At 30.3% G+C, this 60,948-nt stretch overlaps 5 protein-coding genes and 3 pseudogenes across 5 annotated transcripts; 1 reads left to right on the plus strand and 7 right to left on the minus strand.

The window, feature by feature from the left end:
• Positions 1-3,176: 3,176 nt before the first annotated feature.
• LOC132925274 (uncharacterized) lies at positions 3,177-5,079 on the minus strand (annotated as a pseudogene).
• A 4,338-nt stretch (positions 5,080-9,417) lies between these two features.
• LOC132925275 (tigger transposable element-derived protein 4-like) lies at positions 9,418-10,317 on the minus strand. The gene has a single exon (XM_060989685.1). The coding sequence runs from the start codon at positions 10,315-10,317 to the stop codon at positions 9,418-9,420; it is 900 nt and encodes a 299-aa protein (XP_060845668.1).
• Positions 10,318-14,197: 3,880 nt separating this feature from the next.
• On the minus strand, positions 14,198-14,914 carry LOC132924507 (uncharacterized). The gene is given in 3 exon segments (XM_060988871.1): positions 14,198-14,509; positions 14,511-14,610; positions 14,703-14,914. Coding segments are annotated over 3 exon segments (624 nt in total).
• A 92-nt stretch (positions 14,915-15,006) lies between these two features.
• Positions 15,007-17,263, minus strand: LOC132925276 (uncharacterized). Its single transcript, XM_060989686.1, is given in 7 exon segments — positions 15,007-15,150; positions 15,315-15,521; positions 16,069-16,221; positions 16,311-16,496; positions 16,499-16,578; positions 16,683-17,068; positions 17,172-17,263. Coding segments are annotated over 7 exon segments (1,185 nt in total). The 5' UTR covers positions 17,201-17,263.
• Positions 17,264-17,635: 372 nt separating this feature from the next.
• LOC132925278 (uncharacterized) lies at positions 17,636-19,119 on the minus strand (annotated as a pseudogene).
• A 2,375-nt stretch (positions 19,120-21,494) lies between these two features.
• Positions 21,495-25,703, minus strand: LOC132925279 (52 kDa repressor of the inhibitor of the protein kinase-like). Its single transcript, XM_060989687.1, has 5 exons — positions 25,632-25,703; positions 25,127-25,297; positions 23,625-25,004; positions 23,064-23,474; positions 21,495-21,806 (listed from the first exon to the last, which is right to left on the minus strand). Exons 1-5 carry the CDS (start codon positions 25,701-25,703, stop codon positions 21,495-21,497), a joined length of 2,346 nt encoding a protein of 781 aa, XP_060845670.1.
• A 6,757-nt stretch (positions 25,704-32,460) lies between these two features.
• Positions 32,461-36,914, minus strand: LOC132925280 (uncharacterized; annotated as a pseudogene).
• Positions 36,915-40,690: 3,776 nt separating this feature from the next.
• Positions 40,691-41,521, plus strand: LOC132928069 (craniofacial development protein 2-like). Its single transcript, XM_060992631.1, has one exon. The coding sequence runs from the start codon at positions 40,792-40,794 to the stop codon at positions 41,404-41,406; it is 615 nt and encodes a 204-aa protein (XP_060848614.1). The 5' UTR covers positions 40,691-40,791; the 3' UTR covers positions 41,407-41,521.
• The last annotated feature ends 19,427 nt before the right edge of the window (positions 41,522-60,948 follow it).

Raw genomic sequence — 60,948 nt, forward strand, 5'->3', positions numbered from 1 at the left:
TTTAATTTTTACAATCTGGAATATCGATACGATTCTAAGGTCTAGACGAACACTAAAATTACTTAACCAACACCGATCGTTTTTCGTTTTAAAATTACGATATCGATACGATTCTAAGGTCTAGACGAACACTAAAATTACTTAACCAACACCGATCGTTTTTCGTTTTAAAATTACGATTTAACTGCGCCGATAACAGTTGGAATTTAACATTTCTTTCGTCCACTAACTATCACATTTGGACGTACCTATCCACGACGGGCTGTCGTTATTGTTATTTCTATTATCCGTGTAGTGGGCATTTGAAATATATTATTGTCCCGGGAATGGCAGCATTGCCGTAGTCTAGAATGTATTATGTCGTACCAAACAATCACGGATGTCACGAAAACTGCAACCGGAATTACCACAATTCATCCGTTAGGTGCATTCGTTTCACGATTTCCCTTCTCAGGACATCTTTTTAGACGATGCGGTGTTCACGTTATTTAAGCTCCGTACTCGGCACTCGCGCGCAATCTGACGATAAATGGTCTTATAAGCTACGAACGTGTAAGTCGACGTCATATGCGTAAAAATATAATAATTTGTTTTTCGTGATTGCAGTGTTCAGAATGTCATCTTGGCAACAAATCCCACCGTCATCATCGAAAAACCCCAGTCCGTCGTCTGGGCTGAAACCCAAAGAACAGCCTCCAAAGCAATACGTGGATATGCGAAATGAGAGGTTCGCGGAGAACAAACAATTACTCAGAGACGGCTTGCCTCCGGCGGAGAGAGTGAGATCGACTCAGAAGTTTGGAACAAAACAGAAATTAAAAGAAATAAACCCTACAAATAAGCCGTGATGGAAATTAGTTGTACGAAATTGTAAATAATACCTATATAATATGTAAAATAATATGTGAATAAACCTAACCAAATATGTAAATTTTTTATTGTAACGATAGCATCGTCTTGCAAAAAATAAATTTACTACGAAAATCGTGCGTAGCATCTCTTTTATCCCCACACGCACAGACGTATCTCCGTTTTGTATGGATGACGTGTCAAACGACAAAAGTCATCGTATTAACTATACGATAGAATGTTAATAATTGTAGTAGCTAACTATTTGTGACTATACATTTAAATACGTGTACACCGGTAGAACAGATTAATATAACGGTATGTACGCCGCAAGTGTTGGTCCGACAGACTTAGGTACATAAAGATGTCTAAAAATCTATGACGGAACGTACGTGTCGATTGAACGGTCGGACGTGGTGGAGTCGTATAATGCTTAAATATCAAATAATTATCTATATATATATACTATATTATACAGGTATCTCGTATAGCTTTGCGCACGTGGGGTACTAGACATTGCGCTTAAAATGTAAACACAGTCGACGGTCGTTGGTTCGAAGTCGGCACGGGTTTTGCACAATTTCGAATTAACGACAGTTCGAAATATCGACGGAGCAGAAAAAAATAATGCCGTTTCATTATGAATAATATTTTAACGAGCGAGGCGGCAATTTATACATGTTATATTATAATGTAACGATTTGAAATTGTACAATTAAAACTACATAATATGACTATTATATTAAATATATCATTTTAAATTATGAGTAATATCAAATTGTTATTTGATCGATAAATCAATGATTGCAAAACTAATTCGATAATTAAGTAAAACAGTTATAAAGGTTATCGAAAAACGGGAGCACTCGTGGAATATTTGACATTTTCTACGTATATAATCGATTGTTCAATTATCAAGTAAATTAAATTTTTTATCAACACACATACACACCAATGCTTGCATCAAAATTATTATTTAATGAATCTGACGATACGATTTGTAATTATTTTGGCGTGACGTATTGTACTTAAAGGACGTATAAAGTTCATCGCGGGCCAATTATTAAACAATTAGCATCTTGTATGTAACTGGTATATTTCGGGTCGATCGCTGTGCATTCGATTCACTAGTGCGGTCGTCGAAGGTAGTGCATATCCAGAACCTATCGAAACGGACAGAAAATAAATACTCTTGCAGCGGTTTTGTCACAGTGCGTTGGTTATCTTTGGTGAGTATAACAGTGCATATTATAATATTATTATTTGTTATTTTATGGGTAGGTAAATCTTATTATATCGTGTCTCGTCGTTAGAATCGCGGGGTACGGTGGCACGGTCAACGGACCGGGTTATGAAATGTTTCGAGGCCCGTTTGCGTTGCTAGTTGTGAACAACTATAGAATAACATTTAATTTTTACAATCTGGAATATCGATACGATTCTAAGGTCTAGACGAACACTAAAATTACTTAACCAACACCGATCGTTTTTCGTTTTAAAATTACGATTTAACTGCGCCGATAACAGTTGGAATTTAACATTTCTTTCGTCCACTAACTATCACATTTGGACGTACCTATCCACGACGGGCTGTCGTTATTGTTATTTCTATTATCCGTGTAGTGGGCATTTGAAATATATTATTGTCCCGGGAATGGCAGCATTGCCGTAGTCTAGAATGTATTATGTCGTACCAAACAATCACGGATGTCACGAAAACTGCAACCGGAATTACCACAATTCATCCGTTAGGTGCATTCGTTTCACGATTTCCCTTCTCAGGACATATTTTTAGACGATGCGGTGTTCACGTTATTTAAGCTCCGTACTCGGCACTCGCGCGCAATCTGACGATAAATGGTCTTATAAGCTACAAACGTGTAAGTCGACGTCATATGCGTAAAAATATAATAATTTGTTTAAGTCTATAAGTCTAAGACTTAGTAAAGTTGTTTATTTTGATATTTTATAAAGTAATAACTTTTTTCAAAATATTCTTTTTTGAATAAAAAATGTAAATAAAACTTTAATATCCATAATAAGATTATGTTAATATTTTTACGTTAATCTAGTATCAATTTTTAATTTAAATTTTTTCTAATATTCAGAATTTATGAAACTATTTTGTTTATTCACAAGATTTAATGTTAACATTTTTGGTTTTCTTGTATAATTTATTAATTATTATTGGCAAATTAAGGTATTTCAAAGTTAGAAAGTTTTGAACATATGTAACTATTTAATAATCATTATATTAAATAATTAAAAAAAAAAATCTTCTTTAATTATTTTAATATTAACTCAAATACTTTTTTTGTAAGCATCTTTTACAACACTGGGCAATAAACACAGAACATATTGTAATTAGCATTCTATTAATCTCATATGATTTTAAAATAATAATTCCTATAAAGTATTATTACCAAATATTGCTCTGTTGATGGCTAATAATGAAAAATTCTCTTTATTTCTTAATCCATAATATGTGTATTGTATTAATATGCCATCTTCAAATACCCGTTTCATGATTTTGTAGATCATATTTTGAAGTGATTTGCCACCAATTCTGGATAGTTCACATACCTGCAACAAAATGTAATAATATTATAAGTAAACATTAATTTTCCCTTGTAAGGAGTAATGCATACAACTTGTTTGCTGAAGTTTTGGTCAGATTTTATCTTTTGTTCCATACTTAACAAATCATCCATGTCAGATAAAGGCCAATTGGATATAAAATAATCAACTTCATGAACCATTTGCATGTCATTTCAATTTTTAAAGAAGCTAAATAATTAAGAGCTAATTTTAGAAAACCTTATGACATAAAAAAAAAGATGAATACTAAAAATAAAAATTTACTTTCAATTGATAAAATTATAGTATACAACAGGAAATTGATTTTAATAATCATTAACAGCATTTGCAGAAGTTGGACTTGCAGCAGTCGTGTTTGATTGCGATAGCATATTTTTTGTACTTGGAGTATTCAAATAAGCTAGAATATTAATTTATAAAATATAATTTTCAACTTATACCAATGCATTTATAATTACATTAAAACATTGTAGCATTTAATAAAAATATTTTATACTTAGCGTACCCATAATTTATTTATAAAGATAATAATATTTTACAAAGATTGAGATTACATACCACAACTATTATTTGAAACATAGAATTCCTTTTGATTTGAATCTGACAATTTTATTTTTTTTGTTTTATCCTTATTTATTATTTTTTTATTTGTAGCTGAAATTATGTCATTTTTATTTTTTTTATAATCCACTGTTTATACATTACTTATTAAATTTACCTTCTTGTACATCAATTAAGTTATATTCTTCATTTGTTAAACCACTGAACTTATCATTAAATTCTGTAATAAGTACATAATATAAGGTTATAATTTCTAATAATTTAACATAATAAATATGAATAACATTAATTGATGATTTAACATAGGTAAATATATTATTAATACTGCACTACTAGGAAATAGGAATACTATTAATTTATACTGCAATACTATACTACTATTATACTATATACATACCAAAATTTAGGTCACTATCAACAATAAGTTCATTTTCATCATAAGTAATCTTTTGCTGATCTGCAGGCAAATAATCTTTATCTAAATAATCATTATCGCAATCATCAAGTATTGATGCTGTAATATATTAGAGATGTATAATACAATTAAAAATAGATAGGTACATCAGTGTAATACATAATTTCCAAATTAAATTATACTGCTACTGTTATTTAGATACAAAAAATGATTTGACTTACAAACTCCTGATGAATGGGATTCATTAATTTCATTTAAAACATGATTGTTTTTTTGAGTTTTTTCAGGAGCGAATTTTACTGATGAATACTTTTTTTTATCTTTTTTTTTATGTGTATCAAAGTCAGAAACATCTGATGTGTATTGCGCTTTATCAGCTTTAAGCTGAGCATCATTCAACTATTCTAAATAATTAAAAGTATTATAATATAGTAAGTTAGAAAAATGTTTTAAATTAACTTACCAATATTTTTAGATATAACTCTACATTTATAATATGTGAATTCTAATTTGTTGGGTGCTGCTCTGTTGGCTCTCATTTTTTTAGCTAAATTATCATTGTTTGGCTAAGCACATAAACGGCTATCTTTAGTTAGCCAATATGATGGCACCGCTTCGACAGAGTTGTTGAAAGAAAAATGGACAACAGCCTACATTACAGCCAACTGTAAATGTAGCAAATGTACCTATTTAGGTACTTATATTAGAAAAATAAAATAATTTAATATTTTAGTCCTAATAGGTAATACTAAAAATAGGTATAATAACAATCAATATAATAGTATTGTAATATTTACAATAAATTGAGACACAATAAAAGAAAAATAATAAAAAATATATTTACAGATCATAATAAAGTATAAAATGAAAATAATAAATTCTTAATAACTAATTAGTTATTGAAATGAATCATGGGAAAAGCAACAACAAAATCTAAGTCTTCTCCAGTTAAGACCATGTATTTTGTCTTAACATCTTCAAATATTATATGAACAAATAGTTTTGGAAAAATTATTTAATTTATATATACCAATCTGATCACTTTTTAAAGGTCTTTCAAAAAATCTTTCAATTTTCTCAAACTGTCTACCTAATAAAATATTTCTTTTTTTGATATGGCTATAACAAATATTAACAACTTTAATAATAGTTAATTTTGAATTTATATTTAAACCAACATATGATTTAGCATTGGAGTGTACTTTAATTTTAACTTTATCCAAAGTTAAAATTTTAAATTGGGGCGATGAAGTCCCATTAATCAATGGTTCTTCATTATGCGCCATATCATATTTTTGAAATATTTTAGTTTCATTATATTGTGAAATAGTTGGAAGATTTAATATGTTATACCACTCTTCATATCTTTTTAACTACCTGCTGAAGTGGTTTCTCACTTATACGTACCATTTTTTTTAGTTGGAACATATAGTTCTCAAATTTGAAACAACTTACAGTATCTAAACTCTAAAGGGCCAAATTTGTTAAAGTCATCAAATAAATGGATCAAACCTTGGACATTATATGAAATAAAATGTTCACCATATAATATGCTAAAATCTTTAACAAATTGTACCATTAATATTTTAGCAACATTTGCTAAATTGCTGAAGTTAGGACTGAGAAAAATGGTCATAGCAATACTCAAAGATAGAAAATGTTGGTATATTTTTTTTGGAACGATTGAATGAATTGCAACAACACCAACATACAATAAAAATAGTCTAAATTCTGTTGCTTTCCAACGGGCTAAATCGTCTAATGATCTACATTTCCGGGCAAAATCACATGGTATACTGTTTTTAAATGTTATGAGTCTAGCTGAAATTTTTTTAATTGAAAGAGAATTTAATTTTTGTTTATTTATTACACCTTTTCCTATACCAATGGACCCTTTCCATAACATACCTAAGTATTTTTCTAACTACACCTAAACATACTAGGTGCATGTAGTCCAATGAAAAATCTTGTACAATATCAAAATGTGGAATATTAATAATTTCTGTTGTACTATCTACAATGTGATATTGGCGTTGTAGTTTTCTAACAAAATCTTCATGGGTTCTCTTGGAAAACTGTAAATCGGGAAAACATACACGCCTTGATACATATTTGCCTTTTACGGTGCATCTACCACATGAAAAAAAACCAGTATGGGACTTTGTTTTCAACAGAAATGCGCGGGCAGGTGCATCGCAACAGAATGTATCTACTATAACACTTTTGTGAATAACAGTTAAAATATTATTACTTATAACTTCAACGTCAATATTATAAGTTATAATCTCTTTTATCACATCTACAAAATATTTTATGAACATGTTACTATCTTCTGGCTTATTATACCCCCAATAAATACCTATAGGAAACACAAATTCATTTTTCTGTCGTATGTAAGCTAAAATAGGCCAAAACATACTTCCAGAGCTTTTAGCCAAAGGTAAACCATCCACCCCTACAACTAATTTAATAACTTCATCAGAAAAGTCTTTATCTAAATTCTAAATACCTTTTAATATTACATTTAACACCAAAATGGTAATAAATGCCAGGTGGAACTGATTCAACATTTATGAGCTTATCATAAGTCACTCCAGTGTGAGTTTTATAAAAAGTTCTACTAGTAACCGGATACTCATTGAAACATTTATGACTTTTTAATATCTTTAATACACCGAATAAAACAATACACCGATAAATATGAGGCCGACCCATTCGATGAGGATACGATAGAAAAGGGAGAAGAACTAATGAACTTATTAACTGAGGTGAAAAGGAAACGCTGGTGTGACCTACTAACAGAAGTAGATATGAAAAGGAGTAGTAAGAAAGCATGGAACCTCATTAAGCGCTTAGACAGTAATCCAAGAGAAAAACCAAAGGTTCCATTAATAACACCAAACCAAATTGCACACCATCTTCTAATGAACGGTAAAAATAAAATGACAAAACCCAGACCTTATAAACCGAGGATTACACGAACGGAAAACAATGAAACGCATGAACTTGGAAATCCGATCCTACTTACGGAACTTGACGATGCTATGGAGACACTAAAGAATGGGAAAGCGGCCGGGTTAGATAACATGTTCTCAGAACAGATAAAACACTTTGGAAAAACCACAAGACTATGGCTGCTAAGTCTTTTTAATAATATCAGGAGTACTTTAAAGATCCCGAAGATCTGGAGGAAGGCGAAAGTAATAGCTCTGCTGAAGCCAGGTAAGGAACCTGATACTCCATCTAGCTACCGGCCAGTCTCTCTATTATGTCACACATACAAACTACTCGAAAGAATTCTTCTAAACAGACTATGCCCTGCCATTGATGACCAACTCATAAAGGAACAAGCTGGTTTCCGTCCGGGGAAATCATGTACGGGGCAGGTATTAAACCTAACCCAATATATTGAAAATGGGTTCGAAGAGAAGAAAGTCACTGGGGTATCCTTTATCGATCTGTCGTCCGCGTACGACACGGTTAACCATGGCTTATTGCTTTCTAAAGTATACCAGATAACCAGAGACTACAAATTTACGCAAATCATTCAAACATTACTGAGTAACCGAAGATTTTTTGTAACACTAGTCGGGAAAAACAGCAGATGGAGAAATATAAGAAATGGGCTACCACAGGGAAGTGTTTTGGCCCCCACGCTTTTTAATATCTATACTAATGACCAGCCCATATCTACGGATAACAACATAAAACACTATGTATATGCAGATGATTCGGCAATTGCTGTACAAGAAGATAGTTTTGAAGCAGTGGAAACAAAACTTTCTAAAACACTGGACCGTTTAGGAAACTACTATAGGGCAAATTATCTGAAGCCAAATCCTAGTAAAACCAATGTAAGTGCTTTCCACTTGAGAAACAAGCAGGCCAACAGAAAACTGATAGTGAAATGGGAAGATGTAGAACTAACTCACTGTAGCACACCCACATATTTAGGCGTGACATTGGATAGAGCACTAACATACAAGACCCATTGCGAAAAAACGAGTAAGAAAATCAATACCCGGAACGGTCTTATACGGAAATTAACGGGATCAGCATGGGGCGCACAACCACATGCGTTACGGGTTTCAGCGATGGCACTATGCTACTCAGTAGGGGAGTATGCATGCCCGGTCTGGAGAAGCTCTACTCACGCGAAGAAAATAGATATCGCCTTAAATACAACATGTCGACTAATCACAGGATGCCTAAGAAATACACCAATGGACAAAGTTTACCTACTAGCAGGTATCCCACCACCATCAGTTCGACGTCTGATATCCTCTAAAATTGAACGCGGTAAACAAAAAAGTGACACGAGGCACCCCATGTACGGCCAAAATGACCCCACTTCTCGTCTGAAATCAAGAAAGTCCTTCCTAAAGATAACTGAAGAGCTAACGGAAACACCTTTACTAAGCAGGCTAAATGAGTGGAAAAAACTGATCACGGACACCAATGGTAAAAGATGGTTGGAACCAGCAGAAAGATTACCTCATGGTAACAACCTAGACTGGCCGGTATGGAAGACACTGAACAGACTGCGTGTTGGTGTAGGACGGACAAAAGAAAATATGAGAAAATGGGGATATGGAGAACAAGACATAACTTGTATATGTGGGCAAGATCAGACAACGTCACACCTACTTGTCTGCCCAAGAGGGCCAAGTCCATGTACACAAGAGGACCTTATGATAGGCAACAAGAAGGCGGTAAATACAGCCATATACTGGACCAAAGAAAATATATAATTAGCACGCAATACTTGTTACCATTATATTTGTGTGTTATTATTATTCATATTTTACTTATTTGATATTATTTATTTAGTTTTGTTTTTTAAATTACAAGTTTGTTTTAAATTTAATTATATGATGCCTGACACGAGAAAAAAAAAAAATATCTTTAATAAATCATCAAATGTATTATTTGGCACATTATGCTTGGTCGTCCATTGAATTAAATTTTTAGCAAAAGATTGTTCTGTAGTACAACTACACTTTTTTTTTCTTACGGCGTAATTCATCATCCCAATAATTAAGAGTCTTTTCAAAAATTACTGAGGTCATCCAAGCTTTGGTGTTATTTTCATAAAATACGGGAAGTGATGAAACTCCTTTAAAACACCTAGGACTTTTCGATTTTCCAATAACAAGGAGTTTTCTTTTATCAGTTCCGGTCATGTTGGCTGCCACTAAAACTGTTATTCTGTCTTTGGATAATTTTCCACCCGAGCATTTTTCCCCCTTGAAGCGAAGAGTTTTATCAGGAGTTAATTTGAAAAAAAGGCCCCCTTCATCGGCATTATAAATTTCATCATCACAGTAACCTGCTCGAAGGGACGGCCAAACGTTAGCCAACCAATTAGAGCAGATATCAGTATTAACTGCAGATGACTCACCTGAGATCTTGCCGAAACCAATGTTGTGCCGCTGTCGGAAACGCTGAATCCAAGATGCAGAGCATTTGAAATTTTCTATTTTCATTTTTTCAGCCAGTTGGTCAATTTTTGTTTGCAAAATAGGACCACTTATAGGCACATTCAATGACCGTTGTTGTTTGAACCATACTAGTGCAGCTTCTTCAAGGTCCTTATGCTGTGCAGTGCGCAATCGTTTTGCGTTAAGTGACGTGGTTTGAAACATATTTTTCAACTTATCCCGGTTCTTCCATATGGTCGAAATTGTCGACGAACAGGTGCCGAATTCTTTTGTAATTACGCTGTTTTTTTCACCATTTTCTAAACGCCCGATTATACCGATTTTTTCGTCCAACGTAAACTGACGACGCGACATGGTGGAACGTCTACACACAACTGACGCTATTTGTAATTTTATTAACTTTAAAACACCAGAATTTGTAAGAATAATGTTTATTATTAATAAGTAATCCATATCTACACAACTAAAGATAATATGTCAATGATTAATCGACCTAAATACGAAAATAGTTCGTATCTTGCAGGTACTTGTTCGTAGTAACCGGAAGGTCGTTAGTCAAGTTAGCTTTATTTTACTCGTTATAGCCGATAACTCGTAATAACCATACTCGTTGTAAACGTATATTTTAACATACAATCATATGCGCTCGTGCCGGGACCTAACGTTTTGCTTGTTGTAAGCAGTATCTCGTTCTAAGCGATGCTCGTTATAGGGATTTCTACTGTATTAGCATCATTATGTTCAAACTCTTCACTATCATCATCCAGATTTTCAATATTTAACTATATTTTGAACAACTCTGTTATTAGATACTATTTCATCAATATTATTATAGCCACTCTCAACAATCGATTTATTATTTTCCAACTCAAATGAATCACCATTATTATCTAACTCTACTGAATAATTTGGACTAGAATCAACATTTTCATTAACATGTTCAATTAAATTAGTTTCATCTAATAATCTTCTACGTTTAGTAGATTTGCTTAATTTATTTCTTCTAAGCATAATACCTAAATAGGAATGTATTTAATAATAACAATAATAATAAGTACCTACTTATAATATTACTATGTTTTATAATCTAATATAATAATATAATATAATAAAATATGATACTTACATGCGAATATTTAGTGCTTAGTGCTCACAAATTGACAATTGTTAATATAATAATAATAATAATGATTAGGGACCGGATTTATATGCAAATGCATAAATGTATTGGAATAAGCTTTTTGAAATCTGATGAAAATTGTCCCCGATTTAGATTACTCTTATTAAAATAACACTAATTTTATTTTGCATATTTTGCATATTTCAACGTTTTTACCTATTAAATGCATATTGAATGCATATTTTTAGTTTTAAAGTGCATATTATTATTTATAACACATATATTCGTTTTTCGTCGTACCTATTTTCACGTTCACAGCCACATAATATCGATAAAATTGCCACCGGTCGTTATTTCGAAAGATAAGATTACATACCTCATATTATGGTCATATGCAACATATATATATATAAATTCGTTGCTCATATAATAGAATTCAAGTGTTCCACGGTCAGTTTTCGACATCAGTCCGTGTCTTGCGTTTTATGTTTAAAATTTTGCCCGAGTGCGTCGAGTTTAAATACATTAAAAGCTTTTTTATACTTTTTTAATACCATAATAATTAATAAATATTGTTACATAATTTTACATACTACATTTACCTAGTTTTAAACAAAATTTAAGTGCATATTTAAAAATAAATACATATTTTATAACATATTACAGCATTATTAAAAGCATATTTTGAGGATTTTTTGTGCATATAAATCCGGTCCCTAATAATGATGATGACTGATGAGGGCCGAACTGCCGACTGCTGCGCGCGTAAACGTGTTTCAATAATAATAATAATATGTTTATCGATACGCGCGTCGCGACGCTCGCACTGCTATGACATAGCTATTTATAAATTGGTAAATTACGTCGATTTATAATATCAATATAATAGTTCTGTGATATTATATGATTATGTTGATGTATTGCGGTTATTTATACTCAAAGTAACCGTGGTCGATATAAATTTTCAAATGTTTATCAACAGATTAGATTTTAGATTAACGTAAAATACTAAAATTTTAAACTTAAAATGCATATAAAAAAAAACAGGTAAGTGGATGTCACTCTGCTGTACAGTATGTTACTATAGTAGATTACTGTAATGGATTATAATGATATTCAATTTGCGAATTCAATGAGATAAATCTTTGTATACGAAAAACGATTATGAGCGAAGACATAATTAATTTTAATATATTAATATTATTACAATAGGTAAATATAGGTTGAATTCATTTTTGCAGAAAACATTACATTTAAACTTTAACTGCAAGTGTATAAAATATAATAATATACTTTAAGTTTCAAGCACCCACTAAAAATATTTTTAAATTACAACGAAATAAATAACATCGTTATTTTTCATTTAATTATTTAAACATCTATTGAACTTAGAATGTATATATAAAAAATATTTTTTTAATAAGTATATTATTTTGATTTTTTGGTAACATTACAATAAACTATACTTACGAAAAACATTGTTTTAAATTTTCAATCCTTATTATAGTCATAAAAACTGAACATTTTATAAATTTTTAACTTAAAATGTCTATAAAAATTATGATTTTAATATTTTAAGTAAGACAACTCATAAATATTAAATACGATTATATTCTTCAGTTATTCTTAACAAGATATATAATGTATATTGCTATAAATTAATTTTTAAATATTCGAATTTTGATATTTCATAGACATTTAGCATATATATAAATGTATATAATATACATATTTGGATATTAGAACAATATATATTTATAATTGTAGTATAGATATTATTAAAAAAATATCTTAAGAATATTGTACAAAAACCATTTTTGAAATATTTTGTATTAAATATAATGGAGATATTAAAAAAATATATAAAACTAAACATTAATTTTCAGTTATTATATTAATAAATAAAGGATATACAAAATTGAATATCTAAAAATCAATTTAGTCTAGATATCAACCATATATTAATATCCTCTATTTGCTATGTGGGAAACGTGCAAGTCGACGTCATATGCGTAAAAATATAATAATTTGTTTTTCGTGATTGCAGTGTTCAGAATGTCATCTTGGCAACAAATCCCACCGTCATCATCGAAAAACCCCAGTCCGTCGTCTAGGCTGAAACCGAAAGAACAGCCTCCAAAGCAATACGTGGATATGCGAAATGATAGATTCGTGGAGAACAAACAAATACTCAGAGACGGCCTGCCTCCGGCGGAGAGAGTGAGATCGACTTAGAAGTTTGGAACAAAACAGAAATTAGGTAAATTAAATAAACCCTACAAATAAGCCGTGATGGAAATTAGGTGTACAAAATTGTAAATAATACCTATATAATATGTAAAATAATATGTGAATAAACCTAACCAAATATGTAAATTTTTTATTTTTGAGTCGTAGTCCGTCGACTGCGGCTGACACCTAGCGCTAATCGACGGAAATATGAACTAAGATAGTGCTATTACGTGATTATTACTATGTTTTTTTCAAACAGTTGTTCATAAAGTATCTGAGTCAATAGATCTGAAATACAAAGTTTTATTTTGCAGTTTTTTATTTTTTGTATATTTTAACATCTTTCGACACGTACAGCATATTTCTGTATTTTAAGATTTTTCTTTGCATATAAATGGTTTTTAAATGCATAATAGGTATTTAATATTTTGATTATATTGATTAAATAACGTATTTATAGTTATATTTACAGTATGTAAATACAATTTGCTTCTGGTATGTATTTATTTTCATTTAGCCACATATCGAATTTATAAAAAAAAAGAAATATTTTTGTTTATTGCTTTTTCAGATTAAAATTATAATATTTCACAACATTATTGAAAATTTACCATAATATAAAATTATTTTATGTAAAGATATAAAAATAATTAAATAAAAGATTTTTTAGCATATTTTTTAGTATTAAGGATATATTTCTACAAAATAAGGGCATAAATGCATATTTTATAGTGCATATTTTTAAGGTTTTTAAGACATATATACTCGGGGGCCCTATTTATTATTGTATAGCATAATATTCTAGTGATTATTATTACATTACATTATTCCATATTTAATTAAATAAAATTGAATTATTAAATTGTGATTTGTAATCAGTTTTATTGGTTTATACTCTTCATAAATTCATAATAACAAAATAAATATTAAAATATTATTTACTATAAACAACTTATAGTGTTTGAAAATAATTATTGTAAATTAATGGGGGACTAATTTTGACAATTTTTTCTTTACTTTATTTGTAGATTTTGTTTTTTTGTTGCTCATCCAAGTGAATTGTCTCATTCTCATAGTTAGATATGACACAAAAATAAACTGAACTATTTCATGCTTATTTTCATCACAAGGAAATGGAATTATATAATTGTTGTTAATAAAATGGTCAATAGTATCATCAAAAGCATTTGGGCTTTGAGCATTAAGAGCAAATGAATTTTCAATTTGTCTTAACAAAATATAAAAGCCACTATCTGGTTGTGTCAAATAACCACGAGACTTAAGATTTGTTAAACTTAGCTGCAGCTAAGTTATTATCAATGGAATCATTATTTTTAATTCCTGATAGGCAAAGTTGACATTTTGTTTTCTTACTAAGCCTTCTTGCCAAATACCTTGAAAATTAAAAAGATACATTGAATCTATAACATTTAACTATCTATAAACCAAATCAAGAGTAATATTCAAAACTAAATTTAATATTTACCCTGCCAAATAATAAACAACACAATTAAATGTTGTATCATCATTAAAATTGGTTTCTCTAAATACATCATCCATGTCCCATTTTCCTTCTTCAACTACTTTGTCTATATAATTTTTTAGTTTCTCAATTTTTTCTTCTCTGGCATATGATTCATCATTTGCTTTTATTGCATTTTTTAACTCAGTTAAAGTTATTGATGGTGTATAATCCATATCTACATTTTTTAAGTAGATAATATGTTTAGAATTATCAAACAAATATTATTACAAACAATATTACAAATTAAAAATTAAATTAGATACTATCAATAACTGTACACTGTACAGTTACCACTTTTTGGTGGTTTCACTAATGAGCAAATAGACAATAATCTGTAAAGTTGAAGGAAAGTTGGTGTAGTCGGGTGATCATTTGGCCCTGATGTTTGTCGTATTATACCAAAAAATTTCTGAAATTTAGTATAAATTAATTATATATATTTAATAGAAATGTTTAATTAACATATTTAAATAATCAACTAGTTTAAGAATAACATTAATACACGCCAGTGTATAAATAAATTTTTATTGCATTTAAAAATTTAAGATATAATATAAAATTATAGTTACTCACTTCTAAATTATCTTGATTTAATTTTGAGGTCAAAACATAGCTAAAGCCACATTCTTCTAGTAAAAATAATACTAAATCAATTGTTGACTTTAGTGTTAGCCTTAGAGACTCTGAAGTAGCTTTAGTGAGGAATTCTTTTTCTTGTATAAGACCATCTTCTAGATTTTTTTCCCATTCATCTAACCATAGAAGATTTTGTTTTAAAACCTTCAAAAATATATAAGAATATAATATTTTTAACTATTATCTGTGTCTGATTGAATGTAAAAAATACCTACCTAACACAATCTGTATTTAACCACACACATTTGCAACACATATAAACATAGATTACACATAGTTCACAACATAGAAACAAGCCAAAATTAAGAAATTGACACAAATATAGATACATGTAAATTATATGATCATTAAAATAAATGTCTAACTAACACAAATGCCACAAACATGTAACATAAAAAAAACCTCTAAATCATTGCTGCTTTTCCTAATTCCTTCTGCTGGGAATTTTCTATTCAACACATCAAAAATATTATTCATCCTAAGTGTAAAATTCTATGTTTCCAATGAATCCATAAGTTTATTAATATTTTTTTCTCTATAAAATTGGAGGCCTAAAGCCATGGAATTACTAAATACCTATATTTATATAGCATAATATAATACCATTATAGGTGCATATCAAAATGTTTATTTATAATAAAGATTAAGAAGTTATAGTCACAACTTTATACAAATCAAATTAATAAAATACCTGTGTTGCAAATTTCACTTTCATTTTTGTCATATTGTTTAACTCTATGTGTTTCCTTGTTATCTTAGGGCATATTTTCAACATTGTTTTTGTATCACATTTCAACACTTGACTGTAATGGTCCCATTTTATACTAGACTTTGATGGATGTATCTAAACAAATTGCTAAATATTTTAAAGTGAAACATTTTTCTAAGTATTAATTATAATTATTATAGATTTAAGATTTACTGATTATTTACTTTTAATTGCTTGTTTTGAAATAAACGATTTCTAACATTTTTTACTGCATGTGGTGTATCAGAAAATACATATATTTTTCGATTGTCGTTAAAGGGATTTTGGAAATAGTTTTTGAAGTCTGATTTTTTACCAGTTACATTTAATATTTTTAGCATAGTTTTATTGGTTGAAGCTCCATCACAAGTAAAGGCAACAACTCAACAACTTGTAAGCCGGCATTCTCCAACAAAATAATTGCTTTGACAACCAACTGTACTAAATCAATATCTGTGATAATAAACATAAAAGTTATTTTAGACAATATAGTACCTTTATTAATATTGTTACAAGTTTTAACTTAATATCATAATAGCTACTTAAAATAATTTAACCTTTCACTGGACCCTTCGACGCAGAAACAGCTATGGGCTGAGTTATATCATCTCCTAAACATAACCACATAAAAACTAATCCATGATCCGCTAACTCTGAACTATTAACTTTTTTTTCTATTTCGCCTCCAAAATCTTCTAACCCACTGTATGTTAACCTTCTTGTTTTTACGTTAATGCTAGTCCTTAGGAAAATTTCATCTAATAATAAAATGCCTGTTCTTTGTTGTTGAGTTTTATTAGAAAACTTTTTCTTTAACAACTTAATAAATAAGTTATCAAAACCACATTCACTTTTAAAGGCTAGTAAATTTTTTCGAATAGTGTTTACACATGGCAATGGTACAATATTTTGGTCATGTAAAAATTTGTATCCGGAAGGGGATCTATACAAAAAAGAATACAATATGTGAAAATAAATTTACAATCTAATATCTAGTAATATTTAAAACTATAGTTCCAAATTGTATTTTAGAGTATAATATTTACCGTATTTGAAATAATAAACAAAGAATCATCCAACTTTCAGAATAGTGTTTATTCTTCAGATTTTTGTACTTAGCCGCAGCAAATATTTCATGAATTAATTCAGATTGGCATTTTGGAATTCCGGAATCGGAATATACGCTTTGTTAATTCATTACTTGTCATTTAATTTATTTGATTTTGTAATAAATTTAGATCAAATTTTAATTGAATGACTTTATTATTTGACCTCAAAACTTGTTTATTTTTTTTTGTTTACTTCTCAAGTTTTGAAAGTGTAATTTTTTACTTGGTGAAAAATAAACTTTAATAGATCTTTTATTTATTTATTGGGCTTGCTTCTTTTTTATTGAAAACAATAATCGTTTGCACCATAGACAATAAGCACTAGAACTAAAATTAGTTAACTAATTAGAATGCTACTATATTTTTTTAGTAAAAATGTCTACTAAATGCATTAAATAGATTTACCTATTTTCTGGTAATATTTTAGAACAACTTGAATGTTTCCAAACCCCATTAATATTTTGATATTGATAGCCAAAAGATTCTTTTATATCCGGATAGTTGTTTACTGGAACAGCTCCATAACAAACATTAAAAGAATTAAAAGAATCAAGGATTTTTATAATACTTTCTATATTTTCAATGGTTATGTTTTCAGTTGGATGAAATGATAAAGAAAATAGAGTTTGTTTTTGCTCATTAGATATGTTTTCATTAAAAACATGTATTATAAGTTCTGAATCTATTAACAATTATAAAATTAAATTTAAATACATAAATTCAGAGTTTTATAGTTAGTTTTATAGCAACAAGTTTTATTTACCTTGAGTAACTATTAATTCTTTCTCAATACTTTGTTGGTAATTTATATTATAATTTGTCAGTTTGAAAAATGAAACTGTTAAATTCTTATTTAACTCATTCATTGAAATATCTTTAAACCATTTGGGGGGAGTTTAACATTATTTTGCTACTAGGATATAAAATATAGGCTCCTATAAAATTAAAAAAATTTTAAATATATTTTCTAAATAAATGAGGTGCTTGTATCTAGTAACTTGATTATATTTGCCATGGTAAATATTACTCATAGAAATATTGTTTAAAAAAATATTAAATATTGTTTAAATATTGTTTTAGAAATGGACATATTATTTTCCTAAATATAATTAAATTAAATTTTAGGTATGTGTCAATTTATTATTATTATTATTATTATTGACATTAGCTATAGTATATTATTTAAATAAAAGCTACATTGAAATTACTAACCTCTACAAATGAAATATTTTGATGGCTAGTACTTGCTACACTAGAATCATCCATATCCATTTTTTGAGTAGATAAATGTACCTAAGTGCAATTTTATGAAGTACATTTTTCTAATATTTTCTTAATACACAAGTTAATTTTAAATTATATATTTACATGTGAGTTAATTACATCAGAACAGGATTTCTGTTCTACAATTGGCATGGTATTACATATCTGATCTTAATTATCTTAACGACTTTTTATTAAATTTAACATTAACATTGGTACAGCACCTTTCTTTAAGTGTGGCTCTTTTAAACATATCTTGAGTAATGTTAAAAGTAAAATAAACATAATATTAAGTTGTAGGTTTACAGATTTAAATTTAATTATTAAGTTAATTATATTTTGTATGGTTTATACCTAATAGTTTTATTCAAATTAGTAGTCATACTGAAATCTTATAAATTATAATCAATACTAACCGAGTACTTATTGGTCCCTTGTCCTGATACCTAGGTGTCAATTATATCTTCTGCAAGAAAGTGATCACCACAAATCCTAGACCTTTTATTTAAAGTTTTACAATTACTCTTTCCCATTTTTCATGGGAGGATATTGGAACACTAAACCTGGATTTAGAATTTCCCACAAAATTTTCAATGCAACATTTATCTAACCGAGGTGGCATATTGATTGAAAATAATATATTAAAATAAAAAATATTTGTCAGTTTTCTGTGAAAATAATATAATTAATAATCAGTCAAAGTTTTAAAATGCATGTATTATTATCTTTGATTTATTAGTATATATAGTCCATTCAAAATAAGAAACGTAGACGGCGGCCGACTACTGCGCATGGGCGTGGCCTCACTACGCATATCGAGCTTTGACACCGTCGCCAGCGAAAGCTTCGCCTCATTCTATTGTTGACCAGTGACGCGAACAAATAACTTAAAGTGCATTGTTTCCTATTTTGTCGCCGCCGTCTACGTTTCTTATTTTGAACGAACTATAAGTACTGTTACTGTTGTCTGTTACCACAGATTCTACTTAAATATAATCTCAAATCTGTGCGGTTATTATTATATTCTGTACTTAAACCATATGCAACAGACTATTTTCATAATATAATATTATAATCACAAATTTTCATATAGTCTGTGATATAATCACTAATTAAAAATGCGCGGGAATTAGTATGTAAATATTACACGAGAATGCGCTAGGAATCTTGCCGCAACGTGAGAAGGTCAGTGCTTCACTTATCACAGCTTCGTTGCGTATCCAGTATATTAATCCGTGGTCAAGACGCACACTAAAATTACTTAACCAACACCGATCGTTTTTCGTTTTAAAATTACGATTTAACTGCGCAGATAACAGTTGGAATTTAACATTTCTTTCGTCCACTAACTATCACATTTGGACGTACCTATCCACGACGGGCTGTCGTTATTGTTATTTCTATTATCCGTGTAGTGGGCATTTGAAATATATTATTGTCCCGGGAATGGCAGCATTGCCGTAGTCTAGAATGTATTATGTCGTACCAAACAATCACGGATGTCACGAAAACTGCAACCGGAATTACCACAATTCATCCGTTAGGTGCATTCGTTTCACGATTTCCCTTCTCAGGACATCTTTTTAGACGATGCGGTGTTCACGTTATTTAAGCTCCGTACTCGGCACTCGCGCGCAATCTGACGATAAATGGTCTTATAAGCTACAAACGTGTAAGTCGACGTCATATGCGTAAAAATATAATAATTTGTTTTTCGTCATTGCAGTGTTCAGAATGTCATCTTGGCAACAAATCCCACCGTCATCATCGAAAAACCCCAGTCCGTCGTCTGGGCTGAAACCCAAAGAACAGCCTCCAAAGCAATACGTGGATATGCGAAATGAGAGGTTCGCGGAGAACAAACAATTACTCAGAGACGGCTTGCCTCCGGCGGAGATAGTGAGATCGACTCAGAAGTTTGGAACAAAACAGAAATTAAATGAAATAAACCCTACAAATAAGCCGTGATGGAAATTAGTTGTACGAAATTGTAAATAATACCTATATAATATGTAAAATAATATGTGAATAAACCTAACCAAATATGTAAATTTTTTATTGTAACGATAGCATCGTCTTGCCGAAAATAAATTTACTACGAAAATCGTGCGTAGCATCTCTTTTATCCCCACACGCACAGACGTATCTCCATTTTGTATGGATGACGTGTCAAACAACAAAAGTCATCGTATTAACTATACGATATAATGTTAATAATTGTAGTAGCTAACTATTTGTGACTATACATTTAACCCTAAACTTGGCAAAAATAAAAAAAACATATGAAAATTCTGTAATATTATCATTTTCACTAATTAAGACCCGTAGTTTTCATTTTTGACCTTTTTTTTTTCAGTGAACAGTTTTTGAAATATTGTTTGTATCTTTGAGGATACATTACTCCATCAATGCTAATTTGATAATTGTATCTCTTAGGATACGGTGCCTAGGTCACCCTAATTTGATATTTGTTGCTTTAAAGATACAGTGCCTCGTTTAACCTAATTTATTATTTGTATCTTGAAAGATACATTATCTCATCAATGCTAATTTGACACTAAATAATTATTGTCATATCCGTTTTACAAAATCAATATTATTTAAAATGTTATAATTAAATACAATTAAGTTTACTTTTATATAACTTTTATTTTTTTTTCAGTATAATATTTAATATTAAAAATAATAATAATACAATAGTCTTTTGTTATATAAACCACTTTAAGTTGAAGTAATAAACTAATACAGTTAATAATAAATATAAAATAAAGTTTTTGCTTGTCTTGTACATTTTTTAAAATAAAATATTAATAGCTTATTTAATATAAGAAAAAAACAATATTAACATATATAAATGTTTAGATATAACTTGTAGTACAAAAAAAGTATATATATTTATATCAAAAACGTAAGTCTTCAAAATTGAAGCATTATTTAGCCTTGTGAAATGAATAAAAACAATTTCTTTCTTTTGTTAAGCATAATCTTAATGAACACTTAAGAACAACTAAAAACCGTTTGACCTTTAGTGCAGTATGTACAACGTCCTTTTGTATTATACATTGGAAAATGATCTGTATTATCCAAACGACTTTCTTTTGATGGGGCCTCTATTGGCATGGCTTTGCGTTTACGTTTTGATAATATTAGGTTAGTTGATGGTCGACCAACACTTGATTGCGCTAGAAGTGATTTTGCGATTTCATATCGGAAATGTTTAAGTTGTAGGGTTCCTTGTTGGTTATTATTCAATTGTGAATAATGTCTTCTATATAAAAGCCATGCATTATTGACACCAATGTCCAGAAGCTGTGAAAAAATTGCAAGATACCACCTATGAGATTTAATACCTGTACGGTACAATGATACGAACATGTCTACCAGATCTACACCACCCATATGAAAATTGTATTCCTTGATTACTTTTGGGCATTTCACATTAACTCTTTCTTTTTTATTTTTATCATATCGGCTAACAGTCTCTGAAGGTTCTGATGTTGAAATATAAGAATTAACTATAGTGACGCATATGTTATCGGCCCATTTTACTACTGAAATTTTATTTTTATTGTCAGATTTTGTTTCATAGCTTCCTCTTCCTTTTTTTTAATAGTGGTTTATCTGCTATTATATTACAACCACGTAAACGATTCTGTTGAATTGTGCCAAGACTAAGAATACCAAATGATTTTCTTAAATATGTTACAAGTTCTAAGGAAGTAAACCAGTTATCAAAACATACTACACTAAGTGGTTTACAGGGAAGCGTAGTGTGGAAAAATAATGAAGCTTGACGGAGTTATGAATACTGTATTTAAAATTACTAATCTTATTAGAGGAGGCAACCGTAGTTTAAACCACCGTAATTTTATTACATATTTGGAGGAACTTGATTGTGAGTATGGTGATTTACTATTACACACGGATGTACGCTGGTTAAGTCGTGGAAAGTGTCTCGAACGTTTTTTTGTTTTGAGAAAAGAAATACTTGAGTTTCTTACAACGAATATTAAAACTGACACTACGTATTTGGAAAACCAAATGGTTGATAAACAATTTCTATGTTCATTGGCATTTTTAACTGATATTTCTCAACATTTAAATAAATTAAATTTACAACTTCAAGGTAAGAAACAAACAGTTTCTCAAATTATTGGATTTTTAGATGGATTCAGAAAAAAGTTGGTAGTTTTTAAAAATTTAGTCGTTGAAAAAAATTTAATACATTTTCCGTGTTGTGAAGTTATAAAAATAGAATTTAACAATGAGTTTAATTTTGAACAATGCATTACCCACTTGGATGAATTAACTGTAGAATTCGAAAGACGATTGAAGAAGTTGAACTTATGCAGTGGCGTAGCCAGGATTTTAAAATGGGGGTGGCCAAATCCAAAATAGGTACCTACTAAAAAAACATAATCAACAAATAATAATAAAAATTCATTTTTATATTAAGTTTAACATGTTTTTATTTTATTATAATTAAATTTAAATTTACAAACTTTATTTTGACCAATCTAATAATAAGAGGCGTCGATGAGATTTTGATGAAAAGACTTTGATTACTTCTTCTTCTGTGATTTTTTCAGATTTGTTTATTTTTGCCATAGCTAACCCATTAAGTCTTTCTTCGTTCATTGTTGATCTTAAATAATTCTTCAATAATTTAAGAGTTGAAAATGTGCGTTCTGGTGTCGCTGATGTAACCGGTAAAGTTGCAAATAATTGGAGTAGTAACTTTATATTAGGTAATACATTTGTACAATAACATAAAGCTTCCAAAGCTGACTCTGGTTTTTCTGCTGTACTGTCTTTCCACTGGTTTCGCCACATAGTTAATTCTGCTTTTAGGTTTATTAAAGCATTTTCATGAAGATCATTTTCATACAGTGATGCAGCTCTTAATATGGAGTCATTATTGTATGCACTAAAATTGGCAGGGATTAACCCTTCAAGTGCTATGACTTCTTTCAATTGCTGATTAAATCTAGTTTGTAGTTGTAGTAAAATACTATCAAGGAAAGGAATAAAAATTGATATTCAGTAGTATTCCTCAGGACTGCTTTGTATGTTTACTCTAGTTGTTTGTCGTCCACATACACGCGGTGTTTTTATTTCAACATTTACTTTGCTAGCAATTGAAGTCACTTCATTAAATATATCTTTGAAATAGCTGTCAACATCTTCACGAACAGCTTCTAAACCTCCCTTTACTACAGTGACATCAGCTAAAGCTTTTGACAAATCTTGTTTTTTACTCTGTAAAATTTGACTCAATTTTATTGTGTAAGAAAAACAAGTAACTGCCACTTCTAACGCAACTAAAAATTCACTTTTTGTTATAGCACACTCTAACATTGTAGCCAAACTTGATGTTTCTCTGCTTGAATCTCCACATTTTATTTCTTCTAATGCAGTAACAATATACACATATAATTCTTTAAAAGTCATTAAAGCTGTGTGCCTTTCAACCCATCGGGTTTCACAGATAGTTTTAAGTTTTTTTTTTTTAATTAAACTGGATTCATTAGATTCTGAAATTTCAGTACTTTCTATAACAGACTTAAGTTTTTCTGTTCGTTTTGCAGAGTTAGAAAAAAAACTAGAAACAGATTGAATGGTTCCCATCATATTTTTTATTGCAGGTACATTACAAGCTTTAGACAGACATAAGTTAAGACAATGACTTAAACAATGCGTATAAAAAGCTAATGGTTGTTTTTTTAAAATTAATGATTGTACACCGTTATTAACACCTGACATGTTAGAACTTCCGTCATAACCTTGCCCACGAAGGTTTTCAAATGTGAGACCTATATTTTCTAATTCATTTTGAATTGCAGTCGCTATAGCAATTCCTGTTGTTGATTCCATTTTGATAAAACCTAAGAAGTCTTCACGGATTACACAGTTACGTACATCTACATACCGAACACATAAATTAAGTTGCTCTACTGTACTGACATCGGTGGTTTCATCACAAAGTATAGAATAAAATTTAGAAGTTTTAACTCTTTCAACAATTTTATTTTGAATAACGAGCCTAATTGCTTCAATAATTTCATTTTGTATGGTAGGACTAATCATAGTACAATTTTTTTTGGAAGTTTCTAAATGAGTTAAAAGATCTGAATCGCCAGATTCAATTCTATAAGATAGTAAGGCACGAAAAATTCCTTGTTCTCCACTCAAACATTTTTCTCTTGTGTCATTATCTTTCATTGACCCTATTTCTCGGTGACCACGTAGAGCTAAATTATTTTGTGCACAGAATATAATTGTTTTTACTATAGGTATGAGTCGTTTGCGATTATATTCAATAACTTGCCTATTACGGTTGTCAAGAAGTACATTAACAGCTTTTTCATTTCCAGTTTTATAGTTATGCAAAAAATCATTAGCCCTCTGTGCTGAAAGAAGATGATATTCAGTCTTGGCATGATTCTTTAAATCAGTCAGACAATGCTTATATTTGACCATTGGTATTTTAACTAGTTTACCAAGAGGCTAAAAATTAAAAAAAAATTAAAGTTTAATAAAAATATATTTTTTATGTATAAAGCTTAATGTGTTTTATACTACTCAGTACTAATATGCATATAAAATATTTATTCTAAAACTTATTTTACCTGGTTGCCAACTCCTCCACCAGAATTTGCAAAAATAACACACCATTTACAAAAAGCTCCTTGTTTATCTTTGCTATAAGCTAACCAAGGAAACAGTTGTAAATATTTATGTTGAAATTTACGGGTTCGATTGCCTTCTAATTGTACTGGAAAAGCAAAGCTAACTGGTGGCTCCCAAGTTAATTTCAAGCAAGCAATAATCTCAGAATCGTGTAAAGAGCGGTTTTTTTATAAAAGAAGCAATATCATGCATATCATTATGATTTTCTACAGCTGAGATGATAGGCACTGGAGCAGTCTTTAAAGTATAAATATAAGCAATTAAAATTAAGTAAAATATTTAATAGGTATGTACAAAAAATACAGCGTACCTCTAGGTCTTTAAGAAATTGTATCGTCTTCATATGTTTGACATGGATTATTATCAACAATGTCGTCCTATTAAATATAAATGTCTAACGTGTTCAAATAGACTAATAACGAATGTTATAATTATTTTACATACCTCTTCAGAGCATTTTTGTTTTTTAACAACCAAATTAAACAATGGGAACATCTTCTTTTTTTCGGACGTCATAATGATTATATTATAAATAATAATAATTATATATATTAGGTAAATGATTTATGTATACGAAACTACGAGACGTGAAAATTACAAGGCGTACGTCGGCGTGGTACCGCGTATGATAAAATAACGTTCTTTTATCATGGTACGGTGGTCTAGAATCGTGACAATTAGACCGAGTTAACTACGATAGATAACTACGGTGCGGTGACAACACTGTGACCAACCTCGGTGCTACGCCAGTACGCCACTAGTTGGTATCCACACAGTGAGTACACCTTAGTTCACTGGACACTGGACACACCATCAGATTTGATAAAAAAAAAAACTGATAAGAAAAAATTACCATCAAACATAATATGGATAAGAATTAAGAGCAAAAGCGAATTCAACGAATTTTTCATACGTATAAAATAAACAATATAATAAATTATGCATAAACGTTTATACAGCCGATGGGGGGGGGGGGGCTATGGCCCATTGGCCCCCCCCCGTGGCTACGCCACTGAACTTATGCGCCCTCAAATAAATTTGTTTAATAATCCAATAGTAGTTGAAATTGAAAAGCAAGATGCTGAACTTCAATTAGAATTGTGTGAGTTGCAAACAGATCCATCATTATTATCTACAAAAGAGATTTACATAAGCTTTTGAAAAAAATTTCCTACTCTAAAATATCCACTTTTACGAGAGTTCGCATTAAAAATGTTATCCATGTTTGGAACTACTTACATTTGTGAATGAACATTTTCAAACATGAAACATATTAAATCAAAACATAGAAATCGACTTACAGATGAAACATTAAGTCACCTAATTCGTGTTTCTTCGTCCGAAATAGAAGTCGATTTTGCCGCGTTATCATTAGAAGCGACACATCCTCAAAACTCTCATTAAACTGCAAATAACTATTTATATTTAAATATTTAATTAAATTATTTTCAATAACGCTTTTTGTATTACCTATTTCATTATAAACAAAATAAATACTATTTAAAATGTATATTTTGAATGACATTTCTTTCTTTTTTTTTTTGCTTTCTATGCTCTGGCCCGCTATATTTTAAATTTCTAAAAATTGGCCCTATAGTAACTTTGAGTTGCCTATCCCTGATCTAGATTGTAGATTTTCAACTCTTTTCAAGGAGTCCATTATTCATGAACTATCAACACGTTTTTCTGTACAAATTGATGTTAACAACGATTGCGAAAGAGAAATTAGTATTACTCAAATAGCCAGCATACTCGCTCCTAGATACAAAAATATGTCATTTGAATCTTCCGAAAATATTAAAAATCGAATTAAACAAATAGTACGTTCAAAAATGGTTTTGTTAAGCTGATATATAAATATATAATATAATATAAATATATGCACTTGAAAACAAATTAACAAAAAGGAACATAGGACTATTATTAATTATTCAGTCTTACTTTGACTATAATCATAAATTTAAATTATAATATATGTAACTTAAAAAAAATAACAATTGTTTGAACTTATATAATGTAAGTATTTTTATATAAATATAAATATAAACATTGTACCTAAACAACTTTTGAAAAACAAATCATTTATATTTTCTTATTATTATTTTAAAAAACATATCAGTCTTACTTTGACTATAACTAAATTCAAATTATAAATATATGCACTTGAAAAAAAATTAACAAAAGGAACATAGCTAATATTATTCAGTCTTACTTTGACCATGATCATAAATTTAAATTATAAATAGGTACCTATTATATATGACTTAAAAAAAATTAACAATTATTTGTAGTTTATTGAACATCATAACCTCGGAAGGAAATTTGGAAAGTCAAACGTCCCCTTCTATGTTCTTTAGGAGTTGGCAATATATGTCTGATGTCAGTACGTTTAATAATAGAAATATCATCAACTAATGGCCAAATAAAACAATCTTTCACAAAAATATTTTTTGATGACCATTTCCTCATAAATTTTACTTTTAGTTTCTCATTCAAAACTAATGCTACATAATATTTACATGATTTCTTACTTACAAATTTTACCAATACATATTTTCCTTCTAAATTTTGAACTGTATTAATTGCCTCAATTTCTTGTCTAAATGTATTTTCCTTTATCATTTCATCATTCTCTTTTTCACAATAAGTTTCATAACTATCATCACTTGAGTCATTTAATACTAGTATAGAATCGTTTAAGTTTCCTTTAGACTTTTTAAGTAGTTTTAATTTTTCTGATTTCTTTGGTGGATTGTCACTTTTGTCTATTAATGTTCCATTAAGCTTTTTTGGAGAAACACATAACTTTCTTCTGACTTTCAATGGAATTGTTTTGTTGTTTGCCTTATCTAATATTTTATTTTTTTCTGGTGTGTCAATAGCTATAATAGATGTTTGTTTTACTCTCCCTCTTTGTTTATTTGTTCGTTCTCCTGCTTTTGGTAACCCTCTTATATCTTCTGGACTAATAAATGTAGTTATTGATTGATTTTTTTGACATATTGGTGTTAGTATTTTAAAAGAGGTGGATGGTACCGGTTGGTTAAATGATAGGTCAGTTGCCATTTCTTCAACTGATGATGTCATCTTTTCTTGGACTGGTTCTACATTTTCTTGAGACAAACTATAATCAGGTATTTTCAAATTTGAATTTTCATTAGACACTTCTATTCTATCTGTGACTGCACTCATAAGAAAATCATCTTCAGAAAATATTTCACGATTGAAAGGGTAAATTCCAGTTGTTCTAAAACCTGAATGTATATTTATCGGTGTCAAAGCTTTGGTGTGAGCTTCCTTCACGCAATGAGCAATGTTATAAATTGTTATAGTTTTCCCTGGATTATTCATCATCCAGTTTGCAATAGATTTATTGTAATAGCATTTAAATGGCCCATAAACAGCAATGTCTAATGGTTGTAAACGACTACTGCAATGTGGAGGAATAGTTAAAATAATAACACCATTATCCTTAGCAATATCCAGAACTTCTATACATAAGTGACTTTCATGGTTATCATATATAAGTAAGGTTGGATTATCTTTGGATGATTTTGTACATTTAATAAAGTGTTTTATTACCTCTACAAAGAGTTCAGAATTCATCCAGCCAGTTGGGTTAGCTAAACCTAGTGTTCCTGAAATACCATCTTGCAACATAATATGGGTTTTGAAATGTCTTCTGGGAAACACCATTGCAGGGGGTATTGTATTACCCGAAGCACTTATAAAACAACATGTGGTAACTAAAACTCCACGGTCTGCACTTGTACACTGGTTTACCTGTTTCAAGCCTTTGGAAGCAATGACTTTTGGAGGTTTTTGAGTTGTAGTAGTACCAGTCTCATCTAAATTCCATATATCAGAGCCAGTTTCTAAAAATTCAGGAAATCGATTCAGCACATTTTGAAGATTATCATAAAAAATATTAACATTATGTTTATTAAATGATGTTGCCCTCGATAAGCTTCTGGTGTACGAAGGCTTAAATCTTTATGTCGAGCAATTCAATGCCAGCCTTTTTTCGTTCAACCCAAGAATTTGGAATTACAAGATTATTGCGTGTAGCCATTTCATATGCCAAAGTACGGCATTCTTCTGACGATAACCTATAGCACATTTTAGAGAGCTTTAACAAATACTTTGCTAATATACTTTCCTCGTCATATTTAAATACTCTACGAACAGCATAGTTGGGAATCATTAGCACTTGCTCACCATCAGATGCCATTTTCTGCTTTTTAACATATCTGAAAAACCACATAAATTAAAAATAATATAAATGTAAACAACATAGATACACATAACAGTGATAATGGAGTTTACCTATGTAATGTCTGAAACTTTACCCCACATGCATCTGCAGCATCTCTTAATGATTCTTTTTCATTAATGACTAAATTTACTGCATCCTGCATGGCCTCCTTTGTAAAACTGCCTTTATTAGTTTTTATTTTGAAAGATCGTCCCATTTTAAATTAATAAATAATTAAATTAATTAAAATATAATTATTGAATGACTTAACTAACATTTTTAACGCAATGAGATATGTGTCTCACAGTAGACCAAAAATATTGTCTCATTGAAGACCATTTCATTTTTTTACATTCTCATGATAACTACATACACTAACGTAAACATATTGAATCGTTTAATGGATATTTAAAAAATAAACAACTTACCGATTTAAAATATGTAATTTGTTTGTACATCTAAAATAAATTATAATATAAACAGCAAAAACAAAAATGCATGAAAAATTTACTTCACGTTATCAAAAATCGATTTTTATCGTTATTTCGAACTATTATAATCGGAGTCCAACGAAAACACGTTTATTCGGTGGAGGTAACAATTTAGAACTTAACCTCTAAAAATCAACCGTTATCTATTAACCATAACAAAATTATTTCACTTGTCTCATTGATGAACATGTCTCACTGTAGACCACTCTTATAATTAAAGACCGGATTTTGCATGTTGCTATTTTCAACATCATATACATGCAGTCAATGAGTGTCCACAAATCATTACTTGATTGATTAAATATCAAAATTTTATACTGCATATTTTTGCAGTATTCAGTTCTTTTATTTTAACAAAAACCGTACAAATATACAACTAACAATCAAAAAAACACACATCATACGTACTTTGATATAGGTAATATCAAATGTTTTATATCTCAAAGAATATTCGGACGCTAAAAATAGTTCCATAGGTTGGTTGTACGGGTTTTATAGTGGATACATGGCTTTACCTTAACATTTAGAAGATAATGCAAAATGCATTCAAAATTGTAAATCAATTTTTAATAAATTAAATGTAAAATATGATCTTGCTTACATTAAAGCAAATTTTTTATGTATCGTTAAAAGTATCAAAAAGCTTGAAACCTCCAATTTGTCCCTTGTAGACTCGTTAAAAATTTTAGAATAAGAGGAAAACTCTGTCAATGAACTTCCTACTAGTACAAATAGTACAATAATTAAAACAAAATGTAAAAACGTTTTGAATAAAAATAAAGGATTAATGGTTTTAAAAGAAATTTCGAAAATACTTCAAGGTGACAGTGCTAATTTCAACGATTTATCTGTTCCAAATTATTCGCCGGATATTCTAGCCAATTTTAAATAAACTCCAATCACCAGTGTTGATATCGAACGCAGTTTTTCATCCTACAAGTACCTACATTCTTACAGATCGCCGTCATAATTTCACAGAAATAAACATGGAACATACTTGATAACTAATTTTTTTTCTTATTAACTTACTACCTTAAATTGTTCGTACTTTTTTCCTATTTACATCACCAATGTATCTACTATATAATTTTAATAAAATATTTTTGAATTACAATTTAACAAAAAAATTCATTTTTGTACTATATTATAAATGTCACTTTTTGTTTATGAAAAATTTAATAAAATATAAAAATTTTATTTTGCATGTTTTACATTTTTTCCTTGCATATTTTGACTTTTTTTAGTGCATGTTTGCATGCATATTTTACAATTTAAAATGCATATAAATCCGGTCTTTACTTATAATATATAGTATTTGTCATTTGATATTATCATAAAAATTAGCAGTTAGGACGTCCGGCATGCGGCAGCCGCAACTATGACTACTAGCGATTACAACGTTAATATCCATAACTATTAACACATCCGCAGCGCTGTATAGCGGTGCTGTCCAAATAGTAAGCCACCGAAAAACCGCCCAGTGAGCAATCTATAGTATTTATAATCAATGGTACTATATTATTTATTAGTTATTATAACTTATAACTTTGTCGTTTTTTACTGATTATCGGGTATATCGCGAACAATACACAAAATTCAAAACAAATATTATTGGCCTACATTAAACAAAAATACTATTAATTTCTTTAAATCCTGTTATAGTTATCAGACAAATAAGAGATTAAGTGGTAAACTAGTAGGTCAATTAAACCCAATTCCACTTACCGAAAGACTTTTGGACAGAGTGACATTTGATTATCTAGGACCATTAACAACAAGTAACAATAAAAAAATATATTGTAGCGGCATGTAAAAACACAACATTTATATTTACGAAAGCACGAAAGCAGTGCAATCAACTATACATTTTATTATTCAAATTATATCCCAATGGGGCTGTTTTAGACAACTTTCTTCAGATAGAGGAACTCATTTCAAAAATAAACTAATGTCAGATGTATGTGTCAATTTAAGTATTAAACAAGTTTTATCTACGGCTTACTCACCTCAAACACAAGGTTATGTAGAAAAAATTAATGACGTTCTTTGCATTCAATAAAAATTGGCATAAGTCTAGTTTAGCGACCACGCGAATTTTTCGATTTTTTTTTTCGGAAACCTATGAATTTCAACGAGTTTAAAACAATGGTGTAAAAATAAATTTGCGGAAATCATTAATTTTGAAGTTATAGACTTACGAAGTTCACGATTTTCGGTGTTTTACTCATGCGCGTGACGGGATAATTTCGATTTGCGGAGCGGAGCGACGGCGCCGTTAACAAGGCATTACTGCCCATACTATAATACGACATAACTTACCCTGTGACCTACTTGAGGTTGTGTTGCATAGCAAGTCGAGGGATATTTTTTGTTTTTTACACTGAAAACCATATAAGGATACAGGTCACACTGTCAAAAGTAAAACCAATTTTTATATCTTATACTTTATTTTAAAACAAAAAACAATTGTTTGGGATACGTCTCCAGACTCTATCTCAGAACCGGTTCCAGATTCCGACTCTGCAGATTAAACAGTACTATCGCCTCTAACTCCATCGACAGGGTCGTATACTACGGAACACAACCGGAAATACTCTGTTAGAGGGTCAACATTTTGTAACCGACACGATTTTAAAAACCTAATATACTTTGCCAAGTACCCTGCGTAGAATCGTTTTTTACGACAATATTGGCTCATGGATGCTTTAGCGTGACATCCCTTCCATATTATTTGTATGTGCTCCAGGATCAGGGTGTTTAAATTTAATTGAGTGGTTCACGGTAAGATGTATGTAACCCTCATCTTTCAAACAATCGTAACTCTAAATTTATCAAACCATAATTAATATCCTAATAATGTAGGTATAATAGTTTGTAAATTAAAAAACGGATTACATACTTTCTAACAATCACTTATTATCAACATTCCGGGTAAAATCCAATCTTTAATAGTGACCAACATGTTTCCTTATCTCTCCGCTTGACAGGCATTAGGAAACATTTCCCTGTTTCCCGCTCCACACCACTAAACACCTCTACCCCACCACTAGATGACCTCGGTGATACTTCCGTCGACCAAACTTAGACTCATCAATTTCGACCGTCTTCCCTTCACCACCTTTATAATAATTGATTAATGAATAAAAAGAATAAAGTACAATTTAACCCTGTGAAAACTATGGAAACAAGAATACTTTACCGATATTTTGATGACGATTGATCATATAGATACGACTTCGCGATGAAATCATGCCCAGTCAACAACCGATTGTTTTGCAATATCAATTTGTTTTTTTATAAATAATTGAGCTTTGAAGTGGTGTCACTGGACGCCTCCTTCTCTCAAGCCTTCATGTTCTTTTTTGTTACTTTTTTTTTTTCGTTTAAGTTTTTTTTTTCTCAAATTTACTTATTGTATTATATGTATACAGATTGTAAATATTCATTTAATAAAAAAAAATAAAAAAAAAAAAAAATATAATTGAGAAACATTCTCTGTCCACAAATAAGAAAAAATGACAATTTTCCATATTGACAAGTGGGATTTATGGAAAAAAGTATTTTTTCGGAGTGATTATCTGAAATCACACCTCACTTTTCTGTTGGAAATCGACGACGGTTTTCTGCATCGCCATACAAAGCTATCGGCGATTTTCCGTTAGTATTAAAAAGTGATTGTTTTTACATTGCAATGTATTTGTCTTTGCAATGAGGCCCCACGACTTAAGTTGCTCAATGACTGCTATGGGCAACGGACCATTTTTATTGCAGTCAAAAAGTTTGAATAATTTAATAACAGACCACATATTTAATTCAAAAACAACTTAAAAGTACGTATACTACTGACTGTATGAAACAAAAATGTTCATTATATTGTAAAGTATTCACATTTTATCTTATTTTATAATTAGGTTTAAAACCTAATTTAGACATTTACATTATTTTGTATAATATAAACGAAACCATACATTTCATATTTTATCTTATCTTATAAATAGTCTAAATACTGTGTTTATGGGTTATAATATAAACTGAAAACTTAAATTAGCTAAATTAGCCATTTACTTTGGCGCCATCATTTTCAAAACGTTGATTTACCTAGGTTTAAAAAAAAGTGAAAAGTTCGTGTGGCTACTAAACTAGATTAAACTAGTGTATAATTTTAAAACTAATAATTTCCGATAATTTAAAGAAGCTCAACCAATATTGCATGGAATAATTAAAATCAATGTATTAATTTAGTTGATTGAGTTGTATGTGTTGATTTAAATTGTTTACTTAACTATAATTTATAATTTTAATTGATTCAGTAATTGTAACGATAATTTTACCTTATTACCAAAAATAATACGTGATTATTTTAGTATTTAAATTGTAAACCATCCTTTAAAATACAATTATGTATATTTTAATAGTCTGAAAATTGCGTTCACTAAGTTGACACATTGCCCGTTACTCATGTATGTACTTTATCATTCTTAAAATTAAATTACTCTTTAATTATAAACAAGTTTTTCTTATAAATTAGGAAAAGAAACCTGTAAATGACTTTATAAAATATTTTTTTTTTATTGTTTATTTAATTATACACAATCTGTAAATGTTGTTTTACAATAAGTGCATGTGATGGAGGTGACATGGCTTGAGTGGCTGGAGATAAGAAGCCGCCCATTGGAGGCACTTAGGGTTAGGATTTTAATTTGGTAGTAAGAGAGGGTGGGATTACAAAATTAAGGGTAGGTAGAGGTATACAATTTTAGATTAGTAGGTCACGACACCAGGTACGTTTTAGATGCCTTCTGGGGTCATCAGAAATAGCGTTGGTAGATAGCTCGGAAATCAGGGGATTATGATGGCTGTGGAACTTGGAGTGTGTGCGTTTGTAGAAAGTTTTTGCGACGTTTTGGACTGTTGGAATGGCTAGATCTTTATGTAGAGTGTCGTTAGATACGTAGAAGGGAGCTTTAGTTATTTGACGGAGACATTTTGATTGGGAGATTTGGATTTTGTTTAAGTTGGACTTTTTGGCTGCACCCCAGAGTTGGATGCCGTATGTCAAGATAGGATTGAGTAGGAGTTTGTATAATAGTAGCTTGTTTTTTAAGTTTATGTGTTGTGATGTGAGGAGATAACGTAATTGGCAAGAGCGATTATTTAAGGCAAGTCTTTTGTTGTGAGTGTAATTGCCCAGGTTAATCTGTGGTCTAAATGTAGACCTAGGTATCGGACATTTTGGCAGTTGGGAGAGGTACATCGTTTAGGTAGATGGGAGGGCAGACTATTTGCCTTAGTGTGAAGGTACAATGGATGGATTTTGTTTCGTTGATTTTTATTCCCCAGACTTTATACCAGGTTGATAAGAGATTGAGGTGATTTTGTACGAGGTTTGAGGCTATTTTGGGATCGGAATGGATCGCTAGAAGCGCCTTGTCGTCGGCAAAGTCACCCGTTGTAGTTTTGGGGGCGGTAGATTGATCTGAGGTAAATAAATTGAAGAGTAGAGGTGCTGTTACAGATCCTTGAGGTACCCCTGCATGGATTGGTGATATTTCGGATAGGAAGAAGCCAGATCGAACGGAAAAATGTCTGTTTTCTAAATAGGATTTAAATAGTAGAAAGTAGTATGGTGGAAGAATCGATTTGAGTTTGCAGAGTAGGCCTTCATGCCATACTCTGTCGAATGCCTGTGATACGTCAAGGAAGGCAGCTGTGCAAATAAGCTTTTTTTCAAGAGTGTACGATATTTTGTCAACTAGACGATGGACTTGGTGTTTTGTAGAGTGGTTTTGACGGAATCCAAATTGGGTATTAGGTATGCTAGCTTCAATTATAGGAAGGATGCGTTTTAGGATGATGGATTTAAAAGTTAAACAATATTTCTAAAACCTTCATCTTCAACTACCTAAATGGCCTAAATGGCTGAAAATCTTAAATGAATAGTTTAAGAAGACCCATGTCAATCTTTTTTGAACATTGAATTTCATTTTTTGGACCCAAAGGCGTGATTGTAGTTTGTTTTCTTTTGCGAGTAATAGGTCGATCAGAATTAATTTCTGTCTGTGGAGTGAAATTCGTCAGATAAAAAAAAAACAAAAAAAACACTATTAGTTTGAGGCAAAGTCAGTTGCAAAGTTGAAAAGGGAGCACAGTACGGCGATGCGTCACAATTCGCCTACGGTGCGGTGGATTTGACTCGGGCCGGTTCACGGTCGCGTCGGATCCGACGTTCCGGACGCGGTTCGTCGCGCGTCGGTGTCGTCCGCCGTCAACTAGTGGTTGCAAAGAGAAGTCATTGCGCGGGGCTGCGTCAATCATATGTGCAGGATCAAACAGAGTTACAACTTTTGGATAACTTTCACAGTCAGAAGAAAAACATGTATCTTACGCACTCAAAGCATAATTACAACCTAAAAGTTGAGTTGCACTTATATAACTAGAACAACCATCAAATGTTTAGCTCAAGACTTTAACACCAGTGCTTTTAAGTACATTTAATGCGTGACGAACTAGTGCAATTTTTTGTGCACTTTTAAAAGTGTCAACTACAAAATAACCAATTGGTAATTTTCAATTTTCATTCACCGAAACTACCATAAAAACGAAATATTGTTTAGCCGTCTTTAAACTATCATTATCAATATCAGTTCCCATATCAACCCTTCCATAATACCTAGTACCATCAAATTCCTGGTGCTGTCTTATAACCATTTCCTCCATAGACAAAGATAATAAAATAGGGTGGGATGAATTTTTTACTTTAAGTGTTAAAATCTTTAACGACTCTTCAGTAAAACCTGGTTCAGCATTAACATTTCTATACCATTTACTCTGAGTTCTACTGTGAGGCAAGATTGTGTAAAACTGCTGTCTTACATACGAATATGCTTTAGCAGAAAATAAATGTAATGATAGAACAAATTGACGAATGGTGAGACTATATTTCTTTGGAACATTTTTACCTAATTTTTTTTTTTGACCAATTATTTATTTGAATCTTTATGCTTACCGAAAGACTCATGTGTAACTGGCTTCCTCGTCATTCAACTTTAGTCTTGAAGCTCAGAAATTATATTTTTCATAGAAGCAATCCAATTAATTTGGCGCCTTATTTTTTGCTGAAGAGTTTTCATTTTATTATATTTTATTGATACTTTATGGGATAATTGACTATGATTTCTTTTTAATGCTATGCAACGTGGGGTGTCATCTGGCATTATCTCAGTGTCCATTGTTGACGAGTCAAGTATATTCTAAACAAAAAAAATAATAAACAAATACATTATTATTTTATGATTATGTATGTACCTATCAACTATTATTTTTTAATATTACCGAGATTTGTCTGGTTGTTGGAATAAAATTCGTAGTTCTTTTTTTTATGTGTAATCAAAAACTAATATTGACCCATGTGGCTTCGAGATACTCAATCAGTGTTAAACTCAGGTATACTTCAGGAGGGGCGAAAATGTACCCTCTTTATTTTTCCACCCTAACAAATACAACTTTCAATAATATATATTGATTAAATGATTAAATGTACAATCTCGCTGCGATTACCGTATCTTATGGTGTTTAATAAAATATAATTATTTTTTATCAATGTTTCAATAACGTATGGGTAAGTACTATTTATTGATTCTTAAGTGTGACGACGTGATGCGTATTAGTTAGGCATTAGAGTTAATAGGATGTAATACGTTTTTTTACGATTCGGATTAATACAAACGAATATTTTTACTAATTTGACTCAAATGCTACGAATCATGAAAATGACCGTGTATCCTATCTATAAAACCATCATTACTGCTAGCGCCCTACACTAGTAGTAGAAATGGGTACTAGTCAACCGTAACGCATTCTGATTTATGACTGCTCGGTGAGCTAACCAGTATGTCATAAACTGTGTACTGTAGCTGGTGTTCACTACTTTGACTTGAATGTAACTTATTAACATGAAATGTTAATTTTTTATTAATAGTCGACAGTCAAAACTATTTGCAACCCATATATTACGTATTCATAATACACGTGTTTATATATACTGGAATTTTAAACTGCTTTATAGTTTATTTATTTTTTGTTCAATGTTAAAGTTGTATTAAATTTATCTAAATTATTTTTTCGCCATACACTTCATACTAAAATATTGGTTCCCCTAAAAATCGAGATTCATCTGATAAGTGAGAAAAATAAGTGAAACTCAAAGCAAATTTGACATTTCAAGATAAAATTGACAAGTTATTCGTGTATCAAATATGATACTCAAGGCAGTCAACTTGTTAATATATTTTTATAATGTTCCAGAAGGGTTTTTAGGGTTTACTAACTTTGAAAATCTATTATTAAACCCCTCAAATGAATTGTTTGTTTATTCAATATTTAGAACGTTCCTGAGACGATTTCGTCGACGTGACGTGAGCAGGTCGAAAGATCATGCTTGGAGAGTTAGTGTGCTCACTCGTCAGTGTACGTGTGAAAACGTTAACGGGACCGTTGCGCGTTAAAGCCGGTTATCTTGAGGCGCGTGCGGGACGTGTCGTGTCGTGATCATTACATTTCGCGGTGCGCGTGTTCGTGGTCACATTCCCACACGGATGATGCGCGTTGAACGGGTTGCCGGGTCGGCAGTTTAAGGTATCGAGTTCGACTATGTCCCATAGCAGCTCGGTCGAACGTCGTGACCCTATTCAATTGAAAATGCTTAATATTATTTACTTATTCTCCTTGATTTCTGATGATAAGTTTTTAATTTAAAAGACAGTAACTACCAACAACTTTTTATGATGACGATTTTTCTAAATTAAAAACACAGGAACTACTTTTTCTTTTCGTTGTTCTAATATTAGTAATATTAGTATTTTGGTCCTAATTCATTGATTAGTGAGGTTTCAGGTTAAAATTTTATGAGATAGATAGCGGCCTCTTGGTATTTACTTATATCGCATATAAATATCTTATTATACTTCAAGACAATAACCAAATACTTAATACAGTATGCACAATATGAAAAAAAAAGGTAAGTTCATATACATTATACATGTCAATATAACTTATACTTCTCCTTAGATATATGCGAGCAATACATATTAATACCATATATACTTCAATTATACTATTTTTTTTTTTTTTTTTTTATTTATTAATCGAAAAAGACATAAATACATTAATTATTATTGAGTAACATTTTCGATTATCTTTCTCCTTTAAGCGAAGCTTGTGTTGGAGAATGATACTATTAAACATGTATTATACTTATATATACAAATACATACATCTGAGGACAAAGGGAAAACCTTAAAGTAAAACACAATTAGTTTAATAAAAAAAAAATAAAAATGTATTATTCATTCAGAAAAAATACAAAAAACAAATTAGATTAAGAACATCTACAAAAACAGTGATAATAGGAGCTTACATCATCACGTCCCGCCTCATCACCATTACCATCTTCCGAATCCATCTGCTCCTATAAACATGATATTAATTAATAACGACAAAAAAATGTATTCTAAATATTTCTTACGTTTATCTCCAATTGTCGCATAGCTGCGATGGCGTCAACGGCTGACGTGGCCGTAGACGTCACCGTGAACCGCATGGTCCGTCCACTGGACACCGTGCCCGCCGTAGACATTGCCTTTGGAGAAGACGATATCGCTGGTGCGGGCATCAACGCCAGGGGCTTCTTAGTCTCGGGCAAGGTGCCCGAATTTTGAACAATTATAACATTCTGTAATATTTAAAATTTCATATTACACGCGTTAAGATTTTAGCTATTGTTATTTGTTATTATTCATACTAACTTTTTGCCTTGCGGCCAGGTCCAGATTTAATCCACTATTGCGGATGCTGTCCGTGGGATACGTTGCCTTTATGCGAGGATGTTGTCCTCCGTGACGTTACTAGTAAAAAAATATAGTACTAATTACAACAAAAATAACTACAAATAAACGCGAACTCATATAAAATATTTATTATGGTATATTGATTCTTTAGATGAGTAAATTAAAAACTATTGTACCTGGCTTCATCTACCATTACAGCAAAATGTATATAAATTCATTTTTTCAACATTTGTCAGATGGTTATTAGAAGTGAAATGACCATTTGCTTCTGTACCAAACTGAAAAAAATTTAAATAAATATTTAAAATAGACCAAGTTAATATTAATAATAATAATTGCATTGGTAAATTATTTATAATATTACTTTTTGCCAATTATCTAATCCGGAATGAGTCCATACATCCTGGGTGCAGTTTACTTTACTAAAATTCCTAATACATAACAAAATGCGAATGAATGAGAACTTGACGGTCAACAAGATTTGATATTATTAATGTATAAAGATTAAAGATTATATAATAACCAATAAAACGTTATTATACAACTCATGCGGGTTCATTAGTAATACCCAAGTCCACCGCAGTGTACATAGGTAGTATATATATAGTGCTTTTTGATGCGACCTATTGACTAAAAAGAGCTCATAAGTAATATATTTCTCCGTAATGTATACCTTATCGCCATTATCGTTAATCGTCCAACTGTTAGAAACTGTTTTAATTGTTAGACTCTAACAGGAATATCCGGATATGAAATGAATTATATTATATGACTTACCAACACATAATAAGCCTCGGACACAGAGAAATGGTTTTAATTTTGGACACGGAAATCGGAAGGTTGATTTTAAGATAGCGACTTGGAATATATTAAGCCTCTATAGAAGCGGTGCATGCCAGAACCTGGTGGAGGTGCTAGGGACATATAAAGTTAAAATAGCAGCCTTACAGGAAATAAGGTGGAAGGGAGCAGGACAAGTAACAGTAAAAGATTATGAAATATACTTCTCAGGAATGGTAGACAGACACAGTTTTGGGAGCGGCTTCGCTGTGCACAGGTCGATGGTACCACATGTTAAAGAATTTAGACCAGTTTCGGAAAGGATAGCAGTGATGAGAATAAAAAGCAGACCGATAGATCTTATACTAATATGTGTACATGCCCCCACGGACACAAGTGAAGACCACATTAAGGATGCTTTCTATGAAGACCTGGATACAACATATGAAAGGCTGCCAGGAAATGTTATAAAAATTTTGCTAGGAGATCTGAACGCAAAATGTGGAAAGGAAGAACACTTTCTACCAATTATAGGTAGTGAAAGCGTTCATGATACTAGCAATGAAAATGGGCTGAGAGTTATATCATTCGCAGCATCCAAGGATATGATTATAAGTAGTACAACCTTCCCCCACAAAGATATACACAAAATAACTTGGAAGTCACCAGATGGTAAAACAGCCAATCAGATTGACCATGTACTAATACAAAAGCGCTTCAGGTCCTGTATCATTGATGTAAGAAGCTTTAGAGGGGCTGACTGTGTTACTGATCACTTCCTGGTACTAGCAACTCTAAGAATTAACTTATTGGGTCATAAAAAACTGAGGGAAAAAAGAAAGACGTAGAAGCAATTAAGGACTCAGAAAACCAACGAAATTTCATGGAAAAAATGACCTCAACCTCAACTTACAAGATATAGACGCGGACTGGAACAAAGTCAATACAATTCTTATGGAGACTGCAGAACAAGAAATTGGTTTAATGAAGAAAAAAAATAATAAATGGTTTAACGAAGTGTGTAGGAAAGCGGTTCAGGAGCGGAAATTATCGAGAGATAGTTTTCTGACTTCGCAAGATCAGGATACAAAGGAGAAATACGAAATAGAACGTAGAAAGTGCAAACATATAATTCAAAGGGAAAAAAGGAAATTTCTTAATGGAATATTAGAAGAAGCAGAAAGAAACTGTTCCTATGGTAACGCAAGAAATTTCTTCAGGACCATCAAAAAACATCAACACTTCAACCCAAGTCTAAAAGCGATTAAAAATACAGAGGGGAGTATTATTATGGAACCTGGGAAAAAGGCTGAGAGATGGAGAGAATATTTTATAGAGTTACTCAATAGCGATATACCAGCATACCCTGTAGGAAAGACAGTATTTCAAAAAGCAGAACCTTTGATAGACGATATAACCCAGGAGGAAACTGATAAAGCAATAGAAAGCCTAAAAAATTGGAAGGCTCCCGGATCAGACAACATCCAAGCTGAACTGATAAAATATAGTGGGAAAGAAATGCGGTATTTCGTATTTAAAGCATGTCAGAAGACGTGGCAGGAGGAACAGATGCCTATAAGCTGGCAGGAGGCCATAATCATACCTCTACATAAGAAGGGTGACAAAACCGACTGTTCTAATTATAGAGATATCACTGTTAAATACGGCATATAAAGTTTTTTCCAAGGTGTTACTGAGCCGATTAACACCATATGCAGAAGAGTGCCTAGGGCAGTACCAATGCGGTTTCCGCAAAGGTAAATCGACAGTGGAACAGCTTTCAATAATTGGACAAATCATTGAGAAGAAATATGAATATCGTCAGAATTTTTGGCAGATATTCGTGGATTTTAGAAAAGCATATGACAGCATCCATAGGGAGAGTCTGTACAATATTATGGAAGAATTTGGAATACCTTACAAGCTTATATCACTCACCAAAATGTGCATGGAAGGGACAAAATACCAAGTAAGGGTAGATAACATACTATCTGACGCCTTCACAGTAGAAACTGGCCTTAAACAAGGTGATGCACTATCCCCGCTACTGTTTAACTTAGCACTTGAAAAGGCGGTAAGAATGATGCAAAATGCAGAAAGTGGGGTAGCGGTCAATGAACATCGAGTGCAGATTCTAGGTTTTGCGGATGATCTGAATATCCTTGGTGAATCACTAGAGGATGCTTTAAATCAAACGGTGGCTCTCGAAAACGCTAGAAAAATTCTAGAGATTCTCGACAGCGATCCATCACAAGACATATTTGAATCAATAGCTTTCGAAAAAGTGGAAGAATTCCAATATTTAGGAGCGCTTCTTAGTACAAAAAATGATTGGTCACGAGAGATAAGTGCGAGGATAGCAAAGGCAGAAAGAGCCTTTTTTGCATTATCAAAATTCTTTAAGTCTAAAGCGTTGTCTAAGAAGACAAAACTAAGGCTATACACGGCAATAATAAGGCCTACTCTCACTTATGGGTGTGAAATATGGACAACAACAAGCGTGACGAAAAGGAGACTTAGAACCTTCGAAAACAAAATATAGAGAAAGATACGGGACCAGTTCGCGACGCAAGAACAAATGATTGGAGAAGAAAGTTTAATAAGGAATTACAGGAAGAACTGGGCTTAGCACCAGTTACCTGACATAAAGGGACAAAGGTTACAGTGGTTTGGGCACATAATGAGGAGAAGCGAAGAAGAAACCATAAGGGCGGTGATAGAATGGCAACCAGAAGGGAAGAGACCTCGAGGCAGACCAAGGAAGAGATGGCTTGACATAATAGAAGAGGATCTAAAAACTGTGGGAGTTAAAGAATGGAAGGAAATTATACAAGATCGAGAGAAATGGAGGGATATAGTGTTGGCGGCAAAAACTCTAATCGAGTTATAAAAGCCAGTGATGATGATGATATTATATGACTTACCTACGACCAAATAATTAAACATTTTTTCAGGAAAAAATAAAATATATAATTCCATAATTTAAAAACATAAAATTCATGGTATTTCAATAAAATAATAAGTTAGATATAAAAAACAAGAGGTGCTAAAGACGTTTCTGCACTCCTCCCCTGTTTCGCCACTGGTTACTTGGTGTATATATTAGTAGTAAAAATATATGTATTTAGTAAGTCGTTAATCTGTAAATTAATTTCATTAGATTTATTTAAATCTTTTATAATAATAAAATTGTTTCATCAAACTCAGTATCATGCGTTGCAATACGCTGTTTAAAATACTTTTTGAATGTTCACATTCCATATTATAATTTTTTTCCATCAGTTTCATGAACTGCTACTGTAAAAATGTGTTTTAATACATTTTTCACATCTTCAAAGTCCATACTAACAATAATCCAATCTTATGAAACGCATTTAGAAGTTTTTATTCTAGCTGGTTTTGTCTTAAACTCTGGCTAAGCACTAATTAAATGCATAACGTGGTTAAAGTCATTTCTAAGCATGCAAGTAGGTATTTCAATATCTTTCTTCATAATCAAATCTGAACATACACTTAGATATTTATTTAATGTTGAATATTGGGTAAATGTCTTAACTACTGCCATCATCAGAGCCAAAGATTCTGACTTACTAGTCTGGTCAGTTACAATTATTTCTGGATGATAAATACTGCTTTTACACCATTCTGTAAGCCAATACTATTACAGTCATGCCGTTTAGAGACCATATTATGTGCAACTGAAAACTGACAATTACGAGTATCAACAAAATCATTAACACCAATTAGGTATAAAAATATGTGTCCAGTTTCCTTCCCATTCATTAGTGTAACTTATTTTACCAATGCACCTGCAGCATCTATACAAATGGTAGATATGTGTGTACGTTTACTATAATTTCTGTATGAATTGACTTCAAAAGATGATTAATAATGTAAATAGAATCTGTCATAACCAATAATCATAAAATATAGTATACAAGTTAAAAAAAAAAATCGAAAAATTTGCATGGGGTGGAAAAATGCAGTTTGTTCTAATTTATTTTATTATAACTTTAATTTTATTTGAAAAAAACATTTATATTTTTATGGTAGTATAATAGTATTATAATATTTACCTTTTAACCGAGAGAATAATCTCGCATCCCAAAACTATTATTTTTTGCAATAGTTGTATTTATGTTATACAAATAGGAAATCATAACAATTAAGTAATATAAACACTATAAAAAGTATATTGATATTCAATGAACCTACAAAACATGTCTTTACGCCGATGGTATGGTTTTTTATAAAACGAATGTATTTCTATGGGACTAATATAAGAATAAAAATTAACTAATATGAAACTGAAAATTAATTATGTTATTAAATAATTAAAAATAAAATACCTAACTCGTTGTTGCCTAGTTTTTTTTAATAATAAATATTTTTTGGCTCTGAAAAGAGCCTTTTTATGCACTAAAAAGAGCATTTATTAAAACGACGAGTGCCCCCTAAACTTGGCCATTTAGCAAGATTAGAATTGAAAATTATGAGCAATTCCCTGCAAATTATTGGAGGTGTCGCGGTTCTCATAGTCTTCAACGATTTCTTTAATCCGCAATGCTGTGTCTCGATAACACCGTCGTCCTTGCGCTGGTGGTAATCCAGCAATATATTGGTTGATTTGGAATTCATTTAGGCTCTGCTGATTTTGCAGACCCTCAATGAATTTCCAAATAGATGGATGATTTGCTTCTATAAGAGAGCTGAATCCTCGATGCCATCCTTCAACGGCATTGTTAGTTTTGGGCAGGTCATTCAACGATGACTTGTAACAATTCCAGAGGTTCAACTTAAATTTAGGAAGCATTCTTCCAAGACCGGTTCGTCGGGGCTTTCCAATCCACGTGGACTCAAAATAATCTACCAAATCTGACATCAGGTCTTCGTTATCCGTATAAAATGTTGTCCGGAGGAGTCTTTCAAAACAATCAACTACGTCGGGTTCTGGAACAAATTCAAGAGCGGCCAACTTTCACACGTTCAATGCAAAATCCGGATCATCCTTATCCTCGTATTTGGATCGAATGTCAGCGATTGTTTGAATTTTTCTCCAAATGCACTGACTGAAGTGAAAAAAACAACCTCTGTTCCTGATGTCTGGAAAATTATGGGAAAAAGCGTTTATCTGGGCATTTTCAAAATCAGTCATAACACTGACTGGAGACAGCCCTGGTTTAAGCAGCTTCAGTTGATCCAAAACACGCGAGTACGTATCTTGACATTTATCCGGCAACCGTGCGTAAACCGTTGGCAGAACGTTATTATACTTAATCGCGTGTATTGTAAAAACTTGCTTAAACAATGGCGGTGACGTTTTAAATGTACCATCAGCGTACCAATGGTCACATGTCGCTATCAAATCCAAATTCTTTTGCGTGCTAAAGATAATAATTCTATTATCTGAAGCACCACTGTAGAATTGAAGAAATTTATCTCCAGCCACCGTATAAGTGTATTTGTCGGGAATCAGTAAACCACGCATGTTAGTGGGGCAAGACATAGCTCCCGCTGCCTTTTGTCTTGCTTTAAGGATATTTCGTTTTATCCCGGCGACCGATGGGAGAATTCCAGCTACTTCCGCTGGGAGACTCGACGTAACAGAGGCTAAAATTTTCTGTGGTGTATCCATCACCGTTTCAGCTTTTTGTTTAATTGAGGCTATTACTTCCTTGACTCGGATGTCAGCCACATCTGGGACATGGTTATGCTTGTCATTTTCATAAATGACAATGTCTTCAGCTTTCCATACTCGCCCCAGACACTTGTGTCTATTATAATGAACACATTTCCAAATGTGTTTGTCTTCTTTGATTTTGTCCGTGGTATACACAAAACCTTTATCGACCAACTGTTGGTTGCTCTTCTGGCTTAAAACACAAATTAATAGCAGTATACTATACCTGATATTGAGTAGGTAATTCAATGTATCTATTGTATACTTTTCACTTTTACTATTTTGACCCTCTTAAGGTTATTTTAATAACTAAGAAACTATTCATTCAAATTTTGAATTTGGTACATCTAAATATTCAAAAAAATTATACAGTAAAAATGTGGGCAAACAGAAGTTTGTATCGCATACACTATTGCACAGTACACTCTTAAATAGTAATAAAAAAAAATTCAAAAACTAGAATTTGAATAAATACATTATTAAAGGAAAAAATTTAAATATGGGAGTGAACTTGCTTGGTGAATCACCGTGTTTAGTTAAACATAATAACCACAATAATATTATGTTGTATTTAAAAATATACTTCACAGTTTGTACTATAAATATTAAATTATATTATAGGTATCTTGTCCTTTAAAATTATTTAACTATCATAAATATCAAATGTAGGTGATAGTTCCATGAAAGTAGGAATGTCAGTAGAATAGTAGTTTGGTTTATTTTTAACATAAAAGAAATAATATTATGTAAAACGTAAAAACTAAAATACTCAATAGAGTTTTGTATTGAGTATTTATCAAATTATTCACCATGAAATGGATGACAAGCAATATATAATTTTTTACCTCTATCTTCACGTAAATTAATTTATACTTAAATAGTTACCTATGTACATAGGCGTAACTAGGGGTGCTTAGGTGGGTTTCAGCCCCTCCCCCCGGCCCCCAGACATTTTTTAAGCCAACAGACATTTTATTTATAATGTACTTATTAAAAAAATACTAAGGCTGCAGCCCCCCCTAACTTTAAAGTCTTGTTACGCCTATGCCTATGTAATGTGTAATGTTCACATTTTAATAAGATTTGATTTTAGTAATGTTTATCATAAAGCTAATTTCAATGTCCAAAAATTAATGAATCTAATTCCATAACTCATGTCTAACTATATGTCTGAACTAGGTCGTATTGGCTACCACTTTTCAATTCACATTTACACAACCCCTGGTCCTTGAAGATCTGCACTGTTAAAATTGGTTACCTACAACTTCTTCAGCAATTGGACATGGTAATATGGTATAACCTACAGAATAAAAAAAAACATAATATATAGATAATAATATTAAGATTGAAAAACAATTAAAAATAACAATACATTACTTTAAACCAAGAGAAGCATCATTCATTTTTAATACTTTGATTACAAATGAAAATGTCTTTAAAGCGCCCTTCCTCCTTTTTCGTATGTACTGAGAACCGTCAATGCTGGAGTTAACACTAAAATTTGCAAATGTAGACATGTTAATGAATATAATTCACTCAAGATAAGCTAAGTTAGGTACGTGAAGTAATTGTTCTAAGTCAAAAGTTTATAGTTTGATAAATAATACATTAACTGGTTACATTCTGAATTTAAATTTGGTAATTTAAAAACAATTTTTTTTTTAATTTATACATTTTAACTACTTAGTTAATGCCCACTATTAAAGATATGATTTATTAATTTTATATTAGGTAACAGCATTGATTATAAATACTATTATATAATATAATTATAATACTAATAATACTATTATAGTATTTATAACCAATGGTAATAGATTCCATTTTACTGTACGTGTAATTTATAAGTTACTACTTACTTATACAACCAGCCATTCATTACTTACAATATTGTAATAGTTTGTTCATCTTTATTTCATATTAGTTTTTATTTTGTATTTTATAATTTTATAATTATAAAATAGGTACCTACTTAATTAATATACTTATTGCATAAGATACATGAGAAGTTTACATTTCTCAATTCTTTAGTCATAAATTTGTAGCATACACCACCTACACACACATTATGAACTTTTCGTTGACATTTATTACACTTAATCCAAGTAAAATTTACTTTTCTATTTTGTGCACACATAATGCATCTTTCACTCATTTTATCAGAGTACATTAGACATCTATGTTACAATGTATTTCTGAAGTCACTCATATTAACTTCCTTTGAAAAGCCCTGAGTAAAAATTGGATTGTATGTACTACAATAATACAACACAAACACTTCACAACTATTACTATCACTCTGTAAAGGATACTCAATTTTTTTAAGAACCATTTTATGCATCAAATCCTTTGCTTTTTCATTATCACACATTGAAAACAACATTTTTTTAAATTGAAGTAAGTACAAGTCACCTGATTCTGGATGCAGAGGATCCAAGTAAAAACACAACCCAAAATGAAGTCCATAATAAATAAAGTCCAGTGATTACCTTCTGGATTGATCGGTAGGAATAACACACAGTATTTAGTTCAATCAAATTTGGATATTTCAACTTTGGTATTTGACCAAATTGTATTGCTTATTTTCACAGGAATATAACCAATTTCATTATTCACATAAGTCAATAGTAGTGCGTCAATCACAGTTGAATTTAACCTGTAGTTGTTCTGCAATGTACAAAAATCTTCACCGTACAGAGTCATACACTTATAGCCTTCTCTCGAATACACACCAACTACATACTGTTCACTTAAACTTGGAGAATAATATTTGATATCAGTGAACAAATGGTTAGAATATCGAGGTAAAGTTTAATATTTTATCCTGTTCATTTTGATCATTATCGTATTGAACAACTTTTTCAGTACTTTTTACTGCCAATCATAACTCAACCGTTGAATATTAATATGAATGAAATGACTTTAAACTCTTTTTGATCGTTTTTGCCATTGTTCTTCAACCAAGATATCCCTTGGGTCAATAGGGCAAAATGTTTTACTATCATCCCATTCTGAACTACTCTGTTTAATTTTTTATTAGACTGTGAACTCAATGCGTAATTATGATCAATTAAAAAAAGTCTAAATGGAATTTGTATTTGTTTTTTTTTACGTTTGTACAATACCTTTGGTATTTTATCTTTTATTTATTTACACTGAGCTTCAGTGTAAATTTGAATTTTATTAACAAAACGACCAAGTTTCATATTTGTTTCACCCTTTATCGAAGAATTTTTTACGTTATCAAAATGCTTTTCCATATTATCATTTGTAACTGTTTTAACAGAATATTTTGACATAACTTCTGGTGGCATCATCAATCTTGTCCACATACAAGTGAATGGTAAATATAAACTAAGAAATTTGTTTGCAAATAATTAACAATAATATTCATTATTGGGTAGTAACTCACATTTGTCGGTTATTTTACATTTATCATAGACAGTTCTATAAATTTTTTTTAAATCAACATAAAAGATATGTTTCTCTTTAAAATTGCTGCTGCTATAGTTAAACATTGCTTTGTCATCAGAAATTTCATCATTGCTTGTTGGTTCTTTTGCTTTAACAGAATGACACTGATCACTTGACACACTCATACTGTGAGCACAGCACAAAGTTTTTTTCTGATTCAGGAGAATATTAAACATTAATCGGACAGTAGTCTTTATTGAATTCAGATTTGTACTTATAATCAATAATGCGGTACATTCCAAAATAAAATCATGATTTTTTTACTTTTTGTGATGGATGTAACACATCTAGATATCATGTGTTGAAAATGTGAATCGCATAGCAGTATAACAATAAATTGTTGATTTGATTCGTCAGATTTGCAGTATTTATAACAATTATTAATATAATCAATTAAACTCAATTTGTTCCAGGATTCACAAACTGCATTTAACAACGCCATGCTAAAATCTAAAACAACAGTCCTGAATATTGGCCACTTTTGTCCAAAACAATGTTTGAAACGCGTCAAATAACAGCTAATAGCCGCAATTTTATGTTCGGAAGATACAAAATTCAAAAAAGGTAATATTTTACCATCTATATTCACAACACCGGCATAATAAAATACCCTTTTCCCTTTTGCATTTATTTTTTTTACAACAGATCCAGTAGCATCTAAATGTAAGACTAATGAGGACTTATCGATAACACTTTGAACAGAGATAAAATGCTTTACTGAAAAAAATAGACAACCAATTGGGTCACTGGCTTGGTGTATACATATATACATATATATCATCAGGAGAACATAGGTTTCATTCCTTTCTGCATCTTAAAATCAAATCAGCTACATCGTCCCAATGCAAATCTTTTTCAGCAAGTTTTTAATTTCGTGCCATCTGCAAGGCATTTTTTGAATAAATGTTGCTCAAGTTACCAGCAGCTAACATTTTAGGATCAGCCTTCAAAATAGCATCTCTTCTGACCACGGACTAAGATATACAGGACTGGAAACGGATTATTATCAGTGGAACCCAAGTCCCAAATGTTTTCATATTCACTCAGCGCCATCTATTAAGTGGAATTAAATACTCAATACTCAGCATTGAACAAAAATAATATGAATACCAAAATAATTCTTATTATAATTATTATTTATTATTCTTTATTTCTTTTCTGCTTTTCAACATATTCATAGTCATAAATCTCATAATATAGGCTTTCGTTTCATTTCACCCTAAAACAAGGAATTAAAATGATAATACATATTTTATAATAACCTTAAATATTTACAAATATAAGAACAATTACTATTTACTAATTTGAGTTTTTGTTTGTTATTGATGAATACCGTCGCATTCTCATAATTATAAAATTTGAAATTATTTGTGTACAAGTACCTTATTTTTAATAAGGGCCGATTTCACCAACGCAGTTAATCGCGGTTAGCTCACCTTAATCACGATTAATTTTGATAACCAGAGATGCATAATAAAATCCAGTCCTGTGAATACCTTCTATTTTTCAAATTTGTGACTCTACTGGCAGTAATAATTTCACTTACTATTGTTTACTGAGGTGTATTAAATTTGTTCATTCGAAATATATTATCAGTAGATTCATTTGTTAATTCTTTTGATTTGTTTTGTTCTTTATACAATAACATGTTTAATCGTTGAATGGTTGACTTATACCTTAGATTAATACAAATATAAATCATTGTACATCTTTAATATTTTTATTATAATAATGATTAATGATAATAGTCTTACCTTTTGTTTGACTTTTTACAGTTTTTGTTCTTCTTAATATCTTACCTAATACACCACGTCTTCTAGGAGTAAGACCTGAACCCATATAACATGATTTATTGTTGTTTTGAGTCAATCTTTTTTTATAAGTCCTAAATTGAGGAAATAATAAATTGCATTTTCTGCATCTCTTTTTTGAATCAGTTATAATAGTACATTTATTTTGGCGCCACATTGTACCTTCTAAGCGGGTGTTTTTTATGTGAATACCTAATTACAAATAATTAAATAATACAAAAAAATATATTATATATGGGAATAAATAATAATTATTAATTATTTGCAAAATATTTTAAATAAGTTTAGGTACCTGGGAAATTTATGACACTTGGGCCCCCTTGAAAAATAATTCGTACATGAAATTATAGATCATTTACGAGGGATTTTTGAAATTTATTTTAAACTTATAACTTTTAAGAGTTTAAAAGTAATAGTATGAAGTTATGGTTTTTACTATTGTATTCTTTCTATTGGATGTTTGGATGTTTATTTATTTGAAAAATATAAAATACCTGTTTCGCAACAATTATTTATGTTTTTATATTCTTATATTTTTCATTTACTATAGTACTATAATATAATTTAGTTATATATTACTTAGTAACTTAATATCATATATATCTTATCTTAATATCCTCAATGTTAGGTGGTATAATAGACACAAAGGTCACAAAAGATACAATTAATCTCACTCTACCTACATTGTAACAAGTTAAATATCAAATTAATTGGGTTTTTTATTTTAAAATGAATATTTACAATTCGTATACACATATAATACAATAAGTAAATTTTGAGGGCTTAAAGTAAAACACAGGACTTGTGGACTTGAGTGAGGAGGGTGTCCAGTGACACTACTTCAAAAAGGGTTGCAGAAAATCTAGTTTTCATCAAGGAAGGGGAACTATCTTAGTGTAGCATCTAGTACACAAATTATTAAAAATAGGTTTGGATCAGGTATATCGGTATATGTTATAAAATTCCGAATTGGATACATTTGTCCACAGACTCTTGTACTGTTAATGTGTATATCTAACACAGTAACACATAATTTTTATTAAGATAGATACTTTCAGTTATGGTATAAAGATATCAAACCACAAGTAAATAGTGGCTCAGAATGATTGGATTAGAACAAAAAAACAAAATAGCAATAGATGCTATTTATCACTCCTAATTCACAATAGCAATATAAATAGCTACTATTATATAAATAAAATATAAATAGCATTTTACTATCACTAGCATTTTGTACTACCCATGTATCAACGCTAGGTAACAGTTACAGTCACCATTGTACCGAACCGAAACATTTGAGATCCATCCCCGCACGCCCCCCCCCCCCAACAGTCTGTCGTTACCAGTCCTGTATATCTTAGTCCGTGCTTCTGACCATGACAGCAGTTTTATGAGATAACTCTACTTTGATAGCTTGCCTTCGTGACCCTGTCAATGAAGGCGCATGAAATACTCCCGGTTTATGATTACTACCAATTTTTGTAGAAAATAATTGTAAGGTGTATATTGTGTTATCTGGATCCACCAAACATCTAAATACATAATTATTGCAATCTTTATGCTTACACCGATAGAACACTAATGCAAGGCGTTTTCCTTCTTTAGTAATTTTAACCTTTTTATTTTTTCTTGAAGAATAATATTTTAAAACACAATAATTTTTAATCTCAATCATTTTTTGTGTAAACAATTGTTTTACATAGTCATGGTTTTCAAGATAATTTGTCTGCACCACTTCAAATTCTGTCAAAATCCAAGTTCCATACAAATTTGAGAAACTATTAGTATTATTCTTTGCATTATTAAAAACAATATCATCACACTGTGCATTAGAAGATTAGTTATTAAGGACATTTATAACATCAGTTTGTTGTAATTGTTTGTCGATTTTACCAATAGTAGATATCAACGAACTATTGTTGGTTGTAAGCTTGCAATGTAAACATCTTAATACATTTCTGACAACTGGATAATACATGTCAGTTTTAATTAATGAAAAACAAATTTCAAAATCTTCTTCGCTTAAAGTATTAGATATTTCCAAGTAAGACTTTAAGCGATTCAAATACATAATTATTTTTTTATATTGTTCAGTCAAATTTTTTATGCAATAATTACTTTGTGCTCTCAATCTGTAATCAACACCTCCAATTCTTAAGACATGAAAATTGTCCAAGTTGTTGTCTATTAACAAGTTTGAGTGCAATATCTTATCGTTGTATGCACGTGTTATAGGCTTATGTGGATAAGAATTACCAAAATATTTTGTAATAACTGTTACTTCCAAATCCATGTTTTTTAAATTACTGAACATCACTATACAAAGGTACATAGCGTTGCAATCTGCTTTAAAACATTCTGATCCTATACATAAACTATTGAAGGATTATTTATTTTTAATGCCTTTTTTTCCTCAAAATTACATGAAATTTCATGTCTCTTATAAAATGAATCATAATTATAATCAAAGAGGTATCTACATTCATCATTTTTTACTATAGCCAACCACTCAGAATCTAAGAGTGCACTGAAGTAAAACAGGAAATCGTTTTTAAAATCTATATCATAAATATCCAAAGGTTTAGTATAAACTACTGTTTCAGAACTGCCAAGATGTTTACCAATAGAAATTTCATTAGTGAACACTAGTTCTAGAGATTCTCTAACCAATTTTCTCATTTTGTCAGGAAAAAATTCCATTTTAGATGGTCCACAAATTGTTTGCATTATATAATGTACCACATAAGAGACCACAGAAACCATCTTTTTGCACATCGTGCATGTTATAAAATACAAATTGTACATATCTTGGCTCTATAAATTCTTGACAATACATATTTCTAACTTCTAAAAATGTAGACCAATTTTTTATAAATGCTCCTGATAAGTTTCTACATAAAGGATCACAAAAGTAATTTTTTTATTTGAAAAATCACATATAAATAATACCCCATGTGTGTTATCAACATTAAATGGAAAAAACATGATATTTTCTTTAAAACTATATTCCATCAATTGACAGTTGGCTGTCACATCATTTGGTTTACTCAATATAGCTGAACTTAAAGAACAATTGATGTATAAAAACTTTTGTTTCATTCCTTCATCAACCATCAACATATTTTGACAATAATACTTCACACAAGCATCAATTGCACCTGCGGTTAACCATTGACCATCTTCAAGAGATCTCCAGTCAATAACATCAACCAAAGCTACTGATTCAGCGATTTCCTTAATTAATTAAATATGCAAAAAAGTAACTATAGTCTATAGGCAATAAAGTCTTGAACCTAAATCTCGACTTTTAAGCTTTTTTACTAAACTATAGTTACACAAAATTTTACCTGTAAAAAAAAATACTTACTTGAAACTAAACTACTAAACTTAAAAAATAATAATAATATTACAACACTTAACAAACAATAAACTTTATATTCTATAAAAAAATAAAATAAAAATGTCTTAAACAGAAACACAATTTCAAAGAACTATTAATGTACACAAAAATTAAAAATGTATACCTATTGGCTGAATGCTTTTTGAAAACACAGGTAATTGTTCAGATTTGATAAACACTCGTTACTGCACGAATTTAAAAGGCTGGAACACGATTGAGCACGATTGACCTTTTTCACAACACGATTGAGCATGGTTACGATAAAACAATAGGAACCCCAAAAAACCCCAAAAACAACACGATTGAGCATGAAAATAGGCGCGACGTTGCCACATGATACCGTAGAATATTATTATTAAAAAATAAAATACATTTTAATAAAAAATAGTTGCAAAGTTTCACTCATATACATATAAAAAAAAAAGTAAAAATTCAAATTTCTTTCCCTAAATACTTATTTCCGACTTTTAATAAGTATTTAAGTAGATTGTCAGCATTTTTAGATTTAGAATACTCCTTATAAGCCTTTATAGTGAAGTTAATTTTTCGGTTTTCGAATACTAAGTCGTAACCGATATTTTCACGTATTTTATTAAAACCACCGTTTATTCCTACAAAGTACCTATACCTATTAATTCATTTATAATATAATAAAATCGAAACTATAAAAACTATAAAAATATAATATATACATTAAATCATACGATCAATAAAAAAGTGAAAATCTGACAACGTTGTACACAATATTTATATTTTTTATCGTGCTCAATCGGGTCGTCAAAGAGGTCGGCCAAAAACAACCGTGCTCAATCGGGTATCACCGATTTAAAACACCGGAAACTGTAAAAAAAAAAACAAATGTTAAAAATCTTACATTATAGTAATGTGTAGCAGCTACTTTCTCGATTAATCTCAATAAGTTGTAATAAGAAGGTATATAAATATATAATGTATGTATACAATTATATTATGCATGAAATGTGTGTGTATTCATAAAAAGAGCTGTAGCAAGTACTTGGCAAGACTAGCCCCCAAAATCAGAAGAAAATATACCTAAATACCATAATATCTATAATCAGGCATTAACGAGTTAAAAAATTAATTTTATTTTAAATTTTTTACTTAACTAGTTACATTTGGATTTTCATTAACTTAACTATTAACTACCTAACTAAATTTCTTTTTTAATTAACGTGAAATTAACAAATTAATTTTTTATTTTAATTTTATTAAATTTCAGTCTATTATGTTTTCATGTCGAAAAATATTTTCCGTGAATTGTTTAAAGTTAAAATTTTTATATTTTTCCAATACTAATATGGAAATACTATATTAACACTATTCTATAATTTAATTTTGGGTTGGAAAAAAATTAAGTATGCTATGTAATAACACAAAAATAAAACAAATAAAAAATAATTGTTATAAGTAGTTTTGTGTATTAATTGTGGTTATATGAAACCTAACGTGTGCGTGTATAATAAATCTAAAATTACAAATACAAGGGACACAAGCCTTGAATAAATGTTAAATCTGTGGAACCTTTTCCCTACACTTACAAGTGCTGGAGAATATAGTTACCTACCAGATGTAAAATTAAAATTATTTAAATGTACATTATTACCTTCCTCCTGATCGTAAGCGTGTATCACACGTCATACATTAATTGATATCTTAGAGAAAAAAGTTTAAAGTTCAAAAGTTTGAATATAATGTGAATGGATAATGTTTTTTTTTTATACAAAATTTAAGGTTCTATGATACTATGATTTGAGCTTTCATATAATGTAGGAATAGTATGAGTACAATTCATAAACAGGTATTATTTTAACTTATCTTAATTTAAATTATATTATTTTTTTTTTATCATGCAATAATGCATAAACAATTATTAATTTAATTTAGGTATACTAACTTAAATAGGTAATAACTTTACCGTTATTTATTTAATAAAATAATAAAATATACAATTATGATATGTGAGCATATCATTACAGGTAGCATTGTGTAAAAAATTAAAACTGTTTTTTAAGGTGAACTTAATAGAAATATCAACAGTATGCCTCAACAAGAAGGCAGGACCAAACATGGCATTAGAATTTTATTCCCAATGGTGGCGGGCAGAGTGAAACAAATATTTTTTTTTACATGGGCTAAGGTTTTTTCAACAATCAATGAGGTTATGTAAATAAAGTTAATGAATATAAAATTGGTATAAAGTAATTGTTTTCCATTACTTATTGAGATTTTAGAGTATAATAACTATAGTATACTAATTTAAAACTAAAACATATTGCATGTTCTACCAGCTGTGTTTATTGTCAGAATTAACATTAGTTAATTCATCGCTTTTGTAACAATAGTTTATAATGATATATTAACTACACATTCACTTGGATGGGTTATTTTTGTATGTTAAAAGAAATTAAATTACTTAGTAAGCATTGAATGAAAAATAACCACATTAAAATAAAGATATATCTAAAAACAATTAAAAATTGCCCAACTGAATGCCTGATGACAAACTTTATTCCAGTGATAAACCAATTATTCAGGCAGGTGATATGATTAAACCAGTTACCATAGTAGTTGTTATTATAAAAAGGATATGACATTATGTATAAAGTGACACTGTGACTTGTATTTGACCACAGTAAAAAAGAACGACAATTCACACGTTCTGCAAATATTCTATTGACTGTTTCACTGTGATCCATCCATACAGCTTGTAATTTTATTATCCAATCTCAAATTATATAAGCTGAAAATAATTTTAAAATTAATACTGTACAAAAATAAATGTCATTTTATAATGTATTAAAATAGCATTCACATAATATAAATATAGTCTATACATAATGTAAACTTATATAAACTATAGCTTATATAAACTTACTAACTATTTTGTATTGTCATTAATCATTATACATCGAACATCAATATTGAAAGCATTAATCCAATCAACTTCACTAAAGGCTACTATCAGATGCTGCACAATTATTTTCCAAGACCAACAAACTAGTGAAAAAAATCTAAATTAAAATATTATGTAAACAAAATATTTTTTATTACATCACTATAAATGGGCACGGCCCGTAACAAAGAGATTAGTAATTTGATTAATATAAACAATTATAATAAATAATTAACTTAAGTTAGGGCCGTATTAGCGCATAGGCACTGTGCCTAGGGCCTACAAAAATAAAATGTGCAGTTACTATTTTTTTTGTTACAATTATCTTGTTTAATACTTAAATACAAGGTATAAAGAAATATTCAAATTGGCGTAAAATAAGATTTTTTTATGGTTTTAACAATTTAATTTTCTATATATTTGTAGACTGAGTAAAATTAATTGTTTTTAAGATTTATAAAAATTATTATCATATAAAAGTTTAGATTTGGTTGTTGTTTTGTTTTTAAAGGACTAACATCGAAATATAAAATATTTCTATTTTTAAAAAAATCTTGAGGGGTCCGGACTCCTGGACCCTCCTCCAGCTCTGCCTACGGCCTACGATTGTATTAATCCGGGCCTGACCTAAGTAATTTACCTATCAAAAATAACCATTAAGAATTTGAAAAAATCAATATACCTACCTGTCTCGGCGAGTTACTTATAGAACAATATCAAAAACACTCAAACATTTGACATTTGTATTTGTGTTGATTGTACTAGATTCTGGACTCTGGAATGCTATACGACACACTTGCAAGGTATTATACAATAAACAATTATTCTTTTTTTTAGTCAAACTTAATTACCACGTTTTAAGATTAACATTTTTAAAGAATGGAAAAACGACAAACATGTATGTTACTTGGAACGGTTGGAACTTGGAAAATTGGAAAACTGCAAGCCTGCAAATTATATTCTATCAAAAATTCATGTGCACCAACATCGAAAAGTTAAAATCCCATTTATCAGTTTTTGGCGTTTTTGTTTCACTAAGGCACTATAAAGGTATACATCTATTCTCTAATGCTCTACAGTTTTTCTGTTCCTGTAAGGAGGCCACACGTCAATACGTCATACGGATATCTGTTACCACAATATAGCAACTAAATGAAAATATTCGAGGACAGTAAAAATGCTTATATTATTTTAAACAGCATCTTTTCTGATAGGAAAGTTAATCTAGTTGGTACTTTGTGGGGTCAATAGTAAAAATTTCCCAGTAGTTTTTAAAAGCTCAATGAAAAATTAAAAAATAAACGGGCATTTTTACTAAAAACTGATTTTTGACTAAATAGATTTTGGTTTTTGGTGTTACTCTAAAAGTAATGACCATAGATACACGACATTTTGACTGAATATTTATATTTTCGTTTTCTATACGCCATACAATTTTGAAATTATTTTGACTCGTTTTGAGCTCTTTATACAGGCGGTTTTAAATTTCAATTTTTTTAGTTTTTTTCCTTACCAGTGACGTATGTACAATTCAAAATTGTTCTGTCCTGGATACAAATTTTTTTTTAAACATAAAATATAAAATATAAAATTTATTAATTTATTTTTTATCTATTTATAAAATAGTAAACATATTAAAAATTAATATTTCTTGAAAAAGATATCGTTGAAAACTGCATAATGCTACGAATCTAGGTAAAATTGTCCAAAACCAAAAACGTCCATGGTAAGGTATAAATTTTTATCAATAGACATTACACAAGTATGTTAATATTATAAATTTTAAAAAGTTAGTTAATTATTATCAATGCAGTAAGAACTCGGAATATTTATTGATTTTATAAATAAATATGTACTATTTCTGGTTAATTTAAGTTTCTAAAAAGTATATATCATTAAACTTTCAAGAAATTTGTTATACTTACATGTGGTTAAGTCCTCAAGATAACTTACAAATTACTGTAGTTTGTAAGAAGTGAAATAATATATAGTAGGTATAGTAGAGATCGAGAGTTTGTCTCTATAATTGGTGTGTTAAATTAGAATGCAATGACAGTGATGACAGGTATAATTGTAAACGAAAAACGATTCTGAACGGAGATGATTTGTCAGTCTAGGATAATTAGCAGGATATATTATATTATTACTATATTTAAATTGTAATATATCGTAATTTTACGTGATTTCGTAAAACATTAAATTTCATACCCTCATAAAATTATTTCTATATTGACGCTGTCATTTTTTTTAGTTATTTGTAGAAAAACTTATGGAAAACCTTGTATTCGGATTTTTAACTTTTAACATATTTCGTAAACATTTGAACTTTAAATACTTATCAACAAAAATTGTGACTAACGATTTTTGATTTTTTTTTACTACGATAAGCACAACTTATAATAAACCTTGTATTAAATTTTAAAGATTTTTTGGATAGCCAATTTTTTTTTACAGTTATTTAAAAAAATAAAACTTAGAAAAATCGAAAATTTCAATTGTCTTTAAATAGCTTTAAAAAAGTCAAGATATTTTTAAAATTGCAAAACGACACTATTGCAACACCTGAAATTTGTTTGGTGTTGCAAATGTAACACTTGCAACACCCCAATTACGCCACTGCTTCACTCCTAAGTTTTTTTCTATTAAGCTTCAATATTATAATAACTATAAAGATAAGGTTTTGTTCCTAAATAAATAAAAACAATACAAAATGGTTAATTGTTACTTATAAATTATAATTTTAATTACACTCTGTATCATTGCAGTTGTCATTAATTACAGAGGTATTTGAACTTGTGCTGGGGGCTGTGGGTTCTGTAGGGGTAATAGGCGTGGTCGTGGTAGTTTTCTCGTTGCCGGTATTATCGCCTCCGCTCAATTCATCTGCCCTGGCCATTATTGATACTAGAATATTATAATATAAATTAATTTGTACATTTCATATAAAAAATTATTAATTTAGATGTATTGTTGCAGTGTTGAACAAAGTTTGGAACTTACGAAATTTAGGGCACTCTATGATCTTATGGCCTTTTTCTTTGCACAAGTCACATTCTGAAAAAATAAAGGAATATTCACTTTGAATAAAAAAGATTATATGTTATCGTTAGG

The sequence above is a fragment of the Rhopalosiphum padi genome, chromosome 3 (assembly GCF_020882245.1).
Source record: "Rhopalosiphum padi isolate XX-2018 chromosome 3, ASM2088224v1, whole genome shotgun sequence".
NCBI classification, from domain to species: Eukaryota; Metazoa; Arthropoda; class Insecta; order Hemiptera; family Aphididae; genus Rhopalosiphum; species Rhopalosiphum padi.

Bases quoted from the DNA above. Each gene is read 5' to 3' on its own strand.
- LOC132925279 (XM_060989687.1), bottom strand. From the start codon at position 25,703: ATGACGTCCGAAAAAAAGAAGATGTTCCCATTGTTTAATTTGGTTGTT. The intron at 25,298-25,631 runs GTATGTAAAATA...TTAACTTGGGAG, and splicing joins AACAAAAATGCTCTGAAGAG to CCACCAGTTAGCTTTGCTTT. The intron at 25,005-25,126 runs GTAAAATAAGTT...TTTAATTTTTAG, and splicing joins GTGGAGGAGTTGGCAACCAG to CCTCTTGGTAAACTAGTTAA.
- LOC132925275 (XM_060989685.1), bottom strand. From the start codon at position 10,317: ATGGATTACTTATTAATAATAAACATTATTCTTACAAATTCTGGTGTT.
- LOC132928069 (XM_060992631.1), top strand. From the start codon at position 40,792: ATGGTAGACAGACACAGTTTTGGGAGCGGCTTCGCTGTGCACAGGTCG.